Source organism: Halichoerus grypus, chromosome 15 (genome assembly GCF_964656455.1).
Source record: "Halichoerus grypus chromosome 15, mHalGry1.hap1.1, whole genome shotgun sequence".
In the NCBI taxonomy this organism is placed as follows: domain Eukaryota; kingdom Metazoa; phylum Chordata; class Mammalia; order Carnivora; family Phocidae; genus Halichoerus; species Halichoerus grypus.
In genome coordinates this window covers 3,312,674-3,381,831 of record NC_135726.1, presented here as the reverse complement: position 1 = coordinate 3,381,831, position 69,158 = coordinate 3,312,674, and the positions used below count along the sequence as shown (strand labels likewise).

At 56.1% G+C, this 69,158-nt stretch overlaps 2 protein-coding genes and 1 long non-coding RNA gene across 4 annotated transcripts in view; 1 reads left to right on the top strand and 2 right to left on the bottom strand.

Moving 5' to 3' along the window:
- Positions 1-11,091: 11,091 nt before the first annotated feature.
- On the bottom strand, positions 11,092-41,992 carry C15H16orf74 (chromosome 15 C16orf74 homolog). 2 transcript variants are annotated; one of them, XM_036101036.2, is made up of 4 exons: positions 41,788-41,992; positions 33,129-33,174; positions 13,935-14,072; positions 11,092-11,618 (listed from the first exon to the last, which is right to left on the bottom strand). In XM_036101036.2, the coding sequence occupies exons 2-4, from the start codon at positions 33,154-33,156 to the stop codon at positions 11,560-11,562; spliced, it is 225 nt and encodes a 74-aa protein (XP_035956929.1). In that variant the 5' UTR covers positions 33,157-33,174; positions 41,788-41,992; the 3' UTR covers positions 11,092-11,559. The 2 variants fall into 2 exon arrangements, with proteins under 2 accessions (XP_035956929.1, XP_035956930.1); XM_036101037.2 differs by lacking the exon at positions 41,788-41,992 and having other exon boundaries at positions 33,129-36,024.
- Positions 32,336-33,660, top strand: LOC118541412 (uncharacterized). Its single transcript, XR_013444369.1, has 2 exons — positions 32,336-32,489; positions 33,094-33,660. It is a non-coding gene; the product is annotated as an uncharacterized LOC118541412 (long non-coding RNA).
- Positions 41,993-68,369: 26,377 nt separating the features above from the next.
- Positions 68,370-69,158, bottom strand: part of EMC8 (ER membrane protein complex subunit 8) — a 16,727-nt gene continuing 15,938 nt past the window's right edge. The window contains exon 5 of the mRNA XM_036101034.2: positions 68,370-68,831. Within this exon, the coding sequence (XP_035956927.1) occupies positions 68,672-68,831 (160 nt within the window). The 3' untranslated portion in view covers positions 68,370-68,671. The remainder of the gene's footprint in view (positions 68,832-69,158) is intronic.

Here is a 69,158-nt window from a genome sequence, read left to right as displayed (position 1 = left end):
TCAATCCGTGGAGCTGGTGACTTTTTTAAGTAATCTCCCCACCCAACCTGGGTCTTGAACTCATGACCCTGAGATCAAAAGTCAGATATTCTATCAACTGAGCTAGCCAGGCACCCTGGAGGGAGCTCCTCTTGATCTTGGGATCCTGAGTTCAAGCCCTTCGTGGAGTGTGGAGATTACTTGAAGAAAAAAAAAAAGAAAGAAAAGAAATAAAAGGTCCCCCTGGATGCTGTGTGACAGAGGGCAAGTGACTACTTTGAACCTCAGTCTCCTCATCTGCAAACGAGGTAGGAATGAGAAGGAGCCTGGGGTTTGTGGGGAGGGGGAGAAGCTGCAGGCCACCTGGTCTCTCCTAAACTAGAAGCTCCCTCAGGCATCTGCAGGGCACGTGTGCCAGTTGGTCTGGGTCTTGACTGATAGGGGAATGTTTTCTTGACTGGCAAATATTTGTGTTCCAGAGTTGGCGATGCTTCCCTCCCTGCTTTTCATAGCCTGGAAAAGAGCAAAGGAAAAGAGCTGGTGGGAAAGCCCAGGTTCAGAGAGGCCACGCAGGGCAGGATGAGTAGGAGAACTAGCCGAGCCCAGTGTCCACATCACCTGAGTGTCCTTGTCCCTGACGATAGGGTGGGGGCAGTGCTGCTGCTTACCTCTTTGGGCTGTTGCGAGAGCCAGACAAGCGGGTAAGGTGTCCAGTGCTGCACACTGCAACAGGACAGCGCCTCGGAGTCTCAAACATGAGCAAACATCGGGGGCACCTGGAGGCTTGTTAAATGTCTTTCCCTTCCCAGAGGTATGATTCACAACAGCTGAAAGGTGGAAGCCACTCAAATGTCCATCAACTGAGGGATGGGTAAACAAAATGCGGTCTCTACATACTGTGGAATGTTATTCCACCACAAACAGGAACGAAGCACTGTTTCGTGCTACAGCGTGGATGAACCTGGAAAACATGATGCTACGTGAAAAGAAGCCAGTCACAAAAGATCACATATTATGAGTCCACTTATATGAGCAACCTAGAAACTAGATTAGATGTAGAGATAGAAACTAGATTCGTGGTTGCCAGGGCTGGGGGAGAGGGAAAGGAGAGTGGCTGTTCATGGGTACTGGGTGTCTTTTAGGGGTGATGGAAATGTGTGGTGGTATTTGCAGAGCTCTATAAATATACTAAAAAACACTGAGCTGTAGACTTTAAAAGGGTGAATTTGTGAAGTATTCCCCAATAAAGCTGTTATTTAAAACGCCCTCCCCTAAGCTCCAGATTTAGACTTTCTGAGTGACCACACACATGTAACTGGCTCCCAGGAGGTTTTTATAATTGGGAAAATTGGGAATTGAAGGGATTGGCCCCAATCCGGTCAAGCTGTGAGCCACACTTAGGATCCAGAGAAGACTTCCTGGGTGCCTGGGTGGCTCAGTTGGTTAAGCGACTGCCTTCGGCTCAGGTCGTGATCCCAGGGTCCTGGGATCGAGTCCCACATCGGGCTCCCGGCTCAGCGGGGAGACTGCTTCTCCCTCTGACCCTCTCCTCTCTCATGCTGTTTCGCTCGCTCTCCAATAAATAAATAAATAAAATCTTTAAAAAAAAAAAAAGATCCAGAGAAGACTTCCAAATACCTATCCTCATGCCTGGTCTCTGAAAGTCGGGGAGACAGCGCACAGGTGAGAGGAACACGAAAGGCATGGGACCAGCCCGGAGGGGCGTGGTGGAGGCGGGCTGTTGCGTCAGACCAGGTGGTCAGAACCCTCACACCGCTATCCCCTGTTGTAAGAAATGCCTCCCCTAGAAGACGGGAATGACCCATGTCGTGGTGAATAAAGAGCTGGAGATGATGTAAATGGGGATGACGGGACAACCTTACTGCGCAGAATAATTCCAAACGATGTACATACTCACTCTCAAGAGGGTGACCCAAGGGCACTTGGCTGGCTCAGTCAGAGGCACGTGCGACTCTTGATCTTGGGGTCGTGAGTTTGAGCCCCATGTTGGGGGTAGAGTTTACTTAAAAAAATAGTGACTCAGGGGGCACCTGGGTGGCTCAGTCAGTGAAGCGTCTGCCTTCGGCTCAGGTCGTGATCCCAGGGTCCTGAGGTGGATCCCCGTGTCGGGCTCCCTGCTCAGCGGGGAGTCTGCTTCTCCCCCCTCCCCTACTCATGCACGCAGGTGCGCACTCTCTCACATAAATAAATAAAATCTTTAAAAAAAAAAATAGTATACCAAGAAACAACAGGCGTCGGCAAAGATGTGGAGAAAGGGGTACCTTCTTACACCGTTGGTGGGAATGCAAACTGGTGCAGCCACTCTGTGGAAAACAGTGTGGAGGTTCCTTAAAAAGTTAAAAATAGAGAGGCACCTAGCTGTCTCAGTCAGTTGAATCTCTGACTCTTGGTTTCTGCTCAGGTCATGATCTCAGGGTTGGGGGGATCAAGCCCCATGAAGTGAAAGGCTCCGTGCTCAGCAGGGAGTCTGCTTAAGATTCTCTCACCCTTGGGGGCGCCTGGGTGGCTCAGTCATTAAGCGTCTGCTTTCGACTAAGGTCATGATCCCAGGGTCCTGGGATCGAGCCCCGTGTCGGGCTCCCTGCTCAGTGGAGAGCCTGCTTCTCCCTCTTCCTCTGCCCCTCCCTGCCCCCCGCTTGCGTTCTCTCGCTCTCTCTCTCTGAAATAAATAAATAAAATAAAAAATATTCTCTCCCTCGCCCTCTGCCCCTCCCCCCACTCACACATGTGCTGGCGCTCTCCCTCCCTCACTCCCACAAATAAATAAATAAAATCCTTTTTAGAGGCGCCTGGGTGGCTCAGTCGTTAAGCGTCTGCCTTCAGCTCAGGTCATGGTCCCAGGGTCCTGGGATCGAGCCCCGCATCGGGGAGTCTGCTTCTCCCTCACCCACTCCCCCTGCTTGTGTTCCCTCTCTCGCTGTGTCTCTCTCTGTCAAATAAATAAGTAAAATCTTTAAAAAAAATAAAATCCTTTTTAAAAAATTAAAAATAGAGGGGCGCCTGGGTGGCTCAGCCATTAAGCGTCTGCCTTCGGCTCAGGTCATGATCTCAGGGTCCTGGGATCGAGCCCCACATCGGGCTCCCTGCTCGGTGGGAAGCCTGCTTCTCCCTCTCCCACTCCCCCTGCTTGTGTTCCCTCTCTCGCTGTGTCTCTCTCTGTCAAATAAATAAATAAAATCTTTAAAATAAATAAATAAATAAAAATTAAAAATTAAAAATTAAAAATAGAGAGGTGCCTGGCTGGCTCATTCGGGAGAGCGTGTGACTCTTGATCTTGGGGTTGTGAGCTCAAGCCCTGTGCTGGGTGTAGAGATTACTTAAATAAATTAATTAATTAAAAAATTTTTACAATAGAACTATCATATGATCCAGTAATTACATTACTATTTACCCAAAGAATACAAAAACACTAATTTGAAGGGATAGGTTTATAGCAGCATTATCTTCAATAGCCAAGCTATGGAAGCAGACCAAGTGTCCATCAGACTGATGAATGGATAAAGGGGTGGTATATATACACAATGGAATACTACTCAGCCATAAAAAGAATGAAATCTTGCCATTTGCAACGACATGGCTGGAGCTAGAGAGTATAATGCTAAGTGAAATAAGTCAGTCAGAGAAAAACAAATGATATATGATTTCACTCATATGTGGAATTTAAACAAAACAAAGGAGCAAAGGGAAAAAGAGGGAGAGACAAACCAAGAAATAGATTCTTAACTCTAGAGAGGGGAGGCGGGTGGGGGAATGGTTTAAATAGGTGATGGGGATTATGGGGTGCACTTGTCGGGAGGAGCACCGGGTGATGTATGGAAGTGTTGAATCACTATGTTGTACACCTGAAACTAATACTACACTGTATGTTAACTAACTGGAAAGAAAAGAGTCTTACACCATAGGGCGCCTGGGTGGCTCAGTTGGTTGGGCACCTGCCTTCAGCTCGGGTCATGATCCCGGGGTCCTGGGATGGAGCCCCCTGTCAGGCTCCCTGCTCAGCGGGAAGTCTGCTTCTCCCTCTCCCTCTGCCATTCTCCTCCTTGTGCTCTCTGGCTCTCTCTATAGCTCTATCAAATAAATAGATAGATAGTTAGATAGCTAGCTAGCTAGATAAAATCTTTAAAAAAAAATGAGTCTTGCACCTAAAAAAATAATAGTATATCAAAATTGGTTCATTAATTTTGACAAATAGACCAGAGTAAAGTAAGATTAAGGGCAGGGGAAACTGGGTGGGCACTCTATGGGAACCCTCTGTACTGTTTTTGCAACTATTCTGTAAATTTATTCTTTTTTTTTTTTTTACGATTTTATTTGGGAGAGAGAGCAGGCACGCACAAGTTGGGGGGGAGGGGCAGAGGTAGAGGGACAAGCTGACTCGGCGATGACGGGGGCCCGACGTGGGGTTCCATCCCAGCTCCCCGAGATCATGACCTGAGCTGAAGTCAGATGCATAACTGACTGAGCCACCCAAGCGCCCCAAACCTAAAGTTATTCCGAAAAAAAAAAAGAAAAAAAGGCCTTGTTAAAAAAAATCTTGGGGTGCCTGGCTGGCTTGGTTGGTGGAAGATGTGACTCTTGATCTCGGGGTCATGAGTTCGAGCCCCACTTTGGGTGTGTGATTACTTAAAAAAAATCTCTCCTCCAGGTTCCCCCAGGCACCTAAGCATTCCTGCAGTTGAACCTACTGCCCCCTTCAGGACAGTCTGTGCCCGGGTACCTTTGGTCACAGTAGAATTTAGGCCGGCAGAAAGGCACCTTGGACTTCAGACCTTTCTGCAATGACAGAAGTGTCTTATCACCGTCCCGTCCAGTCGGGTGGCCACTTAACCCCGTGTGGACCAGTATTTGCAGCATCAGCCACCTCCTCGAGCCTTGGGTCCTCTGAAGCGTCAGGCAGGCCTGTACCTGGCATTGGGCCCGCCGCCCGCCAACACATCCGGGCAGGTGGGTCTTGGGTTGAGCACGTTTGGGCCGGACCTGTGATCCATCCGCGCAGGGCATGTTCATTCAATCCTTGATCAGTTCACCTCGAAGTCTGAATCCCAGCCACATGGGAGCCATTTCCTCATGGTGAGAGGACCAGCAGGCGAGCACCATGATGAGCGGCCCAGTGGAGGAGGTGGGGGACAGGCTGCAGGGCATCTCGCCCTGCTTGTGCTTGGGAATCACCTGCCCGAGGCCAGGCCACACCTGGACTGAAGGAACCACAACTTCTGGGGCAAGGCTGAGGGCCACTGATCTGATAAACCGAGTCCAGCCTGGCTCCTGCAGCCTGACGGGGAGAAGGTAGAGGAAGCCAAGACTGGCAGCTGGTGTCACCCATCTAAGGAGGGGGCTAGAATCATAGTCAGGGCAGCAAAAGAGAAATGCAGAATGGAGATCACCCCCCTCTGGTGCCTCTTCCTTCCCTTGCCTCCGCCAGAACCCATCGTGGCTTCTCACAGAGCAGTGTCCTGATGATAGGGAAGGATCACTCCCCTACTGGGACCCCCATCCCACGGTGCTCCCGGAGCCTGAGAGCCATAGTTCCTACCGTGACTTGGGGGGCTGTGTCCCCTCCAAGGTCTCCAGGGCGGGGGTGATAACACGACCTTCTGGCCCGCAGCCGCTGCGGCCCGTTGGGCCCACCCGCTCCAGCGGTTACCTGTTCGGAACCTCACCACCTCCTGCAGCCCCGTGAGGCTTGGGAAGGCTGACACGGTGGCGGCTTCTGCGCTTAGCTGTAGGGGCCTCTCTCGAGACGGCCCGCGGCGAGGAGCCGTTCTACCTGCGGAGCGCGGAGAGGCGAGCAGGGCTCAGCTCGCCAGGGCCTGCTCGGTGAGCCGCCTCCAAGGACGTGAACAGGATCCTGAGCTCAACGGGAGGCCTTCTGAGGGATGCGGGTCAGGTCGGGGAGTGACAAGAATGGATTCACGTTCTAGGACGAGAACTCTGGTGGCCACAGGCGGCGTGGGGTGTGGTCTAGCCACGAGGCTCGCCTGGAGGCTGCGAGCAGAAGTGCAGGTGAGCCTTGGCCACGGCCTGGCCTCGGGCAGCCCCAGGGCGCCCCGGAGTAGGGACTGTGTGAAAGCAGAGCCCATTAAAGCCCAGCAGCCCCCAGGTGGCCAAGGGAGCTCCCCATCCACCTGTGGCTCCAGGCGGCCGCCCCTCCTGGGGGCCCGCGCGACCCTCCCCGCAGCTCTCGGGCCTCCAGGGTTGGGCGGGGGAGCCGGCGAGGGAACCGCCGAGCAGGGCGGGCACTCTCAAATGGCTCTGACACGGTGCGAATACACGCTTGTGTCTTTTTGCCATCTGCTGCTGTCATTAAAACATTACATTTCCATCTGTTTTCACACTTCTCTCCCCTCCCAGCCGCCCCTCCTGGAGGCACACAGCACGAATCCCTAGTCGTGGGCCGGAACGTTCCCGCGCCTCCTGGAACCTGGGAGCTTCTCCGGACACGTCGGGGTCAGGGCGAACGGGCCTTCTCGGGGTCAGAGCTGTTGACGTCCATCTAGTTCCTCGTCGCCAGTGACCCCAGGCTCTGCGTCACACCCCGCGACACACACTTTGGGGGGGGAGCCACTCACAAAGCGTTATTGTTGGTTTTAATCGGTGTGCACGACTTTGGCATTAAGAGTAAATGAAAAATAAAGTACAGACATTAGTATCCATTTCCCCCAGGACGTATTTAAGGAAGAACAGACTGAAGAAGTAAGAGTCAGGGAGCCATGCTTTGGGCTCACGGAAGTCATCATTCCAGACCAGCCCCGAAGAGGCACCCACCCCACCCACCCCCTCCTATGTAAGCAGCCCCCCACCTTTCATTGACAAAGGACTTCAGCTGCCTCCATTCTGACTGCAAACTTTTTTTTTAAGTTTTTATTTTTATTTATTTATTTATTTTTAAAGATTTTATTTATTTATTTATTTGATAGAGCGAGAGGGAACAGTAGAGAGAGAGAGGGAGAAGCAGGTTCCCTGCCAAGCAGGGAGCCCGATGCGGGGCTCGATCCCAGGACCCTGGGATCATGACCTGAGCCGAAGGCAGACGCTTAACCATCTGAGCCACCCAGGCGCCCCTTAAGTTTTTATTTTGAAGTAATCTCTACACTGAATGTGGGGCTTGAACTCGTAACTCCAGGATCAAGGGTCGCTGCTCCACCCACTGAGTCAGCCAGGCGCCCCTGACCTCAAACTTGCTAGTTTGGGTTCTCCTTTCCAGCTAGTCTCTCGGCTCAGGTGCAAGACCCTGAGGGCAAAGCATCCCACGCTGGGAACAGAAGCTACCCCCTCGAGCGATAAGGACCGCCCTGAGCCTGCGAGATCTCTCGTGAGTGGCCCAAGACAGGATGCATTTGACCTTCATGCCTACCTGCACGCACCCACCCACCTTTGCCCCACGTTTTCCTTAGATAAACTGGAAGTATTTTCGGCACTTTGGAGACAGACTTCGAGCTGCTAGTCCACTGTCTTCCCAGTGCTGGCTTCACTGAAATAAATTCCTTTCTTGTTTCCCTACCACTTTGGATTTTGTCAGCAGCGAGTGGCCAGACCAGGTCTGCTCGTGAACCCCAGAACCAGGTGCTCTTGCATCCCTGTGCCCCGGGCTACATCATGAAGGGCCAAGGCCACACAAAACTGAACAACTTCACAAGTTTGCGACCGCACAGGTGGGCCTGGTGGGTCTTCTCCAACACAGCTGTGCTAACGTCAGCATTATTGCTAACGTTCTGGAGGACTCTTTGGATCCTATGCCACATGTTATTCTAGGTTCTGTGTATTCGCTCATTTAATCTTCCTGAAAACCTAGTTATCATCCCCACTTGAAGATCAAGGAAACTGAGGCTCGGGGAGGCAAAGTAACTTGCTCAAGCTCCCGCACTGATAAACAGAGCATTGGGACAGACTGGATTTAGGCTAGGAAGCAGGAATCCACAATCGCAGACTCCACCCCAGACTTCCCAAATCGTAATCTGCATTTGAACCAGATCGCTACTGGGAGCACCTTCAAGTGCGAGAAGCATTAGTGTAGTCCAGAACATTCCTCAGCGTTGCCTCACCACCACCACAAAGAGCACAGCACGGGTGGGGTGGGGGGAGGGGTGGTGGTGTGGGTCAGGGGGTTCATTATCTGCTAACCCATCCAAAGGGGGTGACCCTGGTACTGCCAGCTGGCCTTGAGAGCCCCCAGCCCCCCTGCTTCTGCTCCCGGAAAAGCCCCAGGTGCTTGCTCTGGAATGCTGTTGTTACAGACATGCGGGCTCCCCTAGCACCCACTGCAGGTAAGGTCCCCGGTGGACGGCTCCAGGGCCCCCACTCTCACCACCCACCCCATGTTCGTACCTTCACTGTCAGTAATCCTCAGGTCCCTCGGGGCATTGTCTCCATCCTCCAGATGAAAATGGAGGCCCAAAGGGGTTGGTGACCTGCCTGATCAGAATGACTCCCGTGGATTGACTGTTTGATCCCTGCCAGGCACCATGGAGGGATTTTACGTAGACTATTTTACTTAATCCTCAGATGCTCCCCATCTTATCTTCACTTTCTAGGTTAAAAAAAGGTCCAGAGAGGTCAAGTGACTTTCCAAAGTGACACATTACAACATGGGTCTTGCTGACACCAAAGCCCTTGTTCGTACCCACTCCCCCCATTCTTTCTGACAGCTCCTATGTGGGATGCTAGAGCTGCAGTGGGGTGCCCTGCTCCCTACTTGCATGCCCTCCCCGGGCAGGAGTGTGCACTGAGCCAGCCCTCTCCACCTCGCCCCTCCCTTGTGGGGAGAGAGAGCTCGCTTGTAGGCAGAGGCTTAGGGTGCTGGGCAGTGTCATGGCCTTTGCTGCAGGTTGGGGGTGCAGATGTCACCAGGAAAGGTCTCTCTCCCCTTACTCAGCACGCACCCTCCTAAGGATGCTGGCTTCACCAGGGATGGAGGCTCCAGCTACAAGAGGCACAAAGCCAGGGACTAGTACGGACACCCTGGGCGCCAAGAGAGCAAGGGAACTCACTCTGCCCCTGCAAGAAAGCCATATCCAGCATCCTGGGACTGCGCCGCCTCTGACCGACCCCCTCCTGCCTGGGCTCCAGCTCACAGCCCTCTTGCTGTTGCCATGGGCACTAAAAGCCCGGAATGAAGCCGGGATTAGCCACAGCAGGTTGCTGAGTGGGCTGGAGGCCTCTGAGCTGTGCCCGGGGAGATGCGGGGACTCCTCCCGCGCCCTGGCATGTAGACCGAGCCAGTCTTTAGGGCTCGTGCTCCGCGCCAGCGCTCTGGCCCAGCATTCCCCCTGGTGCCCAGAGTCGGGGACTGGGGCCCCAAGCCATGAGCAGGAGCTGAGAATACACTCGCGTGGCCTGGCTTGGGCTCTGTGCTCCCGCCACCCTCCATGACAGCACACTGGGGCAGTGGCTGGCCACAGCTGGAGGGAACACACAGAGCCGATTTGAACCCAGCTCCTCACGGCCATTCAGCAGAGCCATGGCCCACCTACCTAAAGACCAGGGAGTGAGACACTGAAGTTCCGCTGTCTTAAGCCAGTGAGTTTGGGGAGCACGGGCGTCTTCGTGTCTTTGGGTTGCTAGAAATGTATTTCTCACATTTCTGGAGGTTGGGAAGTCCAAGATCAAGGCACCAGTAGATTCGGTGTCTGGGGAGGGCCTGCTTCCCGGTTCACAGTTGGCCATGACCTCACATGGTGGCATCTCTCTGAGGTCTCTCTTGTAAGGGCACCAATCCGTTCCCGAGGGCTCCAGCCGCATGACCTAGAGGCCCCCCTCCTTACTCCGTCACACTGGGGATTAGGTCTCAACATGCAGATGTGGGGGGTGAGTACACATTCAGCCTAGAGCTGGGGTTGTTTGTACACAGCAATATCACAGCGAAAAAGAAAGCTGACTAATACGTGACCTCTAGGAGTTTCCTCCAAGAGTATCCTATGCGTTAGAGGTGCTCAGAACTGTGCCTGGCACCCCTCCAGCTGCGTGAGCGCGAAATAACAGCTTGCGCACCTGTTGTGTGTGCGCTCTGGGAACATGCTGGGAAGTGTGACTTATTTTCTTTTTTTTAGATTTTATTTATTTAGACCGTGCGGGGGGGGGGGGCAGGGGGAGAGGGAGAGGGAGGACCCCCCAGAGAGATCGGGACTTTGCCCTGGGCTCCTGGTAGGTGACCTGGAGGCTCTAGGAATGTCCTGCCTGATAAGACTATCTTTGTTTACCTGGAGCCTCGGTCACGCAGAACAGTCTGACGGTGTGATTTACAGAGGGGCTGGAGACTGAGGTCACCATGTGGGCGGCCAGCCGTGTCTATGTGGCCAACCTCCCAGGGAAAACCACGGACACCCCGGCGTCTCAGTGCGCTCCCCTGGTTGGCGGTACCCCGAGCGTGCGTCATCATGGAGGCTGGAGAATCAAATGCTGCCCGCAGGACTTCCCCGTGTGCTCTCTCCTGGGCCCCACCCTTGTCATCTCTGCCCTTTGAGGATTGCAATCTGCATTCTTTCGCTGTAAGAAACCATAAACACAGCACAGCCAGAGTGGCTTTTCTGAGTTCTGAGTCCCTCTAGTGAATTCCTGAACCCGAGAGTGGTCTTGGGGTCCTCCCCCGCCCCCAACTGCACTGCCCCCCTCCCTCCCTGTGTGCTCCTGGATCACCTTCCAAATAAACTCTTTCCCCACAAAGCCTTTGCTCAGGATCTGCTACTTCAGGAAACGGACAACACAGCAGGACGCACAGGGCCTCTGATAGAAGCCAGACAAACGTGCCACCATGAGAACAGTCTAGGAGGGAATGGGGACACCACGGGCTTGATGTTCTCGAAGAACACCAAACCCAGAACCCTGCCTCCCATCCTAGACACATATCATGACGAGGATCCCACAGCCGGCGAGGACGGAGCTGGGACTCGGGCCCACGTGACTTCAGAGTCCGTGCCTTGGGCCTTGCTCAGGCTTCCCTGGCAGTGTGCGAATCGGGGGGACCCACGCCCATCCGAAGGCCCCCCCCCCACACCGGCCAGCCCCGCCCCTCCCTCTGTAGGAAGCGATTCTCTTCACCTCTGTACCTCCGTGCGCTCCATCGTCTCTGCCCAGCCCAAGAAGCAGGGTTCACTGTTTGTTACAGATGACCTTTATTTATAATGCAAAAAAGGAATTATAAATCACTTTCTGGACTGTTTTGATATCTGTAAAACAACTTGTAAAAAACGGAGCCACTCCTCTGCAAGTTCTTGCGTGTGTTGACCTCATGCACACCCGACTGTGTGGCCCAGGGCTCAGGGAGGGTACGTTTGTCCAGGAGAAAGCCTCTCCCTCCACCCCGGTGGCCGTCACCATGACCGTGTGGGCGTGAGAGGTCTGGTCAGCTCAGCGGGGCCCGGGAAACTTGGCTCTGCATGGAGGCAGGGCCGGCTGATTCCTTGCTCTTCTTGCCACGTTGCAGCTGGTCAGGTGCCGGATTCTTTCGTTTTCCCATCCAGGGTCCGGCGTGCTCAGCGCATCTGTCCCGGGCAGCCACGCCCCCAGGGACATGTGGGGTTGGGGGCCCCTGGAGCAGGACAGTCTCCGACCTGTGCCTCCTCCTCAGGCTTCGGGGTCTATTTCTCCATCCTCTGGGCACGACCCTGTCTCATCCAGCCAGACTAGGAGGAAGACGAGGAGTCAGCATCTGGGTGGGCACCCACCACATCCAGGCTCCCTGTCCCCCAGACCTCCAAGGCCAGAGCCTCTGGGCTCCCTGCTTTGTACCAGCACCCCGAACTCCCCCCCACATACAGGCGGGTAAGGCTGTTGACAGGGGACCGGGTGACACTGGGTCTCATGGGCCTTCCCCACGCACCCTCCGCCCACACCCAATGCAGAGCTCGCCCAGGGCCCTGGCTGAGGCTCCTCGGATTGTACCCCTGGGCCCCACCCTTGGCTCAGCATCTTCGGGGAGGTGCCTTCAAGGCCGGGACTGGACGGGAGGTCAGGACCTCCATGACCCTGTCCTAGAGATGGGAAGTTGAGGCCCAGAGCGGGGGAGACCTGCTCCAAGCCAGCCAGGGGGGCCCAACCCCTCACTGCCTGGGGAGGCCCAGGTCTCTGATCATCACTGGGAGCCAGCAACACTGGAAGAAGTGCTACCCAGGTCTGGAGTTCTCCTCCTGCCCTAAATACCACTGGTGAGAATATGAACAACACCGCCCCTGTGCAGGGCGTGAAGTCAGACCCTGTCCTTGTCACCGGATCCTCCCCAACCTCTCTGAGGCACCGTTTTACAGATGGGGAAATCAAGGCTCAGGGAGGTAGCCCCTCTTGCTCAGTGTCACAAGGTGCTAAGTCACAGAGCAGGGATGTGAATTCAGGGTTCTCTGACCCCGAGGTCCGTGCCTTTTATCCTATGCCTCCGTTCTCTGAAAGGGGAAAAGCAGAGGCACGGGGTCCGGGCGGGTAGGACAGGACGGTACACCTGTTCAGGCCCTCTGCGCTGATCCACCCCTGCAGCTGCTTACGCTTAAAGGGGCCTCTCTGGGGTTTCGGAATTCCTCTGCGAGCCAGGGACTCTGATCCTGTAAAGTGACCCTGAGCCTGCCCACACTCACATTGGCCCCGGGGGCAGGGATGGGGGTTATAACCCCATTCTACAGATGGGGACACCAAGGCTGGCAGGGCAGGGAGCCTAATGGCAGAGCAAAGGGCCTGAGCCTCTGCTGCCTGCACTGAGCTCTCTGGTTGGACACAGAGCAAGAGCCCAGCTCTTCTCCCACCTTGCTGTGTGCCCTCGGGTGAGTCATTGTCCCTCTCTGGACCTCAGGTCTCCCATCTGTAAACTAGAGATAAGGGTGGTTTTCACAGCCCTCAGGGTTGGCAGGAGAACAAACATTGTGAGAAGCCTTCAGCCCAGTGCCTGGCACTTGGGAGGGTGATAAAGGAAGGTGACCCAGGGTGAGTCATTACTGAGAATGGCCCAGCACCCGTCCCCGCATAGGGCCCGGCCCAGAGGGGGTCCAGTGGGTTCCTCCCGATCACCCGGCCTGGTGGGCAAGCTCAGCACTTCTGGAAAAGTCTACCCAGCCCCCCCACATCAAGCCTGGTCAGCCTGTGCTCCCAGCAAGAGCCAGGCAGGACTGATGTCCTGACGGCTGGTTGGCTGACTGATGCGAGCCGCTGGGAGGGCGCCTAGCCTCTGGGCCACAGGGCAGGCTCCAGATCACACGGCTGGGTCTGAATCCCAACCCTGCCACTTACCAGCTCTATGGTGAGCATCTCACCCTCTCTGACCCTCAGTTTGCCCATCCGTAAAACGGGGATGAAAACAGGACCTAGCCCAGAGTCACCCTGAGGACTCAATGAGAAACTGCTCACTGCTAACATCAGTATTTTTTATTACTATTATTCACAACGGCAGCCTCAGCACCTCGCACAGGTATGGCCCCCTAACTCTCTTTGATGAACAAATGAACAAGCCGTCCCACCGGCTCCAACAGTGTCCACGGTGCCCACAGGTGAGGGCACGGGTCTGCACCTTTCTCTGGAAACAAGCCTGTCTCCTCCCCACTCCCTTAAGTGAGCAGCATCTAGGAGGCCCGGAGAGCAGCTGGGCCCAGACGTGGTGTGTCTCCAAGGCTGTCCTGTCCAGTGGAACTGCTGTGGCCGGCCAGACGGAGCACTAGTCCCCAGCTGGCAGGGGAAGGCACATCCATCCATTACCTCGCTGGGCCTGCCCAGCCCCATCCATCACGCGCCCCGGCTGCCGGCAGGGGCTGTCTAGCTAATTACTTAATAGGCCACATCTTGCTGAGGCTGGTGCGTGCGAGGGGCCCTCGGTGGAGCGTACGCAGATCCCAGCATAAATTTTTAACAAACCCCGGCAGGTGGGGACGTGAGCTCAGACCCACGGCACAAAGGGGGGCCCCCCGGGAACTGTCCCCAGCCAGGCCCCCCAGACAGCTTGGCAGCGGTGGTGGGCGCCTCACCTGTCTGCCTGGAGTCCCGTGGCAGCATCATGCCCGTGGGGGTCGGGGGGGTGATGATGATGTTGGGCACGTCCAGGTGCTTGTCGCTCAGGACGGGGGCCTCGTCATGGCTACTGCTACCGCCACACATTTTAAAGCCTGAGAGGGCAGGCCGTGGGACACACAGGTACACACACACACACACACACACGACAGGGAGACAAGCATCAGTGGCCGCCTGGAACTGCCCGCCGTGGGCTGCCTGCCGGCCTCCCTCCTTCCCCCCCGCCGCTCCACTTTGCACACACGGGGAGGGACCCCCCACTGGATGGCCTGTCCAAGCTTGCATCGTTCGGGGAGGGCACTGAGTTGTCCCCACTTTGTCCACTGACGTGGCCCCAGCGCCCAAAACAGGGCTCTAAACGGACACGAGCCGCGCAGCTCGAACGGGAACGCGGCCCGACCGACGCGGAGCCCTGCCTGCCAATACCTCTCCCCCACGTCACCGTCCGAAAGGGTGTCTGTGACATGGGGCTCATTTGTCCCTGACGCACTGGACTGGATTCCCCAGCGGAGCTGCCTGAGCCTGGCATTTGATTTGGGCAGAGACGTTAGGTTACAAATTTGGTGTCTTTCATCGACAGGGGGCTGGTCAGGTTTTCTGTTTCTTCCTGTGTCAGTTTGGGTAAGCTGGGCTTTCCCAGCCATCTGTCCATTTCTTCCACGGCCGTGAATTTGTGGTCCTGCAGGCTGCTGCTAATGAGGTTCAGGTGACCCGGCCACACCCGGGTACAGACCTCCAGCTGACAGAAAAGCACCCCCAAGTCATCCACATCACACGCCTTGCTCCATGCTTCCCCTCTGAGTCAGTGGAACCACGATGCGCTAGAAACCAGAGTGTGCGCCACAATTCCTCCCTTTCCTGCTTCACCCTCCAACCCCCGAGACAAACTAACCAATCACAAGCCCGCAGGTGCCATCCCTCAGCATCTTTGCAGTCCTTCTCTCTCCCTCCCCATGCCCCTAACCAGTCTCTGGGCCAGAAACTGCGAACCTGATCATACCACATACCTGCGGGACCCTCACTAACTCTTGACAACCAGCTATAAGCAGTAGCTCCCAAAGTGTGTTCCCTAGAACATTGGCCTCCTGAGACTCCCTCAGGAAGGGGGTCCCACAATCACATGAGTTTGGGAATACCACATATTTGAATGTTGACTGGATCCCATCTAATCTATCTTTCTCGTGGAGATTCTCTTGCATGTTAGAGAGAATTAAAGGCTCTGAGAAGTCCTGCAGTAGGGAAGCAGCTTTCATTGAGCTCAACCCTGGGCTTCCTGAACTTAAGTAACCTTGGGGTCTGTTTTTGAAAGAATGCCTGTTAACATCTCACCATGAGTTGTGAAATACATTTTGGGAAATGTTGATCATAAATTACAGCCAGCCTTCACAATCGGGCCCGAACTACCTGCAGCCTCATTCCCTGCCACTTGCCCACACTCCCCAAACTGCTCACAGTTCCCCAAAAGCCTGGGTTCCCAATGCCTTTGGGCCTTTGCACATGCTACTCTCTCTGCCTGGAATGTTCTTTCTTCCTTTGCAGGGCAATGGGCTCCTGCTTACCCTTCAAAGCCCAGCAAAATAGGCTCTTCTTTGGGGAAGATGTCCCAGCACATGCGATCCCTCCCTCCTTTGTCCATCTACACCGATTCATTCATCAATCTTCTTGCAGCACTGATCACACTGTACTGAAACGTTCGTTCTTAATTCTGTCTCCCTTTACTGTGAGCGTCTGGAGGACGGCCAGTGTCTCATTCATCTGTCTCCCTTGGGCCCACACAGTGCCTGGGAGAGAGCAAGTGGAGTGCTTTAAACTGGAAATGACCTTCAGGCACTGCCAAACTGCGTGTAAAAATCCTTGTCTCTAGACCCCACACCACCTTGTTTTTCACCCTTGTTTTTCATGACATTTGCTCAGGTATCTGGGTCCCTAGTCAACAGCAGGAGTTGGGGAATGGGGTGATTGTTATTCCCACTGCTCCTCAATGGCCCCTGGGGGGGGCGGGTCAGTGGTTCTCAAGCATGTCCCCAAGAGGTGGAGTCTGATCCACCTCCCCTTCTGTGTGGATGGACTTAGCATGGATTCTTGCACACGGCATATGACGGAAGGCATGGTGTGGGACTTCCAAGACAAGGTCACAAAGGACTGCGACTTCTTCCTTGCCCTCTCGCTCTGGGGGAAGCCAGCCACCATGCTGTGGGGACAAGCAAGCAGTGTGTGGTGAGGGACTGAGGCTTCCTGCCAACAGCCCTGTGAGGGAGCCACCAGGAGAGGGCGTCCTCCAGCCCAGTCAAGTCTTTGGATGACACTGCAGCCCTTGCTGACTGCTTAAATGTCACCCCACAAGAGACCCTGAGCCAAGAGCTCCCAGCAAAGTCGTTCCTGAATTCCCAAGCCACAGACACAGAGATAATACATGTTAAAGCCACTGGGTTTGAGGGTAATTTGTCATACCTAATTGGAAGCTGATGTGGTCCCCATAGCTCGCCCTGACCACAGAAGGAGGAAGGATGGCGGGTGCGCAGTGGGAATGCACAGTACCCACTGTGCTGTGGGAAAAATCACAGGGGGCTTCTCAGGGTGACCTCTGGCCACCTAAGGGGTGCCCCTCTGACGGGCAGTTCATGCCTGGACTGTCAAAGACAGCCTGTTCGAATCCACAAAAGCATGAACATCAGGTGACCTAAAGCAATGGAATCAGGCCAATTTCTTGGCCCATCTGCAGCTTGACCTGGGCCGTGTGCTCAGAAAAGCTGCCAGCAACGGACACAGTGGTGAGCACACTGGCTCTAAATCAGGCCAACTGCTCGCTATCCGTGCCACCCTGGGCAGGTCACGTCTCCTCTCTGGGCCTCTGTGTGGGAAAGAGGTCTGGCCTCTGTGCTCGGCTTCTGGGAGGCCACCTCTAAGCCCCTGGGCTGCCATGCCTGGCAGGAGAGGATTTGTTTGCCTGGGGGCCCTGGTCACTTTGGAGAGTCCAGCCACACGGACTCTGGGTGACACCCAAAGGGACTGGAGACAGATCTGCCTCATGGGCAATCAACCGTGCCTTTGTAATGGAGTGCCAATGTACTTGTGTCCTTGGGTTGCTGTGACAAAGGACCACAGACTGTGGGGCTCCAACAACAGAACCTTACTCTCCCCCAGTCTGGAAGCCAGAAGTCGAGAGCTCCGTGCCGCCAGGGCTGGCTCCTTGTGAGGCCGCGAGGGAGACCGTGCCCCATGCCTCTCCCCCAGCTCTCCGTGGTTTGCGGGCAATGTTTGGTGTCCTCTGGCTTACGGACACATCACCCCGATTTCTGCCTTCATCTTCACACAGCTTCTCCCTGTGAGTCTCTGTTTGAATGTTCCCTTTTCATGGGGACACCAGTCATATTGGATCACGGATTATAATCCATAATAATCCATACCGGATTATTACCCTACTCCAGGATGGCCTCTTTTTTTTTTTTTTTTTTTTTAAGGTTTTATTTATTTATCTGAGAGAGAGAATGGGAGACAGAAAGCATGAGAGGGGGAGGGTCAGAGGGAGAAGCAGACTCCCCGCTGAGCGGGGAGCCCGACGTGGGACTCGATCCCGGGACTCCAGGATCATGACCTGAGCCGAAGGCAGTCGCTTAACCAACTGAGCCACCCAGGCGCCCCATGGCCTCTTCTTAACTAATTACATCTGCAACAGCAACCCCATTTCCAAATAAGGTCACGTGCTAGGGTCCTGGGGGCTAGGACTTCAATATATGAATTTTGGGGGCCACAATTCAGCCCAGAACACCCAGTAAAAACTCTGAACACTAAGGCTCAGGCGATCTTCCCTGGTTGGCACCATTGTGTGTGTGTGTGTGTGTGTGTGTGTATCACACGTTTATACCAAGAGTGTAATGCATGTGGGAGCTCTGTCTGGAACTTTCCTGGACTCCGCCCCACACACTCCCTCGGCTCAGCTGGTTGGAATCTGTGTCCCTTCCCCCGTAATAAATCATCACCACAAGCACAAGAGCCTCCAGTGAGTTCTGTGCGTCTTTCTAGGAAATCATCGAACCCCTGAGCCTGCAGCTGCTGTCAGGAGTGAGGCTGTTCTCTGGACTGTGTTCCCTCTGACTTCCTGTTTTCACTGACAAAACTGGGTGGCCGGACCCACGTCTGTGGGAAGAGGATGACACGATGCCTGGCAGACGGCCTGCTCCCTCCCGGTGAACACAGCAGACTTCCAGCCCTGAAGCCCGATCCTCTTTCCTCCCTGGGTGGTTCCCACCCCCACCCCCCAGAATCGGCCAGGCCAGTTAGTTCTGCGGGAAGAGGCCAGGTCTCCTCATCAGACTCCGAGCCCCTCAGGAGCACCCACCGAGGCCGCCGCCAACTTGATTGAAAGCAGTACAACCCAGAACGTAATGCAAAGGAAGCCGCTCGGAGGAGGCGGTCCTGTTACCCCTCTTAATGGCTGACATCTACGGATTATTTGCTGCACGCCGTTCACGGTGCTGAGAGCCCGATGGGCGCTTTCTCCTTCGGTCTTCACTGCTCCCCGCTGAGGTGCGAAGTGTAACCAGCCCCATCTCATGGATGTGGAGACTGAGGACCAGAAGGAGAAAGCACTTGCACTCAGTTGAACAGCTGGTGTGGGGTGGAGGCCAGGATCGGAACCCAAGCCCAACCTGTCTGACTCTGCAAGCTGGTGCTTCTCGTAACCACAATTCTATATGATGGAGCTGGCCAACTTTCTGAAAGGGCCGGGCGGGAAGTATTTTTTACTCTGGGGCTCTGCAGTCTTCTGCTGCAACGGCTCCACTTTGCCATTGTCACAGGAAAGCTGCCACTGACGACAGGCAAATGAATGAGGGCCTGCGTTTCAATAAAACTTTATTATTTCTTTCTTTATATTTAAAGTAGGTTCCAGGGACCAACGCGGGGCTTGAACTCACAACCCCAAGATCATGACCTGAGCTGATACCAAGGGTCCCATGCTGAAACCGACGGAGCCACCCAGGCGCCCCCCAATAAAACTTTATTGACAAAAACAGGCGGCGGGCCGGATTTGGCCCAAGGGCTGCGGGCCGCCAGTCCCGAGGCCCTGTAACCTCCAGAAGTCAGGGAGTGTGGATCTGAAACCTGCCTGAGGTCCTAACAGGCAGGAACAGAAACTCAAAAGCCTGAGGCTGCTTAATGCCAAAGACAAGAACAAAATCTGAGCCCCGCCTGCTGTTCTAAGTGACAGTACCTCACCTCGGATGGGTGTTGGGCTCGAGGAAATGAATGAATTCACATAAAGCCCTTGCCCAGCAAGCCAGGGGCCTAGAGGGTGCTCAATCCCTGTTAGCTTTCTCTATAATCATCCATAAAGAGTGTCTCATGGAGTGCTGGCAACAAAAGGAAGCTCTGATTATTGTTATCTGTTAACAGGAGGGAGCCTCCCTGCTCCCTCTCCGAGGCCCCTTCCTCCGCGAATATTCCCAAGTTCTAAAATAAAATGCTAATAGGGAAGAGCCACACTCCTCCCGGGGCCCCACATTTGCATTTTAACAGGTTCTGGGAGCTTGGCGACAAAGCCCACATTCTTAATCAGGAAGCATCAGGTCACTCAGTGGGCCCTGGAGAGATGCTCAAGGCAGAGAGGAGGGAGGGGAGGGGAGGAGGGAGAAAAGGAGGAGGGTGGGACTCCAGCACTTCTCAAATCCCCCCCGGGGGCTGCCCAGCTTCGAGCAGAGGTGGCTGAGCAGGAGGGAAAAAGCTCTCAGGAGATAAAGCCTTCTTTGGGGATTAAAGACAAATGCCAAACCTGCCCCAGACAAGGAGCTCATTTGTGCTAAAGCCAGAATTGTTACTTGTTAATTACGTGCCTGCCTCAGGCCATTAAAAGCCCATTTCCTGAAGAGGTGGGCTTGGCTGGGATTCCAGGGGGCCAGGCCCCAAGGAAGCAGGGGGTGGGGAGCAGACCCCAGCGTCCCAGAAATATTGAAAGATTTCGGGGTGCAATAGGGACCCTGTGCGGGAGGATTTCCAGCGGGTGGAGGTCACCTGACCTTGACTGGGCCCCTGCTCTGGGGCACACACTGTTCTTGGTCCTGGATTTAGAGCAGGCCAGACTGCCAAAACCCTGGCCTCCAGGAGCCGGCCTTCTCTGCGGGTGAAATGGGGAGACGCTGGGCTGCGAGGCCAGACTTCCTCTGAAACCTGGTTCTGCCCTTTTCCCAGCTCGAGGGGAGTGGTTTTCCATCTTGGCTGCTCACTGGAAATCACGTGGGAAGTTTGAAAAATACCGATGGGGACCCCACCCCCAGAGAGCCCGATTTCACTGCTCTACTCAGGCCGCCAGGATTTTTTTTTTTTTTTTTAAGTAGGTTCCAGGCCCAGCATGGAGCCCAGCATGGGGCTTAAACTCACGGCCCTGAGATCAAGACCTGAGCTGAGATCAAGGGCTGATGCTTAACCAACTGAGCCACCCAGGTGCCCCTGGGGCTGCCAGGATTTTTAAAAGCACCCAGGTGAGTCTAACTTGCAGGGAACCCGCAAGCTAGGGTGACTGTGTGAGCACAGGGCCCCACTCTGAGCTTGTTTTCTGGCTGTAAAAGGGGTTACACCGGTCTTGTAGGCATGAAGTACCTGGCATGGGCCGTGGGGCTACCCAGTGCGGGAGACGTGGCCAAGGGTGAGCCCGCTGGCTGGCTGGCGCCTGGGGGAGACCGGGGTTGGGGACCAGGCCGCTTCCTCACACCAGGGAGTGTGAGGGTGCATACTGGGCCCACGGCTGTTCTGCAGGCGAGAAAACCAAGGCTCAGAGAAAGAAGGTGCCAGGAGGGCCCGCAGAGGCCCGGTCGCTCCCACCTGAGCTCCCGCCCTGCCCCTTCTGGCATCAGCCACCACTTCTCATCCTTCAGAAGCCCCGAGCCAGGCCTGTGCTCTGCTCAGGATGCCCCAGTTCCCTGCGCAGCTCTCAGCAGCCCCCAGGCCACTCCCAGGCCGCAGCCTACACCTGTTGCCCTCGGCAGGCTTCATGGCTCAAGGGTGCCCTCTGCTGCTTCTTTTGAAAATGGCACTCGGACCGGCACCCAGCTTGGAGACTCCGCCTGGGCCCAAGTCCCTGGCACTGTGTCCACTCTTCCCAAAGGCACCGTCGCCCACACAGTGACTCTGTTGCGCTCACGATGTAGTGGAGGCCAGAACGTACACCTGGGCTTCAATACACCTGGTAATGACTCTACCTCTTTGGGCCTTGTTTCCTCACCGGCAAAATGAAGGTAAATAATCGTCCCCACCTCCAGGGGGCGTTGAGGGGGGGATTAAGACCCACACTGAAGTCCACACTCCAGCCAAGGAGGGTGCAAACGCTATGGGCATTTTGCAGGTGAGAAATCCACAGAGTCGGCCCTGCGGAGCACGCTCAGTAAACATCAGTGGTGATTAATAGCACGAGATTCTGATCCCAGCACTTATTCATTGATTCAGCCAATACTGAGCACCTACTGGGTGCCACCCAGAGGTTGTTACTCCTAGCCCCCTGAGCGCACGTCAGGGACCTGGTCCCACCCTCGGTGTGGGACAGCTGGAGTGGGGGCGGCTCCCCCAAAATATCCCTGCTTCCAACTTAACCCTCGGAGACACGTTTTCCTTATTGGATCGGACCGGCCCCGGGCTCCGGGGGCTCCGGACCCTGACTCTCAGTTCTGCCGGCTGGCTGGCTGGGACCCCGCCTCGCTTGGCCCCGGCCTTCTCACCTGACGCTCCCTTCCCTTAAGGCACGGAGCCGGGCCCAGGGGAGGTGCTCAGTCGGCAGGCAGTTAGTGAGCACCCCCTACGTGCTAGGCGTCATTCCCGAGAAAAGAGTCTCAGCATGTTTCTCTGCTCCTCCCCCCATACTGTGCCTTCCTCCACCCTCCAGGCCCCAGTGTGCAGAAGTGAGGCCCCAAAGATTTCTGCGTCACCTGGAAAAAACCCGAGAGGGCCCCGCCAAGCTGCAGTCCGGAGGGCTCACGTTGCTGAGGTGGGGGGGGGGGCGCGCTGTGTGAGCTCCTTGAAGGGAGTCATCACGTGGTCCTCCCAGCGAGGCCGACAGTGGGAGAAGCCCATTTTCCAGATGGACGCACTGAGGCATAGAGGAGTCAGGTCGTGCCCAGGGTCCTGGGGGACCTGACACGGAAGCTGCCTTCCCAGGGCCAGGAGGCAAACACTTTCCAGAGCCTGGGTCAGTAGTAAGAAGCAGATGATGGGAAGGAGCAGCAGGACTGGGTCAGAAGGGGGGAGTCAGAAAAGGCTTCCCAGAGGGGCCAATCGGAGGGCGGCAGGAGAAGCGGAGGGAAGGAGAGGGCACTTGGGTCAGCTGCAGCAGGCACAAAGGCCCTGGGGCAGGAACGGGGTGCTCCGGGGCCAGCACTAATTCCTCAGAGATGACCGGATGTTGGAATTAGTGTAGGTCTTTCAAAAAACAAGCGGACAAATGCCTCCAAGGGTTTCAGATGCACTTAATCTTTTTTTTTTTTATTCCAATTAAGCAGAAAGCCTTGCGTTATTATGGATGAGGCAGGGCAGTGAGGGCGGTTTTACCTTTTCGAGGCAGCCCCGGCCCAGTGGAGCCCGCCGTGGATGTTTTAAATCTCTTTTTAATTAAGGAAAAAGCCCCAGCTTGCGTCAGGGATGAGCTGCTGGAGTGAGAGCCCGGGAGGGGGAGCCGGAGAGAGGGTGGGGCGCGGTGAGGTGGGGCGAAGGCGCCCCCCTCCCTGCCACCTGCAGGCTGCCTGCCTGCCCGCGCCCAGCGCCAGGGCGGACTCCGGTGGGCTCCTGGCCCCGGCTCCGGACCCCAGCCTCTCCGGGAGGCTTCGTGGGTCTCGGCCAGGGGGGTGAGGGTGCAGTGCGAACCCAAGTCAAAGAAAGGCGTAGCATCCGGCAGCGGCCCTGCCTGTGGGAGTCCCTGCTGTGAGCAGCTCACGGTTCCCCCGCGGCCCATGCCTTGTGAGGGGGCTGCCCTGTGCACCGGAGGGGGTTTGGCCTTGGTCTCCAGAGGCTGTAGCACCCTCTGGCTGTGATGCCAAAAAATGTCTCCAGATGCAGCCAGCCTTTCTTGGGGGGTGGGGTTACCAGATAAAATACAAATTCAAAAAAAAAAAAAAATACAAATAATTTTTTAGTACAAGTCCCGTGCAATATTTGGGACATACTTATACTAGACAGTTATTCCTTGTTTACTTGAAATTCAAATGGAACTGGGCATCCTGTTTTATGGTTCCCCCCCCATAAATCTGACAACTCTAGGTAATGAGGTGGGGGGGGAGCAACCCCCTCCCGCCACCGCCGAGATGAGAAGTCGAGAACAACTGTCATGGCTGTTACAACTCACCACAATAGCTCGGCCTTTCTGAGCAGGCCCCGGAGAGCTGCTGGTTTCCTTTGTCCCTTGTGGCCGGGCCGGAGCCATGGGAGGGGGCAGCGGGGTGGCCCTACTCTGCCTTCCACCAGCTGTGTGGGCTGAGCAACTTTCTTACCCTCTCTGAGCCTCTGTTGGCAAACTCACAGAGGGGATAACAGAGGGGGCTATCCACCTTGCCTCCCTTATTAGGGTAAAGATTTGAACTTCCGCCCAGGATAGTGACCTGTGAGCTGCAGGGCCCCCCTAAGGATGTGGGATGTTAAGTGGAAGGTGTCCAGCCCGTCTCAGAGGCAGGAGGTGAGCGAGGCTATCCTGAGCAAACCTGTGAGCTCCTGGGGGAGCCCGAGCCCTGAGGGTGGGGACGTGTCTTCCCAGCAGTGGGCAGCTGATGCGTGAGAGGGGCCACGGATGGGCGGCCACACAGCAGAGCAGATCAAAAGCTCAAGACCCAAGTGGCATTTGGCATTTGGGACGCAGAGCGGCAGCACGTGCCACCACGGACAGCTGAGGCTGTGGCTCCGCCCGGGAGGCCTGGCTGCCCCCTTCAGTGTGCTCCCCGGTCAGCTCCCCCCTCAGCTCCACATGGGCCTTTCCCGGGCTCAGAGGGCAGCCGATGCTCTGGGATCTGGCGCTGGCAGGGTGCAGAGATACCGGACAGCGGGCAGCCCCTGCCCTGCATGCTGCTGGGGCCAGTGCGAGCTGGGAGAGCCTTCCCGGGGCGCAGGCTCCTCTGCAGGGGGCAGGAGGGGAGCCCCGCCCACGGCCCGAGCGAGCGCTGGCCCAGAGCAAAGACGGGAGCCATGATGAGAACCCCCCATCACCTTGTATCGAGGGCCTGCTGTGCCCCCTACAGGTGTCAGCACCTGAGATTATCTAAGCAACACCCCTGAGGGGACTGCGGTGGCCCCACCTGACAGTGGGGGAAACTGAGGCAAAGACAGGCTCCACCACTTGCCCCGGTCACACAGCTGCTGCCCACGGCACACGCCCCGTCCCAGCAGAGGCAGCCCCGTGTCGGCTGTAGAATTGTTTGCTGACAAGCTGCACCACGTGCAAGGGTGACAGACAGGAAGTGCCCCCCCAGCTCCGTCCCAGAGCACCCCAGCCCTCACACTGCAGAAACTGAGGCTCGGGAGAAGTTCGTGCCTTCACCTTGGCTGTCCCCAGTGACTCCAGAGGAGGGTCTCAGAGGAGTTTCGGGTGTGGCTTGGGCGGTTTGAAGCTCCCTGCTCGACAGAAGAGGTGACACACACAGAGGTTGGGGGCAGGGAAAGGAGAGAGGCGGGAGCAAGTGACCTGGGCTGGTAGGAGTCAGGGGAGGGGTCTGTTTCTCGATGAGAACGCTGGTGGGTGTGTGGCCCCCTCCCAGCCTGCGTCCTTGCTCTGCCCGTGTGTCGTACATCAGTAAGAAGGCAAACCTTTCTTGCAGAAATGAAACTTCCCCGAGATAGCAAGAGTGAAAGAAAAAAAAAAAGGCCGTTACCACTGTTAGCTTAGTCATTCCCCACGTGGAGGATGCAGGGCCTTCAGCTGCAGCTCCCAAGGTGACATGGCAGAACTCTCAAAATGACAAGGGTGCACGCCCTCCGACCTAGCAGGGCTACTCCGCGGAATGTCCCACGGCCAGGCTCCCTGGCGGGTGAAAGGCGGGCTGGGGACGGTGAGACCGTGAGCGTGGGCCACACGAGGGACTACCATGCCTCTGTCCACGAGGGAGCCCGTTCCCGCGCCTGCAGATCCATGGAAGGAACAAGGGGCGGAACGGTGGGTCTAATGCCACCACTCATGTTGCAAAGAGGAGAGGGATACGCCCAGGACCATGTCTGTGCATGCATGGAATATTCTGGAAGGAGACCCAAGGAAGCAGTAACTATGGCTGCCTCCAAGCAGGTGGCTAGGAGAGTGGCAAGGGCAGACTGACTTTTTATTACATATGCTTTTGTACATTTTACATTCTGTACCACAGAGGTATTTTATATATTCGGAAAATAAAGTAATGAAAAAGAGAAATAAAACATTTTCTGAAGGGGGGCTCACACAGACAGATGGACTTAGGAGGGAGGAAGGAAGAAGGTGGGCCAAGCTGCTGGGAGAGGTCTGATCAAGGTCTGATCAAGGTGATGGGGTGAGAGAGTAAACAGGAAGAGAGAGGCAGGAGTGGGGATGGGAGTGCTCCTTTTCAGGAGAGTGGCCCCGTGTGTGGTCACCAGGCCCAGGTAAGTCGAGAGTGAAGTTCCCGGAGTTCTGGGGGTGGGGACGCTGGGCTCAGCTGGTCCCTCCAGGCCAGAGACATCGGCCGATGAAGACTCCAGCCTGTGGGCCCTGCTCTTGGCTGACCCCCAGCCACCCTGTTCTTCATAGCTTCTCCCCTTGGAGGCAGTCATGGTTACTGTTTCCTGTGTCTCCTTCCAGAACATTCTCTGTCTCCATGTACAAACACCCTCCCAGGCGTATTTGTTTCCTTTTTCCAACATGCATGGTGGTGGTAGACCTGTCGTTCTGCCCCTTGTTCCTTTCACTGAACCGTGCGTGTGGGACATGGTTCCCTAGCTGTTCAGACGGAGCTGCCGTCCTTTCTCCCACCTTCATGGTCTCCCCTGCACGGCCCCCCTTCTGACTGACACATGGGAAGTGCATGGTTAGGACACCAGTGTGGGCCGCCAGCAGCTGAGGCCGGCTGTGGGGGTGGCTAGGACTCAGAGGACAGGCGTCCTGGGGCCTGTGCCTTTTTGGCCCACAGGCTCTGGCCCCACAGTCCTGTGGCCTGAGTAGATGTCATGCTTTACGGCCCAGGCTTGTCCCCAGGGGGCTGGAGTGCTGCATGCCGATGGTTCCCTAGGACCTGCCCGCCCCCAAGCTGGGAGGGACTGAAGAAGGGCACTCAAGGAGCTTAGGGTACACAATTTAAGGGGGCCCCATCCTCAGGGCCAGGCACACCCTCACTCTCATCTCAGCCCTGCCCAAGGTCATGCCCCTCCTGACACAGCCCTCCAGCATGTCCAGGAGACGGGCAGGTAAAAGGCCTGTCCCCCTCGATCTGGGACAACTGTGCAGGGCCATCTCAGCTCCAGAGCCCCTGTGCACGGAAGCCCAAGCCTACCCTGAGTATTGGTCCTCAAGCACTCCCCAGGCCAGCCAGCTTGACTGTGACCCTCTCGGCCATTCCTCCCTCCTTCCTCAGGATAGTAGGTGCGGTGTCAGGGTTTGGGGGGGGGGGGTTGGTTAGCCTAAGCAGGACATGGGGCTAAATCCAGGCCATGAGCCAGGAGAGCTGCTGGCTCTCCCATGGGGACAGGGCGGGGCCAAGTTAAGTACCATCTGCTTTGGCATTTAAGATAGTCTCTGATTATCCACCCCTCCTTGGAGCAGGTGGGGGTCTCCCTGCCCTCTGAGCCCCTGCCTCCTGGGTTTCCAGCCAAGCCAACCTTGTCACCTTGGGCAGTGAGCCCCCAGCCCAGGTTCCATGTGACAAGCAAGGATGTTGGCCCCGGACAGTGGTTCTCACCCTGGGCTGCGCAGGAGAATCAGCTGGGAAGTTTCATAGACACGCTGGTGCCCAGGACCCCCACCCACACCAACTGAATCCCCACCCCCTGGGGAACGGGCCAGAGCTGCACCATTGTGAAAGCCTCCCATGTGATTCCAACGTGCATCCCTGCAAGTCGGAGTCGCCTGGGAGGCTTAGACCCCCGGTCTGCCCTGATTCTAGTGCTCCCTACTATTGATACAAGAAATTCTCGATACCACACCTCAGCTGCCACGGCCCTGCCTGCCCCAGGGACCTCAGCAACTCCTGCTTGGCCCCTCAGCCCCTCACTCCTGTCACACGCCCCTCCTCTTCACTGCCCTTCGGCTCACCAAACTTGTCCCTGTCTCAGGGCCTTTGCATCCGCTGTTCCCTTTGCCTGGAACACTGTTCCCTGCCTCCGTGTGGCTGGCTCTGAGGTCGGGGCCTCGTGCACAGTATGACACCACTTCAGTTCCCTTTACTGCTGTCACCACACAACCCGTCGGCCTGGATCTTGTGTTCACGCACTCGTTTCTGCCTCTCCTGTGTGGGGACAGGGCTCTGAGCCGTCCTTAGCCCTTCCCTGGGGCCTGGTGCAGTGCCTGGCCCGGAGTGGATGTCCAACAGCTGCCTGCCGGACAGATGGAAGGTCTTGCGGGAACACAGTGCTGGTCTGGGCTCTGTTCCCCGCAGGGAGGGGGTTTAGGCAGGCAGCGAGGATCCCCGTGGGCAGGAAGCTGCAGCCCACTGCACAAATGGGAACACGGGAGCTCAGTACACTAAGACATTGACCTTGGCCACGTTCTACCTCGATGCAGGCCCCACCATGTCGCCTTCCTTTTAAACATATGAAGCCCCCCAAAGCATTCTGAAAATGGCTCAAAATGTACTAGCCGAATGGATGCCTTTATTCCTCTCTTTATGTGGAGCCCCCAGCCCCCACTGGAGTAAACCCCAAATTCCCTGCCCCTGGTTCCACCGTCTCCCAGAACAGCTCTTCCAGGCTTGCTTGCTTCCCTGGTGCCACCCCTGCCCTGGGCCAGGCCACAGGTTTCTGTCCTAGCACGCGGCAGTCGGCACTCAGGCGGCTGCACTGAGTAACGTTCACCTCTCTCTCTCTCTCCCAGCTCCATGTGGTCCAGAAGCGCAGCCGCCTTGCTCATGTCTGAAGCCCCGTATCTGGCCCTGGGTGGGCGCATAGTAGGGATGCAGTCGATGTTTGTGCAGTGAGCAGTCTCTCGACCAGCTCTGCCCGCAGCGTCGGACGGCTCGAACCAAGAGTTTGTCCTAAAAGGTGTATGCGTTGTGACGCTCATCTTCGCTGTGATCTGAGGCTAGTCTCAGGCCTCCTAATACCAGGCAAAAATGGGCATCGTGACCACCAGCCCCCAACCACCCACGCCTGGGTTACAGGCCAAGAGGAGGAGAGGCCCTGAGCCCCCCTGCAAGGGAAGTGGGAGAAATGCCTGGACAGTCAGGGGCTCCGGGGAGGGCAGACCCGTGTCCCCAGTCCCTACCATCACCATGTCACCTGCTTGGCACAAGAGACTAAAGACCCCACTAGCATCGGCCAGATCCCAACAGTGGGCTGTCCTCCCAAACAGATGGCCGTCTTCCTCAAGACGGTCAAGGTCACAAAGAGGAGCTTCTGAGAAACTGTCACGATCAGAGGAGCCTGAGATGTGACAAGTAATTGTAAGGTAGGCTCCTGGGACAGCAAAGGGGCCTGAGGGGAGAACAGGAAAGCTGAACAAAGCACGTGCCTTATTGGTAATAATATATCTGGACTAGTTCAGGGGCCGTGATGAAGGGACCAAGCCGATACAAGCCTTAACTAGAGGGGAAACTGTAAATCTGAAACTACTTTCTGTAAATCTAAAACTGTTCTAAAAAATAGTCATTAAAACACATGAACAAGCCACCAAGCCCGGACAGTCTCCATCTCCTGGTGCCCTTGCCACCTGGTCCCAGGTGTCCCCAGAAGGACAGTCCGCTGGGACCAGCCCGGCCCAGAGCCTGTCTCCTCGGCGACGCTGTCATTGGCCAGGGCTGGCTCTGGCACCCTCCGGGGAACCCCAGAGACCACAGCGGCCCCCGAGGTGGCCCCCACAGGAAAGCCCACACCTCCAGACTGACTTCCCTTGCACCTGCAGCTGCCACCAGAATGGGAAGGTACAGAGGGCCAGGGCAGACAGGAAACCCTGTCCACTGGGCACCATCTTCAGTGCCAGTCTATCTCAGATAAGCCTCAAAACCTGGCCCAGGAAATGTCCCCACTCATCACTCCATTTTACAGATGGGGTAGCTGAGGCTTTGTTACGTGAAGAGATTTGTACAAGGTTGCAGTTGGTCAGGGACACACCTGGGATCTGAACTCAGATCTTTCTGACCCCAGAGGCAGGTCACCAGTTGTTCTCAAACTTGAGCAAGCACTGGAATCCCCCAGAGGGTTTGTTAAACCCCCCCGAGTTTCTGACTCAGTAGGTCTGGGAGGGGCCCATGCGTCTGACCAGTTCCCAGGTGATGCTGAGGCCTCAGCTCTGGGGCCCCTATTGCTGCTCACAAACCCACAAACCGGGAACCCACTCACCCCTCCCCTGCCTACTGAGCCAAGCCCCTCCAACCAGCCATGGGACGCGGGCCAGTGAGAGTGGCCCTGTGCCTCAGTCTCCCCACTGTGAAGTCACCTACGCTGCCCAGCTGTAGTGAGCACGAAATAGGCAAATCAAGGGACCCCATTCTGGGAGCAGCTCCTGGCTCAGTGACGCCCGGACCAAAGCCAGCCCTTCCGCCAGAGGGCACGGGGGAGCTGCTCTTTGGACAGCGGAGCACTCCCACATGTCACAGCTGCCGTGGCCAGGCCCTTGGGCAGCAGGACCCCACTCCCAGTGCTCCGCTGCACCCACTCTCCTTTGGGACCGGAAACAGAAGGATTTCGGCGCAGCTGTGTTCCTCTCTCCCGTGCCGCACCCTCCACAGGTCCCCAGCTCGGGCTGAGTCTTTGCCATCGGACCGGAGAAGCACCTTCCTGCCCCGCATGTGCGGGGCTCAGGGGTGAAGTGACTCATGGTGGGGTGAAGAGTGTCCCCCCAAATCCACGTCCACAAAGAACCTCAGAACGTGACCTTATTTGGAAATAAGGTCTTTGCAGATGTGATTCGTTAAGAGTCTTGGGATGAGATCATCCTGGATTTAAGGCTGGCTCTAAGTCCGAAGACCGGTGTCTTTCTAAGAGAAAGGACACAGAGACACAGGCAGGAGGCCGTGTGAGGACAGAGGCCGACCCAGGAGGACGGGCCACACGCCCAGGAGCGCCTGGAGTCCCCAGGGGCGGGAGAGACAGGGAGGACCCTCCCCTGGAGCCTTCGGAGACAGCGTGGCGACCCTGCTGGCGCCTCGATTTAGGACTCGTAACCTCCAGACTGTGGGGGAACGCATTTCTGTTGCTTGAAGCCCCTCAGTTTGGGGTAATACGTTTCGGCAGCTCCAGGAAACTCTGACACCATCTTACCGACTGTGAAGATGAATGAGAACGTGTTGATAACGTTTCTGGCTACAGCGACTACTTCAAATGTCAACTTAAAATGTTTCCTCCTGGAGAGGCCATACCAGTGGTGGTTGAAACAAGGCCTCTGGAACCAGCGCTCCCGGGGCTCAGATCCCACCGGGTCCCAGCTGTGTGGCCTCGGGCCAACGGCACTGCCTCTCTGTGCCTTAGCTTCCTCATCTGGAAACTGGGGATCCCAGGAGGACTCACTTGGTTGTCGTGGAGACAGGGGAGCGGATCCACACAGAATATGCACAGAACAGGGCCCTGTCCAGGCTGAGCCCCCAGTAAGAATTCACCATGTATTCTAATTACTTGACTGGGTCATTCTGATTTCTGGAATTCAACCCAAAGAAATAATGATTTTAAAAATCAGAAATCAAAGATGTTCAAAACGGCACGATTTACAAAAGCAACGAGTTGGAAACCACCCAAAGACCAACGCTTGGCGGGATGTGGCCCAGGCGTTAGAGTGTGTGGAAAGACACACCAGTGGCAGCCAGACAGGACACACAGACATGTCGCAGCCCTACAGTGGGGTAACACCACGCTTGCGGGCGGAGGGCCCAGGCGGCGAGGGCCGAGAAGGTAATTTGGACAAGGGTGTGCAGGGAAGGGGCCGAGGGGCACCTGGCGGTTTGCAGTTGCTGGGCTGTGGCCCGTCCCTTATGGGAGGAGGAGCGTTGGGGCCTCTGGGCGGGTGGGCCTGGGTCGTCTTGGTGAAGCACGGAGAGAGGGTCTGGTGCTCAGCTCCCCGCCCCCCCGCCCCCCTCCCCCTGCCTGTCACACCCAAGAGACCTGCCACCTCCCGACATCAGGGCTGGGTGAGGCTGGTGTGGGTAGAGGGCTGGCAGCCCAGGGCCGGTGGCAGGCCCCAACGAGCTGCAGTGAAAAATATGTGAGCAAACCTCGCTGCTCCAGCAACATTCCAGCCCTTTGCTCCTCCAGGGTCTGGCTGGAAGGAGGCCCTTTTAAAAGCCCCCCAGCACCAGGGCTCTCAGTCCTGTAGGGAGGGAAATTACGGGGGGCATGGGATGTTCCCCAGGGGCTCTCAGGGTCTGAAGTGTCTGGGTCTCCTCCCCTGGGTGGTCCCCGCCTTGGGCTGGAAAGGAAGCAGCCCCAGGGGTCCCTCCAGGGCCTTGGTTAACTCATCAAAGATGTCCTGGCCCAGCAGCCAAAAGGGGAGGCAGCCCCGTGCCCACGGAGGAACAAATTGGATAAACCAAAGGTGGTCTATACACGGGGAATATAAGTCAGCCTTAAAAAGGAAGGCTATTCTGACACCTTGAGGACATTCTGCTGAGTGAAATAAGCCAGTAAGGAAAGGGTAGATACTGGGTCACTGCTCACATCGGAGGCCCTTAGAATAGGCAAATTCACAGAGACGGAAGGTAGGATGGTGGGAGGGGGGCTGAGGGGAGGGGCTGGGGAGTTGGTGTGTGCCGGGGACAGTGGAGAAGGTCTGGAGGTGGGTGGTGGGGACACCTGGCGCAACAACATGAATGTACTTAATGCTCGGGCACTGTACACTTAAGAATGGTTAAGACAGCAGATTTTAGGTTACATATATCTTACCACGATTAAAAACCAAAACCAAAAGCTTGTCCTGAATGCCCACCCTGTGCCCGGCCCTGGGGACACCTGCCGCGAAGTCTAAGGGAGGAGGGTCCCTGAGCTCCAGGGGCCCTGACTGGATGCAACCCCTGGCCCGCCACCCCCCCAGATTCTCGGCCCGCAAATGCCCCCCACTCCAGCGTGGGCTCAGCCTGCGGTCTCAGAGGGGCCAGGCCCTGGAGGGAAGTGGCTTGCGCACGGCTCTCCAGCATAGCTTCCCCACCTTGCCAACGACACTCTGGTTTTCTCCAGGGGACCCACTGCCCCGCCCTTGCGCGGTGTCTTGGAGGAACTGTCCATCAAGATGCCCCACCCCCTGCCAAGGGGGCGGAGCATAAGCCCTAAGCGGGGCCAACCAGACGCTCTCCTAAGCTCACCCATCCCAGCAGCGGGACCGAAGGTGGTCCTTCACTCTGGCCTGGACCTTCCCGCGCGCCTGACCTCCTGCGGCGAAGGGATGGGGTCGGGGGCACCTCGGAAGCATCCAGGAGGTGAGTCAGGGCGGCTGGGCATGCCACACGTGGGCGAGGGGCCATCAGAACAACTCCCAGATTTCCGGCTGGGGAGCATTTGTCGCTGAAGAATGGGCTTCAAGGGGAGAGCGTGGGCCACTTTGGTCTGAGGTGCCCCTGGGCCATCCAGACGCCGGACAGAAAGGTCTAGGGCACAGGACAGGGGTCTGGGCTGCCTCTGCCAACACCTGCCACATTCCACAGCGATTTTGTGTCCTTCTGGGACCTTCTCCCTGTTGGCCTTCCCCAGCACCCAGTGGGTCGGACCTCCTAGGTCAGTGATAACAGGCCCGCGGGGTGGACAGCAAACACCCCGGGGTGTGCCTGTCGGGGGCTCTTCCTCCCTTACTCTCCACGGTTGGGACTAACGCCCCTGAGGGACAAGCCACGGCCCAGGGGCACGGCGACTGTCCCACACCACTCACCTGTCCGTGCCAGGGAAGGCCTGCAGGGGCGCTCAGAGTCAGAGCAAGCCTTTATAAGGCAGCTGCTGGGTACAGGTGCTTTCAGTGGTGGCCCCCCCCCCAGGGTGTACCCTCCCACTCTCTCCGGCCTCATTCCTTCGCCTCCCCCCACTCCCCAGCCCCAGAGGAGCTGGTGGGGAGCTGCCCCCCTTACCTTTCAGGCAGGACAGCTGAAGCCCCATGGCGGCACCTCTGCGGGCCTGTGGAGAGAGAAGGGGCTCGTCGGTGTCGGCCACGTGCGGCCAGCCCCCGCCCCGCCCCGCCCCCGCCCCGCCCCGCCCCCGCCCCCCGGGCTCACAACAGGAAGTAGTGGGGAGAGAAACCGCCAGACTGGCGAGGTCAGGGTGAGTGCTGACTACAGCTGGGCCGGGGTTTGCTCAAAGATGAGTCTGTGCGGTGGAAAAAACTTTCAGGCGCCTCAGAGCTGAATATACTGGAGATCCGAGTGTGGGGTGCAGTGGAGGTGAGCGTGGGGCCGGGGGCTGACCTGGCCTTGCTTTTAGGGTCTGCAGAGGTGGCTGGCTTCAGAAGGAGGAGCGGGAGGATGTGAGGATCCTCGGCCAGGCTGCGGGGCCGGCGGCCCTGAGGCCACCATGATGGGCTCCGCTTGTTAGGGCCCCGCCCCTCATTTAAGAGGCACGTTCTTTGGAGATCTAACAGATTAAAGGCACCTAGCCTCAGTCCAAGGGAGTTAAAGTTGTCTCACTGTTCCCCCCCTCGGCCAGCAATGGGATGCGTCCTTGGTGTTCTGAGTGATGAATAAAACAGGCAGCAGCTGACGGTGCTGAGCACCTGTGTGCTCGTGACCACCCTCAGCGACAGTCCCGGGGTGTGCTACGACCGTTCCCACTCAGACGTGGAAATCAGGCTCAGGGAGCCGGGGTTCCAGCCCTGGGGCTGCCCCGACCTCGGTCTGGGGCCTGTGAGGCTCATCCCTCCATTCACAGGGAGCTGCCTGTGTGCCAGGCTGGGGGCGGGGAGAGGCGTGGAGGGTGGCCACGAGAGGGGCCCCTCGGATCTCCGACGCAGGTGTGACCGAGGCCCCACGTTGTGCTCTGAACCCCGTCATCCCGTCCTGCTCGGAGGCCGGCATCCTTGGCTAGGAAGTGCTGGGGTCCCCCAGGCGCTCACTACACAAGCTGCGCTGGCGGACCAGCAGCCTTGGCCCCCCTGGGGGCTTGTTAGCAGTGCAGCATCTCAGGACGCCCAGATGCATGGAGCCAGAATCGGTATTTTAACAAGGCCCCCCGGGAGCCCTGTGCCTGTTAAGGTTGGAGAAGCTCGCTCTGGGTCAGAAATTGTGGAGCCTTAGGATGGAAGACGGGGGTTTCGGGGGGGCGGTGCGGTGGGGGGACAATGAGGGTGTGGAGGAGCAGCTGGGAGTCTGGGAGACATGCAGCTCAGGAGCTGGTGGGACCAGGAGGGGCTGGCTTGGGGAAACCCAGGGTGAGGGCTTCAGTTTCATCCAGGTTGGGTTTGTGGGACAGGTAGGAAGGAAGGGGGCCTGGAGACAGGCTGGGGGGCTTGGAGACGAAGCGGAGAGCACGAGCGAGTGGGAGGGAGAGAGACAGGCCAGGAGAGAGATAGACAGTGGTGGAATATCTCTTAACTTGCCGGCAGGCCCTGGAGCTGTGTGTCCTGGCTGGACCAGAGCCTGGCTCAGCCAGGTGACCTCAGGGGACGGTTCCTCAACCAAGACTTCACTTTCCTCATCTTTAAAATGGGGGTGATGCTCTTGGCGGGCTCACTGAGCAGCATGGAAGACTGAGTTACCAGGAGGGCACAGAGCTCAAGCCCGAGAGGTGTCCAGTGCTATTATTTATAACAGCCACAGAGGGAAGACAGGTAGTGGCTTCCAGCTGGGGCCTTTGTCCACGGCCGTGCTATCTGGAGTGCGGTCTTGACGAGCAACGCGGGAACACCGGGAGCTTGTGAGGGATGCGTGCTCTCAGGCCCCACCCCGCCCGCAGGCTCGGGAGCTGCATCTCAACAAGACCCAGGGGATGCTCATTACTGCGGCAGAGGCACTGAGCATTGCCTCCTACAAGAGAGGGGATTCGCCCGGGCACTTAACGCAGACACCTGGGTCCCACCCCAGAGATTCTGGGGTAACTGGCCTGGGTGTGGGCCTGGTCCTGAGATTTTTTAAAAGCTCCCCAGGGGATTCTAATAATGTGCAGGATGCGATGCCTAGGACAGGGTCTCCTTCAGGGGAGGAGCAAGGGCCAGGCTGGAGAAAGAGAGAGCCCAAGGCCAGGCCTGTGGGAGTAACACGTGTTCTCTCTTGAGCGTTCACTGTGTGCCTGTCAGAGCCCCTGGCCCGAGATTCCTGGTCAGTTAGTGCTCACAACAGCCCTGAAACGTTGGGACCATCCCCATCCCCATTCCACAGAGGGGGAAACAGAGGCACAGGGAGGTTAGTTAATTTGCACAAGGTTGTATGGGTAGCAAGAGGTGGGTTCAGGGTTCAAACCCAGCACTTGGGACCCTACAGCCACAACATTTTCAACTACAGGGCTTCCCGGGGTTGGGGGTGGGGGCTAAGCAAGGGGTGGCATAGACCTTACCTCTGTCTCTCCCAACCCTCCTCAGGCTGGGTCTCCGGCCCAGGGGTCTGCAGCCCTGAGGTCGGGCTCACGAACACACCCAGGACCCCCACTGGCCACTGTGAGCAGCTCACACATCACAGCCTAGTAGACACGCCGTGCGCAGTGCACCCCGACTTCACTGTGCGCTTGTGGGTGACCCGTCCCAGGGTTTAGACAGTGATTTACGGGGAAGGCCTTAGGACTTTGCTGTAAAATGCTCCAGAAAAGCCACCCCCGTGCTGTGGGCGCAGGGGGATGGCGCAGTTGGGGCACGGGCGCCGAAGCTGAAAGGTGGGAGTTCATGACGTATTTCTGTGTTTGTCTGAAAAATGCTGGGGTGCCCAGGTGGCTCAGTCGGTGAAGCGTCTGCCTTCGGCTCAGGTCATGATCCCGGGGTCCTGGGATTGAGCCCCGAGTGGGGCTCCCTGCTCAGTTGGGAGTCTGCTTCTCCCTCTCCCTCTGCCCCTCCCATTCGTGCTCCCTCTCTCAAAAAAATAAAATCTTAAAAAAAACAACTAATACTAAAATAGTCAAAAGAGAGACAACTGTCTCTGAGGTGACAGGATGCAGCCGATGTTCAGGTTTCTGATCTCGATCATCGGACCGAGTCTGCAAGAGGCTGCTCCGGGTGTCTGGGCTCGGGGCCACCGCGCCTGCGGCGTAACTCGGTGGTCCGGCTAGGAGATCAGCACACGCGTGTACGTACGGAGAGAGACCCCAAGGCAAACGTGGCTAAGTGTTCGTCTCTGGGGAAGGACCTGGAGGAGCACTTTGTGTTCCTGCAACTTTTCTGGAGGCTTGAAACTATTTCAAGAGAAGTCAACCAGGGAAAGAAAAGCAGAGACACAAGAGCAACAGGGGTCCCGCGGCCTCTGTGCCCGACGCCACCGCCTGCCCAGTGGTGGCCCAGACCGCGGTTCTGTGCATCAGACCGTGTTTTCCTGGAGACTTCTCTGATGCAGTTGGAGGAGCGTTCAGGGGACCGCGGCTCTGGTCTGGGGAAGGCTGTGTTGTTCTGTGCCAGGAGCACCACCTCCCCAAGACTTGTCCTGAATTGATAGGTGTCGTCTCTAAAGCTGTCTTGTGACTTGAAAAACACCCATTTCAAAACATTCAGGAGGGAAGGAGAGAGAGAGAGACAGGAGGAGGAAGGGGGGAACGGGGAGGGAGGGGGGAGAAGGGGGGAAGGGGAGAGGGAGGGAGAAGAAAGAAGGCAGATCAAGGAAGCAAGAGGAGGAGGAAGCAGGAGTGGCCCCAGCCTGGCTTCAGGGGACACAGGGACCAGAAGCTGCGTGAGGGTCCGGCCAGGTCACATCAAGGGGCCATGTCAGTGTGCAGCATTTCTGTGTCCGATTTCTAAAATTCCCCAATGGAGAATTTTCACAAACCGACGTGTCTTGTCCCAGTGCACGGGCCCTAACTCTGGCCACCCTGCCTCTACCTCCCCACAGGACAGAAGGTAGGCAGCAGGGGGTGGGGAACGGCCTGGAGGAACGAGGACGAACCAGGGTCCAAGAGCTGTGTGACCTCAGGCAAGTCATTTCCCTCTCTGAGCCGGAGGTGCTGAAGTCGGGCTGCCCAGGCTCTGTGTCAAACTGGCAGCCTGCCACCAGCCTGGGGGGTGGTCCTGTCCCCGGCACTCCCGCGCAGGTGCTGCGTTAGGGGTGTCCTGCGTAGGGGACCCCGGTTTGGGCTGCTCCCACGGGCGATCCACTCCACTCCCTCTGTGATGGGGCTGCTGACCGAGGGCCAGGCCCGGCAGAGACTGCGGAGAGAGCCCCGTGAATGGGAGGAGTTGAAGCCTGATTCTACAACTGGGGGAATGGAGGCCTGACTGGGGCGAGTGAGGCCACTTCTACCTCAGACCCCTCCGTGGGCAGCATCACAATAACGAGAGCTGACAGATACCTGGCTAATGCTTTTAAGAGGCCAAGTCCTGGGCTGAGATTATTATAAAAATTACTCCACTCCACCCTAACAATGCCCTAAGAGAGAAACATTACCACCACCCCATTTTACAGACGGGGGGGCGGGGGATGGAGCTCCGAGGGGTCCCGGGGCTAGGAAGCCCCACCCGGGGGCGCTCGGTTTCAGGGCCCCATCATCCCATACGCCGCGGCTCTGCGCTGCGTTCGTTACAAAGATACGGGTTTCTGCGATGAGGAAAGAGATTTGATGGCAGGGAAGCAAAGCTCTCGTGGGAGGGGTCCCCCTTCGCTCAGCAAGATGGCGCAAGTACAGTCAGGCCCAGGAGAACCGCTAGTTTAGGTATAAATGTCCCCTCTTCCACACTTTGGCAGGAGTGTGGAAAACCTCCCTTTCCTATTGCGTCGGGCTGTTTATGTTCCCTTTGAAATATCAGATTGTTAATTATTTGCACAACAGCTTGAAGTAGAACGGGCTCTTTCTTGCACCCGGGCATACAAATGGCTCTACTGCCAAATGGCCACCACAGGGTCCTCTCTCGCGGCAGGGACGGCGACGATACACCCTTCCTCCTGCGGGGTCTGCCTCCGCTCTGAGCCGCCGAGAGAGATGGCTGTCAGCTGCTTTGCACGCCACGCGGCGTGCGCTAAAAGCAGGAGCATCTCCAGGGGAAGGACACACGTGGCCGAGCGGTCTGTGACTGTTTTTACAGCAGCCTGGAAGAAACTGCCAGCCCACAGCGGTGAGAGCTCCCCCACTCACCTTCTACACGCTTGCAGTGCGGAGAAAAGGAAGACAGCGTGCTCGCTGCCCAAAGTAAAAAGTAACTACGATATACTGTGTCCCAGACACAGAGCCACCGACGGACTGGGGGGACGCTACTTCTTGAAGTCTGGCCCCAGTGCGGGCTGACTCCCTTCAGTTACTACTTCTGTGGACCAGAGGCTGGGCTCTGGAGTGTGAGGGGACGTCTTTCTGGAGTGAATCATACGCATGTAGAGCTGGAAGGAGCCGGACAGAGAAGGCTCCAGATAAAATATATAGTGCCCTGTTTCTGCATGGGACATGCTCAGACCCCAAATCCTTCATCATGAATCCGCAATTCAAACTTAACTGGGTGTCCGGGTTTTTTTGTTTGTTTTGTTTTTAAGATTTTATTTTTAAGTAATCTGTACACCCAACGTGGGGCTTGAACTCACAACCCTGAGATCAAGAGTCGCGTGCCAGGTGCATCCTGTATTTTATTTGCAAAATCTGGCAGCTCTCGACAGAGGTGGTCTTGGTGCTCACATGGGTTTCCCAGATGAGGACACGGAGGCCCGGAGAGGGAAAGTGAGTGAAAGGTCGGGTCCAGCTGGAAGTCTGATCTTGGTCTCTGCAGAGCCACCTCCTAGACGGAATCGGAATGATCCTCTGGAGGTCATGACTCACCGTAGTGTGGCAGCTGCTTAACCAATAGCTCACTTGAAGCCCAAGGAGAGGGCCGGGGTGAAGAATCATAGCTGAGGAATGTGACAGTTGGCCTAGGTGGGTGGACCCACCGAGTGAGGATGGAACCAGGTGCCACTCCCAGCCGGGGCACGTGGGCAAGCTCTCCTCGCCTGTTTCCTCACTGCAAATACAGGGAAGAAGGTTCTAACAGGCTGGCCACCCTGGGCTCCCAGTAAGCACAGGGAACATCTTGGTTTTCTTCCTTCTTTAGAAAAGGCACTTGCTTTTTGTAACAGGATTAGAATTCCTGCAATTCCAGCCAAAGGGTCTGTGCTGGGAACAGATGCTACAAGCGTTAACATGCCTCTCATCCTGGTACACAGAGTGCAAACATGAGCATCTCCCTGGCCTTAGCCCATGGACCTGCAGGAGGCTGCAAGCTCCTCTCTTGGGGGTGGGGGGGAGCAGGGACAGCTGCTTGGCCCACAGCAGCTCACCAACAGGAAGTGAAAGAGGATGGGGGCGGGGAGGCAAAGCACCCACTGAAATCCCCACCTATTTTTCTGTCATGGAGAAGGGTCTTGGGCCACCTGGGGTCCAGCCATGGCCTCGCTGTGATTGACCATGTAACTCTGAGCAAGATACTCACCGACTGCCTGCTCTGAGCCTCTGTGTGATCAAGCTCAATGCTTATGGTTTGTGTAGCTTTTCATATGTTACATGTCAATAAAAATGTTTCTTTAAAAATAAGGGGTATGCTATTAGAAGTCAAGTTAATGATTAATTAACCACAGGGTTAATTTAAAAATGTGCAATTAGGGGCGCCTGGGTGGCTCAATGGGTTAAGCATCTGCCTTCGGCTCGGGTCATGATCTCAGGGTCCTGGGATCCAGCCCCACATCGGGCTCCCTGCTCAGCCGGGAGCCTGCTTCTTCCTCTCCCTCTGCCGCTCCCCCTGCTCGTTCTCAATCTCTCTGTCAAATAAGTAAATAAAATTTTCAAAAAAAAAAAAATTTTTTGTAAAGTAGGCTCCATACCCAATGTGGGGCTCGAACTCACAACCATGAGATCAAGAGTATGCTCTTCTGACTGAGCCAGCCAGGTGCCCCCCAAAACCATGCAATTGTTTTTCATGGCAGCCTTGATGATAGGAGCCACGAAGTACCAGCCCGCAGCAGTGAGCACCTGCCAGCTCACCTGAAGGTTTTCGGAAGTGGCAGCCTGTGGGAGACATGGGACCCACTGCTGGCTCCCAAGGGAGACTGCCGCTGGGAGGGGCAGGAGGACATTCCTAGGGAAGTTCTATTTCCGGAGCTGGTATACACTTTTGATGTGCACCTTACCATGTGTGTATTACACGTTCATAATATTTTAATGGGGGGGAGGTGTTGCACTTGCTGGTCCCAGAGGCCTGGCCTAGCCCCTGCCATATTCAAGAGCAATTCACTGTCAGGGCTAGGGGTTCAAGGCCTGGCCTTGCCACTGACCCGCCTTATGACCTTTACAAGCCTCTGTGTCCTCATCTGTAAAATGGGGATAACACCACTACTTGGTCAGAGGATGAAAAGGACCAGGCAGGTGATGGGGACTGTGGGCTCTGGAATACCGCAAGTGCTCGGTACACACTAAATAGCACTGCTCCCTTTCCACACCCACTGAAGGGAAGGTCCCGGCTCCAGTCCTCAGAGGTGACCTAAACTACGACTCAGTGCCCACTGAGTTGCACCCCACAAGCAAGGGAAGGGCTTCCAGGGAGAGGAGATTAGGTGGTGAAGCTTTCAGCCTCCTTGGGGCTTGCAGAGGGATTAAGTCTTTCCATAAATATACCGCGGGCCTCCCTCCCTGTCTCTCTCCCTCCCTCCCATCCATCCATCCATCCATCCATCCATCCATCCATCCGGAGGAACCGGTACCCAGGGTGGGGACAAAGAACCCAAGGTAGGTGTGGCCTGGACAGGTGAGGGGATTCCTGGGGGTGGGGCAGGAAACGCCAGGGCCTGCCCGTCCAGCTCTGCTTCTCTGAGCCTCAGTTTCCTCATCTGTAAGATGGGGCGCTTGTGCTTCTCTCAGAAGCGCCTTGCACCTGCCCTTCCTCCGTGATCCACTAGCTGCTCAGCCAGTAGAGACTGCCTCTCTCCGCGGTTCCTCCGTGGCCCCACAGCCCGGCGCCTCCGGACCGAGTCCGACCGCCCTTGACCCCGCCCCCCACGCGGCCGGGCGAGCGGAGCTGCGGGTCCCCCTTCTTGAGAGCCTCCCCCAGTTCCGCTGAGCTCAGCCGGCCGGGGGAAGTCGCGCGTGCGTTCACACTGGTCGCCCTTTGCGGTTGCAAACCTGCTTTGATGCCCGGGGCGCCAAGGGGGCCCCTAAGTGAGGCGGCTCATAAATAATATAGCTTGAAATACTCGATAGAGGGGAAATGGTTCCTCCCGAGGCCTCCTGCCCCCACCCCGGCCGGGCTCCGTCCCAGCTCTCAGGAATGGCGGTCTGGCCGGTTCCCGAGGAACTCGTGACAGCGCGAGGTGTCGGGTGGACAGTGGGGGGCCCGAGGCGTCTACGCGCGGACACACCCCCACCCGCCCGGGGTAAGTTGCAGCACAACCAGAGCTCCGGACCCAACTTTCCCCAAATCCGCCTCTCCGCAGAAAAGTCTGCGAGAAGTTGGGGGGACGCCCAGGACCTCGAGGGTCCCCCAACGCCCCCCCCCCGGAACCCCTGGCCTCCCCGGGCGCGCCCTTCCCGCCGCCGGAGTCGGCGGGGCGTGGACGCCGCTTGGTCGCCTGCGGCTCTCGGGGAGCCGGGCGTCCTCTGGCAGGGGTGGCGGGCAGCGCCGGGCCAGGCAGCGGGGCGCGCGCGGCGCGGGGCACTCACCGCTTCCTGGGGGGCTCACTGCGGAGCCGCGCCCGGGGCGCACGGGGCCCGCCCGGGCGCTGGCGGCGGCGGTGGCCGGGCTCCGGGGACCGGGGCGACGAGCCTGCAAGAGAGAGCAGCGGGGGTCATGGCCCGGGCCGGGCAGTGCACGGGGGCCCCCCGCTCCGCCCCGGCCGGCGCTCGGGGCCGCCACCGCGCGCACGCCTCCCGCCGCCCCCTCCCCGGCCCCTCGGGGCGGTGCTGCCTGCGGCCCCGCCCAGCCCGCGGGCGCCGGATTGCCCGGACCGGGCGCGGGGGCGGAGCAGGCCCGCCCGCCGCCTCCCGGGGACCGTGCCAGGGGCGCGCCCGGCGCCCGCGCCTCCGGCCTCCCGCCTCAGTTTCCTCTCGCCCGGCCTGGGGAGGAGGTGGAGGGTGGGGTCCGGGGGAAGTTTGGGAACCTCCCCGGGGCTGCCTGCCAGGCTCCCTGAGGCCGTGCACCCCAGCCCTGGTTGGGTGGAAAGGGGCGCCAGGGTTCTCCCATACCAGGTAGCCATACTTGAGTGGGCCCCATGGCCCGGCTGCGGAGGGGGGAGGCGAGAAGTGGGAGGCCCCACCATCTCGCCATCCGCAGCTCCCTACCCCTGCTCGGGGCCCTGGGGACAGTAAGCAACACGGCCCCGCCCCCCCCTCCCGCCCCATCTTGGGAAAACCGTGGGGCTTCAGATGGCCCTCGTGATCGAAAGGCAGCCTCCCTGGTGTTAGGGTCTGGCCCTTCCACTCTCCTCACAGGCTTTCACTCTTCACTTCTGGAGGTGAACCCGGGGTGCAGCAAGAGGGGGGTGTGAAGACTTGCCTCCTGGCCCGCGGCCCCAGCTTCAGGTTTTGCTGATGCCCAGCTGGGAGTAACTCTCCAGTTCCCCTCCGGGTGGGTGCGGAAACCTTTTATCCAAATGGGTTTCTTAGGAGGCTCCCTGATGAGAAGGTCTCTGCCCGCACCTACCCAGCTAGCCAGGAGGGAGAAAAGCACCCCCGACCGTGGGTTCTTTATGTCATTGTCAGAAGGCCGTCATGCCCACAAGATCTCCACACCCTGTACGGTATGTAATTCTGGAGGCTTGGAAGGGGAAACTGAGTCACAGAGCAGGACAGTGGCCCTCCCTTGGCGAAAGCAGGAAGGAACTGAGTTGCAGGAAACAGAGTCAGCATCCTAGCTGTGTGTTCTCCCTTTGAGTCATTCCTAAAAATGTTGCAGTCTTTTATATCAAGTCCGGAGTGACAGGTAGAAAATGTATCATGTCCCCCCCCCCCAAAAGAAGGACAAAAGGGGGCAGGGTTAGGGACAGGATGCTCCTTCCGAGGGTCCCCACTCCGCACCCTCAGAGGGAAAGGGGACTGTCCAGGGTCTCGTGTCCTGGCTGTGAGCTGTGGGGCAGGGCTGCTCTGAATTGTCTCCTTTTAATGGTGGTGACAGAGGGGTGGGGGAGCCCCTGGGGCGGTGGGCACAGCCACCAGGTTCTGGTTCCGGCATGGTGGAGCACCAGCGAGGCCTTTTCTGCAGGCAGAGAGGTCCTCAGCAGGCCGAATGAATGCTCGGTGCTGGTTGTGAGATCAGCCTGTTTCTGGGCCTCAGTTTCCACCAGGACAAATGGGGATTTATTATTTCTACACATGCTTTCTGAGCACCTACTCTGCGCCGGGCACGGGCATACCACGGTAAATAGGATAACTGTCACTGACAGCGCCACCTAGGCACGCGACCCCCCCCCCCCCCCCCCCCGGCACCACCTGCTTAGGACGGCCCTGCGAGGGGGAGACACTTATTCTGTCCACGTCCCGGGGCCTGTGGCACAGGGATGTCACAGGTCACCCAACCAGTGGGCTCTGCGGCCCCAAGCCGAGGGAGGAGGGAGGAGCTGCCAGTCTCGGGAGGGGTGACTGCTAATGAGAGGCGGCCAGGTGGATGGGTTTTGCCAACTGTGTGGGTTGAGATGAGGAATGGAAAGAATCCAGTTTAACTTGCTTCCTCCCCCAGGAGTCCTCGGTCCCCTGAGAACAGTGGGGGCTGTGTTTCAGGGTCAGAATTTCTCAATGTCTGCGCTTGATGTCTGGGGCTGGGTCATTCGCTGTCATGGGGGCCCGTCCTGGGCCCTGTGGGATACTGAGCAGCATCCCTGGCCTTCACCCACTAGAGGCCACTAGCATCCCCTCCCCTTCTCCAAGCTGTGACAACTAGACACTGTCACCTGCCCCCTGGGGGGTGCAATCCCGGAGTGTATTCCATGGCTCCCAGCCCTAGCAGCATGCAGGGATTACCGGGATCACCGGGAGGGGGGGGGGGCGCAGGGGCGGGGGCGGGGGGCTTAACAAGTGAATGAATGCAAATACTCAGGCCCAGGCTCACCCCAGGGATCCCAACCTAACTGGTCCAGGCAGAGCCCAGGTATGGGTGTTTTGTAAAAACTCCCAGGTGACACTGGGGTGCCTGGGTGGCTCAGTCGGTGAAGTGTCCCACTCTTGATTTCAGCTCAGGTCATGATCTCAGGGTTGTGAGATCGAGGCCCGCATCGGCTCCATGCTGGGTGTGGAGCCTGCTTGAGATTCTCTCCCTCCCCCTCTGCACCTCCCCTGGCGTGCACCCTCTCTCAAATAAATTAATTAATTAATTAATTAAAAAACAAAAAAAACCTCCCAGGGACATTAATTGGCTGCTCCCATGGAGAACCTCGAATGTAGTGTCAGAGCCCATGTGGAAGACTAGAGACTTAGGGGGCAAATCAACCAAGTGCAGTGTGTGAAATGTGTACAGATCCTGAACAAACCCACTGTAAAAAGGTATGTGTGAACTAATAGTGGAAAATGGACTACAGTCTGGGTATTAGATAATATTAAGAAATTATTACTAATTTGAATGGATGTGACAGTGGTATCATCGTGCTTTTATTTATTTATTTATTTTTCTTAAAGATTTTATTTATTTATTTGACACAGAGAGAGACAGCGAGAGAGGGAACACAAGCAGGGGGAGTGGGAGAGGGAGAAGTAGGCTTCCCGCTGAGCAGGGAGCCTGATGCGGGGCTCGATCCCAGGACTCTGGGATCATGACCGGAGCCGAAGGCAGACGCCCAACCAACTGAGCCACCCAGGCACCCCAATCATCGTGCTTTTTAAATCTTTTCTCTGGGGGTGCCTGGCTGGCTCAGTTGGTTAAGTGGCTGCATTCAGCTTAGGTCATGACCTCAGGGTCCTGGGATCAAGCCCCGCGTCGGGCTCCCTGCTCAGCGGAGAGCCTGCTTCTCCGCCCCCACTTGCTTATGTGCTCACTCTCTCTCTCTCAAATAAATAAAATCTTAAAAAAAAAAGCCTTTCTCTGTTAGTGATACATATGGAAATGTATTTATGAGTGAATTAGTATGAAGACCAGATTTGCTCTAAAAGTGTCCAGGAAAGGGGCGCCTGGGTGGCTCAAGTCGGTTGAGCATCTGCCTTCAGCTCAGGTCTTGATCTCAGGGTCCTGGGATCGAGCCCCCCAACATTGGGCTCCCTGCTCATCAGGGAGTTTGCTTCTCCTTCTCTCTCTGCCCCTCCCCCTGCTCGTGTGCTCACTCTCTTTCTCTTTCTCTTCTCTCTCAAATAAGTAAGTGAAATCTAAAGAAAAAAAAAAAAGGTGTCCAGGAAAATAAAAAGATAGAAGAGGGAGGAGAGAGACAAAATGATGGGAAATGTTGATAACTGTTGACGTTATGTGGAGACTCGTTAAGCTATTCTGTCTACTTCTTGTGTGTTTGCAATTTTCCAACATAGGGGCGTCTGGCTGGCTCAGTTGGTGGACTTGGGGTCATGAGTTCAAACCCCACATTGAGTGTAGAGATTACTTAAATAAATAAATCTTTTAAAAAAAGACGTTTTTCCAAAATAAAAAAAAAACAAACCCTTTTTGTTTTAAGAAAAGAGAGAGAGCCCACTTGGACACAGTTTTCCTGGCAGCCAGGTGAGGTGACCACCTCCAGGAACTTGGTCTCCGTTTGGGGGTGGGGGCGGGTAACAGGAAGCTGGTGGTGGGGCCCTTGTGGGTTCTGGGAGGAGAGGCAGGCTCAGTGAGCTCACCTTGCACCCCCACCTGGCAGCAGCCATCACCGAAGAGGGGGCTGGGCGGCCGTGAACCCGCAGACCCTGGAGACCAAGCCAGGGCAGCGGCCGCACACCTGCCTGTGATCAGAATCACCTGGAGCTTTGGGACCAGGCAGGTGCCGCAGCACAAGCAGTGTGGATTCCTCAGGTGTGGGCCTGGCTGGGCGGCTGTGAAGTCAGGCCCCCGACACCTGTCCCCCAAAACCCTTCTTTCTCGGCACAGAACCCCTTGGTCCGCAGAGGAAGTAGAAGAACGGCCGCGAGAGCAACTTCTCCCCACTCCTCCCCACGGGATGCATGCATGGACAGCTTCCTGTGCATGCTTCAACAAGAGTTCTCAGCACGGACTGCGTGCCCACCGTGTGCCGGGCTCTAGCGAGTGACCGAGACAGTCGAAAACCCTTGTCCCCACGGATGTTAGAATCTGTGCGCTGAGCAGAAAACCATGACAGTAGGAGGCTGTGAAGGGCGGGGCTGGGGGGCTGAAACTTTGGAGCAGGTGGATGAGAAGAGGCTCTTGGAGTAAAGCCCCTGGGAAGGCATCAAGAGGAAAGGCTTCCTGCGGGATTCTGGGTTCAGTGTATGGCCAGAGGAGGGCAGAAAAGGGACAGAGTTGTAGGACAACTTCTTCCTCCTGAAATGTCTCCTTCCCCCCTGCCCTTGCCCCGAGAGCCCCCTCCCAACTTTCAGAGCCCCGAGAGCCCCTCCCGACTTTCAGAGCCCCGAGAGCCCCCTCCCGACTTTCAGAGCCCCGAGAGCCCCCTCCCGACTTTCAGAGCCCCGAGCAAGTGGCCCTTTGCCGTTTGGAACTTCAGCCTGTCCTGGGCTCACTGGCGAGCTTGCTGAAGGTCTGTCACTGGCCGGTAAGCCCCCAGAGGGCAGGAACCAGGTCCGCTTTGCTGACCGTCGTATCCCCGGCCCAGTGTGGTGCTCCATACTTCAGAACCAGTGGGGTTTGAATGAGTGAATGAGGAACCCCAAGTCCTCAGTAAAGAAGCAGATGCTGGAGCCCATTCCCAAAGGGAGCCATCTGCCAAAATGCCAAACCAGCGCAGTCGCCTGGGGGAGCTGCAGGGGACAGCATCTCCCTCAGGGTGCTGTGCCCAGACCCGGGTGGAGGCTGGTTCCGTCTCTGTGGCCCGGCTCGCTGGTGCCCCTCCTCCATTGTCATAAAGTGGCAGCTTGGATGAGGACAGTGGCGGTGGTGACATGGGGGCTGCTTCGGGAGACGGGGCCCGAGGCAGCGAAGAGGAGGGCAGGCGTGGTGGCCGCCCTGAACACTTTCTGGGCCTGGAGGGACATCAGGGCAGGCCCGAGGCTCAGCCAGGGTGGTGGGGGGGGGGGAGGGATGGAGATCATCCCGACTCTGGACAGCCTGTGATGTGGCGGCAGGGTGGGGGCTCCTGCAGACCGGCCTCCTAGGAGACCCCACACATGGGTCTGAGAAGCTTGGGCCTTCCTGTCACTATGGCACAACCGGCCCGCACGCGGGGAGCACCAGCCTGTCACAGGTGGCTTTGCAGGGATCTGGGCCATCCAGCATAGACAAGTCCCCATCAGGTGACAGCAGTCCCCGCCAGTGTCATGAGCTGCCCAAGAACCACCTGGTTGGGCCCGGGCATCCCACAGAACGGGGCTGGGGGGTGGGGAATATAACGTGCTGGTTGTTTTAAGCCACTTAGTTTCGGGACATTTTGTTACACGGCCACAGAGCCGAGACAAGCTTCTACTAAGTGACAGACGTGATCTGAGTTACTGCTTTCTGTAAGCTTGGCTTTAGCGTGCTGCAGTTAGATTTATGGATTATTCCAAATGTCCAAAAAGCATACAGCTTGAGAAAATGTACACCTACAACTTGCTACATTTGCTTGAGTTTCTGCTGTTGTTGCTACAGATATTCGAAGCCCTCTGTCCCTCTCCCCACTCTCGTTCTCTTCCCTGCCTGCCTGAGGCCGACCGTCCCTGCGGTACACCTCGGCACCCAGGGCAGTCTGTGGTCGTCCGGGGGGTTTGCCTACGGAGGCTCCTGGCCAGCATCGGGCCCTGATGTCCCACTTTCCAGATGCGGAAATGGGGCTCCAAGAGGTGGGCCAGGGACGCCCGGCTGGAGAGGGGCAGGGCCGGCCTCTCGCACCAGGACCCTCCAGGACAGAGTGGGCGGCAGGCGGCTCTTTCTGTCGGAGGAGATTTTGTGCATGTGTGTGCTTGCACGGTACAGCGGGATGTTGGAAATGGGGGCCGCGAGAACGGACTGATGGGACCCCATGGAATTCACCCAGTGGATGGGAGAGTAGATGAGAGCCCCCTACGAGGCCATTGCTGGAGCCGGGTGACAGGCCCACGGGACGGGTTGTGCTATCCTCTCTCTCTCTCTTCTTTTTTTTTAATGACAATTTTTCCTTTTTATTCATTTCCTATATTACACTAAATGCATTCTCCTTCACACAGGACACAATAAGTGTTCTAGATATAACTAAACACTGGCTGGAGACATTCCTGCCAATTCGAGCCTTACAACGATAATTTACTTTTCCTCAAATGTCTCCACGTCTATGTTTGAAAATTCTCGGAGTAAAACTTAAAAAAGAAACGCAGGCCCTGGGGAGACAGGCCCCAGGAGACAGGGAGTTGGTGGCTGGGCGGTGGGACACCCCATCAGTGCTGGGCTCTCTGCCCCACAGGGTCCCCTGAGAGCCCTCGCAGCTCCCAGGCCGTCAGAAGGGGCCACAGGGGGGTTTAACCCACCGTGGGGGAGGCTGAGACGCCCCGTCCTCAAGCCCAGGCTGGGTCTGGCTCCCTCCCCCATGCTCCCCAAATGCCCAGGGCCCTCCAGCCTCGCTGAGCAGGCTCTATGTCAGCGGCTTCCTCTCCCTCATGGGGCCGACGGCCGAGGGCTTGGCCTGGGGCTGCAGGGACCGAGTCTCAGCCCTGCGTCCCCGTGGGCACTGCGGTAAGCCGAGTGGCCTTCTGATGCAGACCCTATAATTACCCCCCCCGTATGGGCGGGGGGCTGAGGGTTGTGGTGCCTCAACCCACTCCCCAGGTCTTGGGCCAGGGGTGACAGAGCCTGGGTTTCCCCCGGCAGTCAGGGGTCACTCTTCTGCTCTCCACACACACTGTGGGTGAGAGTCGGTGTGAGAGCACGGCTGTCCCCGTTCCCCCCAGGGATGATCAGGGCTGCCCGTGGGGGAAAGGGCAGAAAACCGGCCCACGAGGGCCCAGCCTGCCACAGCCCTCAGGCAAAGCAGCGTCTGCCAACAGATAGAAACTCACGAGATTCAATGGCTGCGTCCCCAAAATTAAAACCTTCAAGAGACACCGTTATAGATATTAGTGGACTAGCTACAGACTGGAAGGACGTATCTGCAAGTCGCGTACCTGAGAAAGAACTGAGCACGCAAAGAAGCTTTTGGACTCAGTAACAAGGAGCCAAGGAACCCAATTAAGAACTTAAATTTAAGTTAAAAAATTAAATTCAAAAAAGATTTGAATAGACAGTCCACCAAAGATACACATACGGTCGGGAAGCACAGGAAGAAAAGCTCAAGGTCATTAGTTGTTAGGGAAATGCAAGTCAAGCCCACGATGAGGTGCACCCAGGTGGCTGTAATAATAATAAAGGGAAATAGCAGGTGTCGGTGAGGACTTGCCGAAGATCTGACCTGACCGCTGGGAACGTGAAATGACGCAGCCACGCTGGAAAACAGCTGGGAAGATTCTTAAAAACTGAAACATTCGTCTACCATAGACCCCACCGGTTCCCCCAGAGGGGTGGGATGAAGCCTGCGTCCACACAAAGCCCCGCGCACGCACGTTCACGGCGGCTGTATTCACAGCAACCCACTGGTGGAAACCGCCCAGGCGGCCTCCTAGTGCGGGGTGGGCGCACACGCAGTGGTCCGCGGGGAGGAGGGAAGGAGGCGCCCACTCATGCCACAACGTGCACGAACCTCAAAACCGCTATGCCCGGTGCGAGAAGCCAGATAGGAAAGGGCTCAGATTGCACGCGTCCATTCACCCGAACCGTGTAGGACAGGCAGGTGTGGAGAGACAGGATGCGGACTGGCCGTTGCCAGGGCTGGGCTGAGAATGAGGAGGGCTGCAGATGGGCAGGTGGGGGCTGGACGCCTACTAAGGGTTATTGAACTGCACGCTGGAACAGGTGACTTCTATGGTACGTAAGTGACGCCCCATTACCTGTAACGCAACAAGGACACGGAGACACCTCGGAAGAGGCAGGCTCCCCCCCACCCTGGGAACGTGGGGCCTGGAATGATCAGGCGGCCAGCAGGTTCGAGAACACTAGTCGGGCTCTGGGGCTTTTGGAAGAGCCCTGCAGGAAGGAGAGGGGACGCCAGGGACCCTCACACGGGCAGGGAGGAGGCAAGAGGGCAAAAGGTGGGCCCTAGAAGAACGGGCAGCAGGGTGGGGAGAGAGGAAGGGGAATGGAAGGATGGGGAGGTGGGGGCCTGTGGGCAGGAGGCAGGAGGAGCATCGCCTGGCACCCGGGGGAGTCCGCAGAGGACAGTCACTCTGCCAGGGACCCGGGCGCTAGGGGCACTTGTGGGGTTTGGCATCAAGTCTGCTGTTTCCTGCACTCGGGCCACATTCATTCCTTCATTCCTTACTGCGCATCTCACAGGTGGCCGCCCTCTGGCAGGTGCTGGCCATTTGGGGAACGAGCAAGCCCCTTGCCTCACGGAGACCCTGGGCCGGTGTGCAGAGCTCTGCGGGTGATGGGGGTGCGGAAGCCAAGTTCAGGGGAGGAAGGGCAGATGGTGGGTCCAGGGACAAGGCAAGAAGGTGTCCTGAGGGAAGATGGCAGGAAGAGAGTGACAGCCCCGCCTTGAAGGCCATTGGGAGGCCCAGCGGAAGAGCGGAGGGGCTGAGGTCAGAGGGGCCGGACCCCGCGGGGCCCTGGGGGCGTGCTCTGGAGGTTGGCCGTCCTGACAATGGAGAGAGGGTGATGGGGGTTCCGCAGGGGACTGGCCGGGTCAGAGGGGCCTGCTGGAGGGCAGGTGTGCTCTGCTGCAGGGAGGCCGGCCCGTGAGGTGGGGCCAGGGCTGGAGAAAAGGGACAATAAACACAACAGATACAGTCGGTCTGCCGCCATAGGAGAGACCCGCTCTTCACGTCCTGAGACAGAAAGCTCCCCCAGGGCAGGGGGGCAGGGGTGCCCCGTCCTTGCCTTCACAAGGGAGGGGGACGCGGCTCGGCACATGTCTGCCTGAGCGCTGGGCGCCTGGACGGTCTCCGGAGACGAGGGCTGCTGGCCGCCTGCGTGCAGCCAGGTGGGGGCCCGGGACCCTCTCCACTTCACACCCTTCGTCTCCTGGGAAACTGAATGCGGACAACGGATGACTCAGTCCAAAGGTTAAATGTAAAAGAAAAGAAAAAAATCCATAGATTCTAACATATAGAGAAAGCTGCAAAATGTAAAAGAAAAAAAAAATCCATAGGTTCTAACATATAGAGAAAGCTGCAAAATTACAAAAGGTAATAAAGACAGGGAAATGTGGGGCGCCTGGGTGGCTCAGTCATTAAGCGTCTGCCTTCGGCTCAGGTCCTGACCTCAGGGTCCCGGGATCGAGCCCTCGGGATCCAGCCCTTGGGATCGAGCCCCGCATCGGGCTCCTTGCTCAGCGGGGAGCCTGCTTCTCCCTCTCCCACTGCTCCTACCCCCACTTGTGCTCTCTCTCTCTCTCAAATAAATAAATAAAATTTTTAAAAGACATGGAAATGTGATCCATTTGTTTTAGCTTTGCTCTTCACAAAACTTCAGTATGACAAACTCACAAGCGTTCAGAGTGTGCAAGATTGCTGAGCACTCACTACCTACTTTGACCTTGGTAAGTTACTTATAGCCAAATGATTGCAAGTGCAAGGTCACAAAAAGTATTTTCTAGAAAGCTCCGGAGCCGGGGCATCTGGGTGGCTCAGTGGGTTAAGTGCCTGCCTTTGGCTCAGGTCGTGATTCCAGAGTCCCAGGATTCAGCCCCACATCGAGCTCCCTGCTCAGTGGGGAGTCTGCTTTTTCCTCTGCCCCTCACCCCACTTTCATGCCCTCTCTCACCCCCTCTCTCAAATAAATAAATAAAATCTTAAAAAAAAAAAAAGCTCTGCAGCCAGTGGTGTTTGATGGTGGGTGTGGGTGAAATTTTCATCAGTGTACTGGGCTCTGGGGTGGAACCTCATAAGGCAGGAGATTTGGAGGCCCCAACTTGGTCTGGGGTTGAGGTCCTGAGTGTGGAGAGACAGACAGGGGAGTCCCTGGGTGGGAGGGCAGGGACAGGATCTGTGGCTAGTGGATGAGGGGGACAGAGGAGGAGTCCCTGGGGGGGGCAGGGACAGGATCTGTGGCTAGTGGATGAGGGGGACAGAGGAGGAGTCCCTGGGGGGGGCAGGGATGGGATCTGTGGCCAGTGGATGAGGGGGACAGAGGAGGAGTCCCTGGGGGGGGGGCAGGGATAGGATCTGTGGCTAGTGGATTGGGGGGCAGAGGGGGAGTCCTTTGGGGGGCAGGGATGGGATCTGTGGCCAGTGGATGAGGGGGACAGAGGAGGAGTCCCTGGGGGGGGCAGGGATAGGATCTGTGGCTAGTGGATTGGGGGGCAGAGGGGGAGTCCTTTGGGGGGCAGGGATGGGATCTGTGGCCAGTGGATGAGGGGGACAGAGGAGGAGTCCCTTGGGGGACAGGGGCAGGATCTGTGGCTACCGGATGGGGTGGCAGAGGGGGAGTCCCTGGGGGGGGCAGGATAGGATCTGTGCCCAGTAGACAGGATGGGGACAGGAGGAATCAAGGACAGCTCCCAGTCTTGTGCCTCCTTCAGCCCATGGGTTGAGTTTGCTTTGTTGAATTAATTTTGATCTTGCCAAATTCAGGCAAACAGCAGATCTTAGAACCATCTTAAAGACAAAAAGATTGGTACTTTGTGATCTGTAGGGAATTGTTGCTCTTGATCGACATTCTCGTTCATATACCAGTGTGTGCTTATGAGGACAGAATGCCATTCATGTGTGGGATGTCTGGGGACCTCACCTGTCCAAAGACCGCTCAGGGGTCAGAGGTAAGACCCAGTGCATAGTTTACACACACTTGAGTAAGTTTGGTTTTTCCAGCTCAGCTTGGTAGGGGTCACTTCAGAGGGTACCTAGATGGGCTGGGGGACAGTGAGGTCAGGGAAGGACGCGGACGGCAGATGCCCTGATGCAGCAGGAGCTGATGAAGACTCTGGTACCAGAGGAGGAGAATGAAGGACTAGGAAAAGCAGACTGGGGGCCCCGAAAATGTGGCCACTGGAGACAGCAGAAAGACAGCCTTCCATGCTCTTGGGGCCCGAGGGTGTCGCCATTCAACGGTCCAGCCTTGGACCCAACGGTCTCCATTTGTCACAGAGAAAAGGATAAATATCACTGGTAAACATTTCCCACTAAAACCATTAAAATATGTGTACTGGGGTAACAGTCATTCCCCCGAAACCTCAAGTGACATAGATTTCTTCCCAAAGATTGTAGATGGGTGAGGTTTCTGCACGTCTTTGGAAGGAGAGGGGAATCCCCGACAATTCAGACCTGGCCCCCCATTGCTCAGGGCTGACTCTGCAGGGAGCCCAGAGCGGGAAGCCTTAGGGCTCTTTGTTCACGCCCCACCCGGCTCAGCCATGGCAGCTTCAAAGTTAACCTTTCTCAGGGCTTCAAAGTGGCCCCATGGAGTGCAGGGCCTGGGCACCAGGCCGAGGGGCATTCTTCTTCCCGAGACCCTGGGCAGGCAGACCAGCTGGCTCACAACCCTCTACAGCGTGGGCCTGGCCTCCCGTGGGCTTGGGGACAGTGCCAGCAGGATAGGGCTGTCACATGCCCCGGCTGGGAAGGGGATGAGGGTGCTCACTAGACCGCAAAGGAACCTGAGCTGTTCTTCAGGACACTGTCTCCCCGGTCAGCGTGGGCCTTTCAGGGAGGCCCTGCTCTGGGGAGGCTGGCTCGGCAGAGCCCAGGCTTTTCTCCCAGGCAGCTGGTCTCCTGCGGCCCACCCCCCGCTTCCTGGGGGCAGGAGGGGCAGGGAGGAAGGGAGGGGTGTCAGGGCTCTCAGGTAAGGAGCTCTGCACCATCTGAGCACCACGGGTGAGCCTGGGGGGAGTGGGGTGCTCGGGGACAGGGCGATGTGCCCGTCTCAAGCATCTGATTTCGCTCACTCATCCATCAGACTTGCCCAGGGCACCCGCCACGAGGGCCGGCCAGGCGGAGTGCAGGGCCGCACTGTCCCTCCGACATCTAATTCGCACCACAGGTGCCATCTACAGGTTTCCTAGCGCCTTGTCAAGAGAAGTAAAAAGAGGCAACATTCGTTTTAAGGGCCTCTTTCATTTAACCCGGTTGATCAGAAAATGATCCTTTCACCACGTCATCAATATAAAAATTATTAAGAGGGGAATTTATGTTCTTTCTTTCTGCACTCAGTCTTCCAAAGCCGGAATGTATTTTACACTTAGAGCACGTGTCCGTTCAGAACAGCCACATTTCGGGGACGCCCGGGCGGCTCCTTTGGTTAAGCATCTGACCCTCGATCTCAGCTCAGGTCTTGATCTCAGGGTCATGAGTTCAAGCCTCTCGCTGGGCTCCACGCCAAGTGTGGAGCCTACTTAAAAAAAAAAAAAAGAACAGCCACATTTTAAGTCCTCAGGAGGCACACGTGGCTGCCAGCTGCCGTGTCGGGCACCACAGATCTAGAGATACCAAAAAGAGTGACACCGGGACTTGCCCTGGAGGGGCTCACGGCCCGGTGGCATTGTGGTGGGAGGGCGGGGGGGCCGGTATGTAAACAGCCCATTACGTAACTCAGTGCTGGGAGGGGCTACAGGATGCAAGGGCAGAGATGGTCTGTCCAGAGTCTCCTACGTGGGCTCAGGAGACGGGGTTTCTGGTCCTTGCTTTGTCCCTTGGTAATGACGCCCGGCCCCTGGCGAGCTGCAGGGGCTGGCCAGCGTTTAACGACTGGACCACGAGGCAAAGCCACTGCATGCCTGCCCGACGGACGACTTCAAGGTGCTGGTTCTGGCCGGCTCGTGCAATGTTAGGAACCAGGCAGTATCTGGGGAGCTTGTCCCCTGCTGCCCAGCCACTGCACTGGGGGGCCTGTGTCCCGGGAGACCCACACAAGCCAGCGGGAGTGGGCAGGCGCGAGGGCATTCACCTAGCATTGTGGGTGAAACTGCCAACTAGGGATTGCTGTTTGTCAGAAGAACGAATAGACAGTCTGGTACGTTACGGTCACTCACAAATGACCTATTCATTCGACGGGAGATCGTACAGCGGCCAAGGGGAATGAACCAGACCTATGGGCATCCACCTGGGAAATACTCAAAGGTTACTGAGCGGGAAAACGCAAACTTGGACGGTAGGATGATGATCGGAACACTTTGGAAAGACAAAGCGGCATATAAGCTCCCACGGCATCGTTAGTGGGCTCTGGGGGAAGGAGGCCCACCAGCCTCAGATGAGTGGTTGACTCCCGCAGGGGAGAGGAGGACAAAGGGGGTCTTAGCTCAACATTTTAACTTTTTTTTTTTTTTAAGATTTTATTTATTTGTCAGAGAGAAAGCACGCAAGCACAAGTAAGGGAAGCTGCAGGCGAAGGGAGAAGCGGACTACCCGCCGAGCAGGTAGCCCGATGCGGGGCTCGATCCCAGGACCCCGAGATCATGACCTGAGCCGAAGGCAGACGCTTCAACGACTGAGCCACCCAGGCGCCCCTCAACATTTTAACTCTAACAAGTTCAGCAACGACAGCAAGAGGCTCCTAGGTGTTGAATGCAAGAGTGCACGAGAAGGTATTCTCTGTACTTGAGATATTTCTTTTTTTTTAGATTTTATTTATTTATTTGACAGAGAGACAGCGAGAGAGGGAACACAAGCAGGGGGAGTGGGAGAGGGAGAAGCAGGCTCCCCGCCGAGCAGGGAGCCTGATGCGGGGCTCCATCCCAGGACCCTGAGACTATGACCTGAGCCCAAGGCAGACGCTTAACGACTGAGCCACCCAGGCACCCCTGTACTTGAGATATTTCATGCTAAAAAATTAAAGCCCCTCTGAATTAAAAGACGAATTAAAGAACGGCCTTGCGTAGGTCACCTGTCCTCCCTGCCCTTTGGTTTCCACGTCTCAAAGAGGGGATAAGAGTCCCTGTGTCCCTGAGCTTAGGTGGAACAAAAGTGTGGCCATGTTTTCGTGACCAGCATCGGTAGCAGGAGCCCTGAATCAACAGCACTCGTGAGTGTTTGTTGACTGCTTACTGTGCTCCCGACACTAATGAACCGGCCTGGGTGGCTCAGTTGGTTGAGTGGCCGACTCCTGATTTCGGCTCAGGTCCTGATCTCAGGGTGCTGGGATCCAGCCCCGAGTCAGGCTCCGTGCTCGGCGGGGAGTCTGCTTGAGGATTCTCTCCCTCTGCTCCTCTCTGTGCTCATGCTCACGCATGCACACTTTCTCTCAAATAAATAAATCTTAAAAAAAAAATAACTGGCCTAAAGACAAGACTATTTTACAGAGAAGGACACTGAGGCAGGGTAGCTGAGTTGCCCAGTGTTACCAGCTGGTTGAAGGTGGAATCGGGATTTGAGCTCAGCCGGCCATTTTCAGGATTGGCATTTTCACCCTTTCCATATATTGCCTCTCATCAGTGCTGATTTGCTTTCCTTTTCCAGAGATTGAAACCATTTTTCAAGTCTGCAGGTGCCCAGGTGCGTCCCATGCTTGGGTCCCTGGCTAATCCCTGGAGAGGCAGGTGGTGCCCACTCTGGCTGCAGATGGCTGTCCCCGGAATGGACAAGAGCCACCCACGGACTTTAGGGGCCCTCCAAGTGCACCGAGTTCAAAGGTGTGCCCCAAGTTAACACTAAGGTAAACGCTGCTGAGGACGTGGCCACCAGCAGCCCCACCTTTAGGTCTCCCAGCTATAAAAATATGTAGCGGGATGGGGGTGTGCACAGAAGGAGGGATTCTGGGTCCTATGTCTGCCTGCAAGGTGCCCTGGGACCCCGGAGAGCAGCTCACTCCCCTGGAAGGCCTGGCTGCCTTCGCTGGGGAGGGAAGGTAGTCACTGCTCCCTGCCCCTCAAGACGAAACTCGGAAGGCTTGGAGGTTCTCTGCTGGGCAGCGGGCTCTCCTCTCCCAGCCAAGCCACTGTGCAAGCAGATGAGCACCGTCTTCCTCCCGGGGCACAGCCAGCGACAGCGAGAAGAAAATGAACTTTCTTTTCTGCCTGCTACTGAATTCCTATCCCTTTTAATTTAAATTGGGACGACTCCCACTGAACCGTGGATTGGTGGGGTGAGAGGAGACGCATTACTGCTTCTTTCTCTGCTGTAACTTTCTGTAATCTTAAAAAACAAAACAAAACAAAAACCCAGCGGTATATATGGCTTCTGCTCTAAGAAAATAAAAACACAGGTTTAAAAATTCCCGAGAAGAGGTCCAGGAAAGTGCCTGGCACAGCGCTGGGCACCCAGATGGCGGTGTTCAATACTGATGGGAAGTCGCAGAGCGAGGACAAAAGGAGGGCTCCTCCCCCAAACTTGGAGAGGTCTGGAGATGGGGCAGGTGGATGAGGCTGCTTTTCCCTCCGAGCCCTGCGCTGAAGCCCCTTGCAAGGCCCCCAGCAGCAGCCCCCTTACCTCTAGGAGAAGAGATCAGTGGCCGTCTTGCGTCTCAGGCTGGGGACAGTAGCTCGCTCTTCTGGGATGGCCATCTGGGCTGTAGCTGTTCCCTGTCCCCTGCTGGCCTGGCCCTCTCCTGACTCTGCCCATTTGGACTAAATGCCTGGCCTTTGCAGAGAAGGGAAATTATCTTTAAGCTCAGACCTTCCAATGGCCCCCGTGACTTTCGGAAGCTTACTCTGTGCAATTAATCCCTGGCTCATATCCCCAGTTCCTGGCTTTGAGGATAGAGGGATGGACCAACCGGAGATAGAACCCACATGGTGAAGGAAATCAAAACCACGATGGGGGGGCGGGGGTGGGCGGGGGAGAGGTGGAGGACTTCACCGTTTCTGGAAGGCTCTCCTGGGAAGGTGGCTGTGGGACTCTTGTGGGGCCCTGGGGGCTGACACTGGGGTTCGAAGGGGGCTGGTTTATGTATAACAGAAGGGGAAATTTCTGGCAATCAGAACCGGGGTGAGCTGCCTCAAGACCCAGTGAGTGCCTGAGTCTGGGTATATCAGGCTCGCTGTCACCATGCTGGTTCACGCTGGTCGCCCCGATGACTTGCTAGCCTGGGAGGGAGGGTTTCCCCTTGTGAGCAGGCTGCCTGTGGCCCGGCGCTCGGAAGGGCAGAACACAGCTGGCAGCAGGAGGGGCACCTGCACGTGGGTGGGAGAAGGTAGAGGGCTCCAAGGACGGCCACCGGAGCTGCCAGACAAGCCAGGGCGAGAAGGCAACCTGATCCTGGCCTGGGGGCTTCGACCCGAAACAGGCCAGGGTAGAGAGCAGATGGGCACCTGGATATACAGAGCCGCAAGGACGTCACACGGGGCAGGAGCTGTGCTCGGTGGTAGTAAGACCAGGCTGGCTGAGAGAGCAGGGATTTCCAGGAAGCCATGGCCAAGGACAAGCCAAGGACGCTTGCTCAGGCCTGCGAGGCCCACCCGAACCCACCTGCCACGCCGGTTCTGGGAAGGCAGTGAGCAGATGGGTCTCTTCTCCCAGCGAGCTCCCCAGGCTGCCACTTAGCTTCGGAGCCTTTTGGAGTGCGGATGGAAGCATTGCACAAGGCTCTGAGCCCTCAGGAGTAGAGTGTTCCTGGAATTACAGCCGCTGTGGACCCCGGAGCCCGAGGCCCTGGAGTGGCTCAGGGGGTGGGGGTTGGGGGGGGGTGTGTGCTCATGCTCGGCAGCCCAGGGCCCAGACCCCACCCCTGTGCCTAGAAACACAGCCGTAACCACAGGCAGATCGTCCTGGAGAGGGGCCAGACAGAGGGTCTTCTGGTCCCCATGGGATGCCTCAGTGTTCGAGGACCCGTGACTCAGTCCAGGCAGGCCCTGAGGGGGCTGTGGGACACCTTGGTGACTTGCCCTTCCTAGAGTTTCTTTAGGGGCCCTGCAATCCTTTTTTTTTTTTTAAGATTTTATTTATTTATCTGAGGGAGAAAGAGCCTGAGAGAGTGAGCACAAGGGGGAAGGGGGAAGGGCAGAGGGAGAGGGGGAGAGAGCAGACTCCCCGCTCAGCAGGGAGCCCGCTGTGGGGCTGATCCCAGGACCCTGGGATCATGACCTGAGCCGAAGGCAGACGCTTCACCAACTGAGCCACCCAGGCGCCCCCATGGGAGGCCCTGCCATCCTGATGCTTCAGCCCATGGCCTGCTGGGTTGTGCATCCTTGGGTGGAAACGTTGCTGATGGCCGAGCTCGGCCTCTGCTCATTTTCCACGCTCCCCGCTACACTTCAGACAGCATCGGTCCTAACAGAGCTGATCTAGGGGGCAGGAGCTGACGCGGAGTTGAACCCAAGGCCTCTGGGGTAAGCAAGGGAGCCCCGAGGCACCTCTGGAAGCGGGAGGGAAATGGCCTTGTGGCGGTTTTCCAGCCTGGTCCAGACTTCTGGAATTCTTTCGTCTCCAGGACATGGCCAGCTCCTGCTCGGGGCCCACGGGATGCAGACTCGGTAAGGCCTGGAGGGTCATCCGACCTAGCCTCGGCCTCCTCAGCCCTCGTGACCTCAGCTGGGGTCGAAGTCCCTGTCCCAGGAGCCCAGCAGCCGCGGAGGCCGGGCCAACGCCGACCCAGCTTGCCAACTGGCGACCAGACACTTCCTGCTCGGGCGCGCTGCAGGAAGGAGGCCCTGCGTTTGGGGCTTTCGTACCCTGTCAGAGCCTGGGTTGCTGGGTGGCCAGGCCTGTCGAGGGGCCCTGCGGTGGCACCTCCTCTTTTCCAGTTGACTGGGGAGGTTTTGCCTGCGCTGGGGCAATGTTAGTTTCTACCTAATGAAAGCTAAGTGTGCCGCCTCTAAACGGTTCTGCTGGTCCTGGGGGCTCGGGGGGCGGGCGCTGGCAGATCCGTCCCTCTGAGGGTGGAGGTGAGCTGTGATGTGGCTGTCACCCTGTGGCGCACCTTCCCCGGTGACTCAGCAAACCAGAGCCTGGGCCGAACTGTCTGGGGTGCCGGGGAGGTCTTGCCCCACCTGGCGGCGCTGGGGGAGCGGGGACAATAAACGACAAGATTGATTCAGCGCCAGACTTAGCCAGTGCCCCTCAATCTCATACCCAAATTAACCCAAGGACAGTGAGACAGAAAGCCAGGCTCTGCTAGGGGAGCTCGTCCAGGCCTCTTCCCTGCAACGTGTTTCTGGGGTTCTGGAGTGGGTCTGGTGCCCTCGGGGGTGGGGTTCAGCAAGCTGGAGCAGTTGCTGACAGTTTCTTGGGAGATACTAGGCCAGGTGGGAGGGGGTAGGAAGGGATCCCACCTTTTCCCTTACCACAGGGAGCTTCTTGGTCACCAGCACGGAGGGAAACTGCACAAAGGAAGGCTTCCTTTTCCCGAGTCTCTGGAATATTCCCTCCCTGCCCCACCCCACGGAGCCTGTATGGGCAGCATCCACACTTCCTCCATGAGGTGTCAGGGGTGTGAATGGAAATGGCGAGATCCCAGTTAGTCAGCTGGAACCCCGGCCCCCAGGCCCAAGCCCCTTGGCTGAGGGTTCCTGCATCCTCTGCCAGCCTCCCTCGGCACTGATGCCCTGCTTCTCCGCGCCCACCCCAGCTCCCCGACCCAAGCTCCTGGGGCTGACCCCTCCTTGCCACCCTGGTCCTGGCTCAGTCCTGCCTCTCTGACTGCTCAGGCGGGCATCCCCCAGGACATGTTTCTGCCCACGGCTTCCATCTTCCCCAGAGGGATGGCTCTTGCCTTCGATGTCAGCCCCTTCCTGTCTGGAAGGGATGGGTCCACAGAAGGGTGTCCGAGACCCTGCCTTCATGGGGCCTGTCTGAATGGTGGGCTGCTTGGGAGACGCATTTGGGAAGGGAGCCAAGGGACCCCTGGCTGAAAAGGGGAAGATATGCAGGTAAGTCCTAACTTACTTTTGGGGTCCTGAGCTTCTCCCCATCTGCTTTGCTCTCCCAGTTCCCCAACCAAAACACTCCCCTCTTCTCTGCGTCCAGTCTCCCCATTTGCTTGGGATCAGCCCTGCCTCAGTTTCCCTCTGCCCAGGCATGAGTGGTGGTGCAGCATGAGGCTGGGTCTGCAGGTGCATCAGCCCACCTGGATCAGCACACTCCCGTAATTATGGAGACCACCATCCCTCCCGGATAACCCTGCAGAGCCTGGATGAACAGTGCCTTCCTCCTGGGGCTCCAGCCAGCACAGAGCCAGCTCATAAAGGCGCCCCAGTTCTCCGGGACTGTCGAGGAGCCGTTGTGAAAACTACCTCTTAGCACAGAAGTAATTTAGCAGAGAGCTTGACCACGGGGCAGCCATTTTACCAGCAGGATCTGCAAATGACTTTGAGCTCCTCAGAAGGCAGGCGCTGGGTAAATTCCAGGCATTATAGGTGATTAAGAGGAACAATTCCACTCTGGAAAGACTAGCTCGGAGCTGCAGGGCAGGACGAGGTGGGAGGCTGGGATGGTGGAGGCGGCAGGCCACACGAATTGTCTTCCTTGAAGATCTGCAGAGGTAGACGTCCTATGTCACGAGGAGAAACCCAGCTGAGGCCTGCACCCCGTAACTGTTGCTCCCTGTTTGCCTGGGCCAGGTATTAAAGCTGAGTCTCGAGCATCCGTGACCCCAGGACTGAAGAAGCGGGAGGTGGCTGTGTCTTTGGAGGAGTCCTGACCCCGGGTCACGGCTGTGTGATGTTGTCCTGGGATGGCCAGGGCATTTGAGCTGTGCACTCGTAGAGGATTTGGCTTCCTGACATTTTCTTCCCATTAAGAAACGGATTCCCGGGGCGCCTGGGTGGCTCAGTCGTTGAGCGTCTGCCTTCGGCTCAGGTCATGGTCCCAGGGTCCTGGGATCGAGCCCCGCATCGGGCTCCCTGCTCCACGGGAAGCCTGCTTCTCCCTCTCCCACTCCCCCTGCTTGTGTTCCCTCTCTCGCTGTGTCTCTCTCTGTCAAATAAATAAAATCTTAAAAAAAAAAAAAAAAAGAAGCGGATTCCCGTGTTTTCAATTTGCTTCTCCTTGGTGACATTAGTTGAGCACATTTTCATATGCTTACTGGCCACCTCGGTGTCTTCTTGTGGGAAGTGCCTGGTCAGTTGGGCTGTCTAACTATTTTAAAAAACAGATCTGTAATTTTTAATATATTTGGATGGACACACTGAAGTTTTCTGTGTGGTGACTAAATTATAAATATCTTCTGCTCTGGGGCCTCCCTTTTCACCACCCTGATTATGATTTCTGAGGAAGAGAAGTTCTTGATTTCAATGTAGTACAACTGATTTATACATCCTGGTTAAACATGTTTGCCAAGCCCAGGTCATGAGTATATTCTTGTGTGACTTTCTGGAAGCTGTATCATTTTGTTTTTCATATTTAGACCAATAACCCATGAGACACCAGTCTACACCATGGAAACATCTAAAATTAAGGACCGACAACACCCGGTGTTAGTGAAACAGGACCGCTCACACACTGTGCGCAGGATGCTCAACCGGCAAAACCCCCTAAAAAGCCGCACACACGCGCCAACAACAGGTTCACCGCTACACGTAATCGTGAGAAACGTGCACCTGTGTGCGCGAAAGGGCCCGTACAAGAGTGTGAGTAGCACCGTCCGTATCAGCCTAAATGTCCATCAACAGTGACGTGCACCCACCGTGCGGTTCCTTGATATTGTTATTTACACAGAAATGGATGAAAACCTGCTACACACAATGATGTGAATGAATCTCAGACACAATTAGATTATGTACCGTAAACTTGCATTTCTGCCAAGCTCAAAAACCAGGCAGTCCTAATCCAGGGCGTGGGCATGGGGGACTCGTGGGTATCAGTAATGTTCTAAGAGTCTCTATTTTTTTATAAAGATCTTATTTATTTATTTGACAGAGAGCATAAGCAGGGGGAGCGGCAGGCAGAGGGAGAGGGAGAAGCAGGCTCCCTGCTGAGCAGGGAGCGTGATGTGGGGCTCGATCCCAGGACCCTGGGATCATGACCTGAGCCGAAGGCAGACGCTTAACGACTGAGCCACCCAGGCACCCCAAATATATATATTTAAGATTTTATTTATTTGAGAGAGAGTGAGTAAGGGGAGGAGCAGAGGGAGAGGGACAAGCAGACTCTGTGCTGAGCGCAGAGCCCGATGTGGGATCATGACCTGGACCTGAGCCCAAATCAGGAGTCAGACTCCCAACCACCTGAGCCATCCGGGCGCCCCTAAGAGTCTATGTTTTGAGCTTGGTGGTGGTCATAGGAGCCTGTCTACTTCATTCTTTCGAAAAAATGGACTGAGCTACACATTTGTAATTTGTACTTTTTTCTGTATACACTGTACTTCAATAAATACATTTCATTAAAACAAAAAACATATTTCTTGCCAAATACGTATTGTCTGAGATGGGGATACAGAGAATTTGGGACATGAATGTAAGCGGGCAATGTATGGGTTCCAGAAATAAAGTGTTTATGTAGTCCAGAAAATATGAATTACAATCTTATAAAGGTGTTTCACGACACATCTCTTTCAATAAATTTATATCTAGGACTTCAGAATTTCAAAACACAGAGATCCGGCATTGAGGGAGAGGTGATTAGAAGGATATTCAGAAAATGGCGAACTTCAGACGATTTTGCTTTTTCAGTTTGTGCCTTTTTTTGTTTGAGCTGATTTACAGCAGGTCTCCGTGGGCGTGTCCTGATACGCGGGGACCAGGACAGGGCTCCAGGGACATGGGCTGTGAAGCTGCCTCCTGCAAGCGGGAAGCACAGGACCGATTCGAGACCAAACTTGGAAAATTAAAGATGTGTAAGACACCGAGCTGGCTCTACCATCCTGGGTCTAAGGCTCTGAGATTGTTCACAAGCCGGGAGTCTGGCATCAATCTGCTTTGTACTGCTCAAAGGTGAAGCACACATTTTGTGCATTCTGTGTGCAATACATTTTAAAAGAGAAAAAAATCAAAGAGCCTCCTGCTGCGACAGAGCTCACTCAGGAGTCTGGGTTCTGCCTGCCTGAGCCCCGTGGAGCCGTGAGGCTCTCAGCCGCTGCCCTCCCCAGTTAGCAGTTTCAGGGGTCAGCCTAATGGTCCAGTGCCTCAGGCCCTGGCTGCCTGAATCGCTGGATTCCTGGGGATCTGAAATTCTTCAGGGTAAAGCACGGGCTTTGGTCAGAGACTAGGGTTTGTAAAACTGTGGCCTGAATCTACCGGCTAAAAATGTCAACTTCTGGGCCCAGAATCACAGTGAATTAGAATGCTTGGGGCTGGGGCGACTGGGTGGCTCAGCGGGTGCCTTTGGGATCGGACCCCACATCATCGGACTCCCTGCTCAGCGGGGAGTCTGCTTCTCCCTTTCCCTCTGCCCCTCTCCCCTGCTTACGCTGGCTCTCTTTCAAATAAAATCTTAAAAAAAAAAAATGCTTGGGGTCTGGGCCTAGGGATCTGCACACATTTCCTAATAACTTGCATTTACACCTTCTACCTCTTAAAAGCTCCTCCAAGGTTCATCTCAATATGCAGAACATTAAAGGTGCCCAGGTGATCTGCAGATCTGCTTTCTACCTTGTCTTGGTGGGGGGGCCGAGAATGGTAGAAGGGAGTGACTACATTTCTTCCTGATTTTCTGCCGTGAGCATATACTGACGTCACAGTAAGGAGGAAAATGTGTTAGCACCGGGGCGGCGGCAGGAAGTCCAGGGGGAGTGGGAAAGAGGTCTCCCAGGGGAGGGGCCACACCTGAAGCCCTTGCCTCCCCTTCTGGTCTGTCTCAGACAGATGTGCATGTGCACCTGGGCCCTGGTTCCCACCTGTAAAATGCAGACAAGGCCCCGAAGTATCCCTGGGCGGCTGGGCAGGTGAATGTAAAGGAAAGGGATGGCAGAGATGTAAGCTGCGGTTACCTTTTGAGAAGGGAGGCTTTCGTTCATTCACTCATTCACTGACCATGCACTGGATGTCTACCACAAATAAGCACTTGGCTCCTTCTCAGTCTGGCCTGGAATGGTTAAAACATTAGCAGTGAGGAACTCCCGTCAACAGGGCCCTAACATGCTCCGCTAAGCACGAGCACATGTATTCTTCCCTCTGGTCTTCATGAGATTCCTGCAGACGGGCATTATCACCTCCTGTTTCAGACAAGACACGAGAGACAACGCGCTCACAGCCGCAGCGCGAAGGCGGTGAAGCTGGGATTCACACCTGGCCCTTGCGATGACTCACTACCACATACCTCCTCCCATCAGTGGGGACCAGGCGCTGCTGCATTTTGGTTACCGAAGAAGCAGGGAGTGAGGCGCTGCTGGAGGCAACAGAAAGATTCTCCTTTCTGAGAAAACCCAATGCTGAGAAACGAGCAACTCTTCCTTGGTAATGAGGCCGCTGTGGAGGAGGGGACCTGGAGGGTACTGAATCCTGTCCAGCTTGGGCTTCACTGGATCCTCAGTGCCCGAGGTGCACCCAGGGCCCTTGGAAAACTGGCCGGTGTCCTGCCTTGGAATAGACTCCCCAGCAACTGTGGGCCGTGCCAGGCCAGCAGCCTTGCCCACAGACCTTCACGATCATTCTGAAATGCAATTATTTACAGGTTTATTAATGGTATCTGGGACATTTGTTTGGACAGCACTAAATATAGTATGTTGTTCTGCTTTCCAAGGCAACACAGGTTCGGGCCAAAGGTTTCCTCCAGTCAGATTCAAGTGGGTGCTTTGCTGGTAATTGTTCCACTGCTTTGAAAGCAGAAGACCAAGAACACAACTGTTGGCAGTTCCAACGCTGGACGAGGTCTTGTATTCTAAAGAAAAATCTTCAGATCACAGCAAGGAAATGTCTACCCCAAGATGTTAATCCTTAAAAAAAAAAAAGGATCCTTGGAAGAACAGCAATTTATTCTAAGAAATGGCAAAGCTGATCAGATTTTGCATCCCATTCAAAGGTATCTCAGGCATTTTAAGAAGAAATAAGTCAAAATTATGATAAAAATATTCAAGTTATCCCCTGGATTCTGAAGCACAAGGACGTGAAGTCAGATTACTACATTGCCTACCTGAGAGTTGGCAGGGGGAACACAAACCAACATTTTCTGCCAGGCCTTCTCCTGAATTGGAGAAGGAAAAGCCAATGTTTAAGAGGCACTGAGTTGATGGAAAGCCTCTAGGAATGTCAGTTAGTAAAACGGAAGTCTACCTTTAGACTCCGCTGTCTTCACTAAAATGGCTAAACATGGCTACAGGGTCCAGAGATTGATGCTGATGGCTATTTTTCTTGCATCTACCTTCCATGATGTCATGAAGTAGCTACTGGGGTCAGACAGTACCAAAAAGGGGCAGTTTCAGAAGCAAGTATTTTTCTCTCATAACTAGGAATCACTATAGATGGGAACAACAGGTTTTCCAAGTGTATCCGAGAAATAAGCTGTTCAACCAAAACTAATTACACAAGGACTTTTTACACCAAGGTGGCCTGAAAATACCGTATCCCTGGAAAACGGACTTGAAAATTTAAATTGCTCAAGGTTTCTAAGTTGTTTTCTATTCTAAATCAACCTAATTTAATTAGAATTAGCAAGGCCGATTTCCCCCTAGCAAGCATGCTGCTTTTGTTATGTGGGAAGTTCCTGAAGACCTTCCACATTCAGTGTACTCAGTTCTTAAAGGCGACCGTGATTAGAAATGGAAATGACATTTTTATCCGTTAATAATTTACCTGTCCTGCTCATTTCTTACTGGATGGGTGCCACGGAAGAGACAAGGTCCACCAGAATGATTTTGAGCACTTGGCTGGCTCTGAGGGGCACCTCTACACACACCCCCTTGCCCTCCGATCCCTTGGATTCAAGTGAGAAAGAACTATTTAGGAACATTTTGATGGACAAAGAATTTTTCAGTATACAAATATACTTTGTGTCAGTTCGTTTAAGTCTTTTCGGGAAAAAGGCAGAGTATGAATATGAATGTGCAGCTACCTGGCAGGTTCTTACTTTTATCCCTGGGAGGGAAACGGGGATCTGGTTCTCAGGGCCCCGGAGACTGCACAGTGAGTCTGGAGGCAAGAGGGAGGGGAGCCCAGCACAGGCTTCTGCTGTTTTTACAAGGATATAGGAGCTGGCATCTGCATTTTGGAAATCTTTTTGTTTTTTTAAAGATACATTCTTCCTTTTAGAATATTTAACATGAGTTCTTCTGAAAACCTAAGCCTGACTCAGGCATGGAAAGGGAACCTGGTTCTAGGCCGAAATCCGAACTGGAGGGTGGCACTACGTTCCTGGGAAGCTGATGGGAAAAACAAGTACAAGAATTCCAGATAGAGGTGAAAATGAGGGAAAACAGGAGTTGGGTCTTTAAAATGTCTCCAAAACTAGGCTTAGCCACACCTTCATTCCAAATAGCTCGGCCAGCTCCCTTTGACCTTGAGCTGCAGGTAGCACATGCTCATTTTAATCCCAGGAAAAGAGCTTTTTTTTTTTTTTTTTTTGTGGTAAATGCTGGAGGTGATCCTTCTCCCTTTCTGGAACACACACAAGCCCAGTCGGAACGAGACTGCTCATTGCATTCCATCTGTGACAGGTCGGGCATCTGAGGCGAGAGAAGTGAGGAAGACGGAGCACACCGACCCGTCACCCCCTCCATCCGTGTCCTCACACCAAGTAACACCAGCTTCAAAAATTAAGGGGAAGACATGTTTGAAGAAAGGGCAGCGAAAATGACTCATCTAGGAAAGAAAACAATGCAGCAGAACCACAGAGTCTCCCCATCATCTCCTAGGTCTGACCCAGTGTTCCAACTATACAGAGAGTGCTCTGTAAAACCCGGGGAGTCTAAGTTTTATTTGGCTTTTGTTGCTCCAAATACAAAAGAAACAATTATTTTGAGTACACAGAGTAGAACCATTTAAGATAATCATGGAAGTGAGTTAGGGGTTGGGACTGATTTTTGCCTTTTAAAGATCATCTGAACGCAGCTCCATTTTCCCTGTTTTGATTCCGCAGGTTTGCGAGCTTTCTGGTTGATTGAGAAGCATTACACTGTGCTCCCATCCAAGTTCCCATTACCGGCGGCGGCGTCTGTTTTCACCCTTAACGATGACGGTTTCTCAGGCAACAGTGGCATTATTCCCACTGTGCAGTCGCGGCGGCTACGTGAGCCCGACCAGCGGGGCAGCGCTGCTCACAGCCGCAGCCTCCCACTGCGAACAGCGACACGCTGCGCGCCGGGTCCCGGACCACACGAACCCCAACAGGATGAAAACTCACAAACACCCACGTGAGTATAAGATCTGGGCTTTTTTCTTTTAAAGGTAATTCATAAGCCTTAAAAGGTATTCTCTCCAGATTATAAAAGGTTAGTTAAAACTGTTTAATAGGAACAATCTTGGACAAGCAGAAACAGCTTTGATTTGGAGGATTAGAGCAACATATAACTGGGAAGGACTCCACAGGGATGGTCAGGTGGGACAGTGTGCACCTCTTCTAGAGACTCTGAATTAAAAAGATGGTGAGGGACACTCTGCCCTATCAGGGCACAACCACCTCTGCTAACTGTCTGCTTCCCACACAGGCTATGAGAGATCTTATTTACATTTAAAAATAGCTTTCTTCTTCAGTGTAGTGGAAACGCCCAGAGACCAGTCACTAAAACCCCTTCCTAGCACAGATGCAGAACAGCTTTATTGATCTCTGGGTTTGTCCAGTCATTCCGAATGTCATCCAGGTGGTTATCAAAATCCACAAGTGTTTCGTAGGACCGGCTATCCAGGAGTGACGCTGAGATCCTCTGGGCCTCTGGCCAGTCTTCACAGTAATCACTATGAGGTGAAACAGGAGAGATCAGCCTCTCAGCGGAAAACAGGTGGCTTTCCAACAGAGGAAACAGAAAACCGGCCACACACACAGTGGTATGAAGGAAAACAATCGTGAACGCCAGCAGACACTCGAGTTTCAAACACACAGAGATGTGCACGAAGAGTATGTAGCATGGTTGAGAACTGAAAGAGACCCCCTCCAAATGAAGATCTGAAGAAGCTGGAGCGGGATGGTGGATGCTTTCTGAGTGATTATTAATGACCAAGGCAAACGCCTGAGAGCAGCGCCCTGGGGCAGGGGGCAGACGACCCAGGGGTAACACTCAGGCT

Bases quoted from the DNA above. Each gene is read 5' to 3' on its own strand.
- C15H16orf74 (XM_036101036.2), bottom strand. From the start codon at position 33,156: ATGGGGCTTCAGCTGTCCTGCCTGAAAG. The intron at 14,073-33,128 runs GTAAGGGGGGCA...CTGCCCTCTCAG, and splicing joins TCAGCTGTCCTGCCTGAAAG to GCTTTAAAATGTGTGGCGGT. The intron at 11,619-13,934 runs GTGAGGCGCCCA...TCTTCCTCCTAG, and splicing joins ACGGGACTCCAGGCAGACAG to TCTGGCTGGATGAGACAGGG.